Source organism: Salvelinus namaycush, unplaced genomic scaffold, assembly GCF_016432855.1.
Source record: "Salvelinus namaycush isolate Seneca unplaced genomic scaffold, SaNama_1.0 Scaffold1652, whole genome shotgun sequence".
NCBI classification, from domain to species: Eukaryota; Metazoa; Chordata; class Actinopteri; order Salmoniformes; family Salmonidae; genus Salvelinus; species Salvelinus namaycush.
Window position 1 is genome coordinate 1 of NW_024058400.1, and position 56,266 is coordinate 56,266.

At 45.1% G+C, this 56,266-nt stretch overlaps 1 protein-coding gene across 1 annotated transcript; it reads left to right on the forward strand.

The window, feature by feature from the left end:
• The first annotated feature begins 6,529 nt into the window (after window positions 1-6,529).
• On the forward strand, window positions 6,530-51,740 carry LOC120037252 (multidrug resistance-associated protein 1-like). The gene is made up of 29 exons (XM_038983425.1): window positions 6,530-6,625; window positions 7,408-7,533; window positions 10,199-10,336; window positions 14,185-14,310; window positions 17,050-17,111; window positions 17,572-17,703; window positions 17,978-18,184; window positions 19,388-19,565; window positions 19,866-20,027; window positions 21,588-21,680; window positions 22,749-22,952; window positions 23,148-23,294; window positions 23,431-23,518; window positions 23,697-23,893; window positions 30,563-30,739; window positions 32,473-32,640; window positions 37,846-38,026; window positions 39,779-39,851; window positions 40,197-40,314; window positions 41,380-41,587; window positions 42,651-42,808; window positions 44,175-44,327; window positions 46,366-46,565; window positions 48,626-48,752; window positions 48,984-49,085; window positions 49,827-49,973; window positions 50,522-50,680; window positions 50,878-51,044; window positions 51,542-51,740. The coding sequence occupies exons 1-29, from the start codon at window positions 6,530-6,532 to the stop codon at window positions 51,738-51,740; spliced, it is 4,293 nt and encodes a 1,430-aa protein (XP_038839353.1).
• The last annotated feature ends 4,526 nt before the right edge of the window (window positions 51,741-56,266 follow it).

A 56,266-nucleotide genomic window follows, 5' to 3' on the forward strand; every position in this document is an offset into this window, starting at 1 on the left:
AGGGTCTATAACACCACAGTAGAACAGTCAACATGGTCTCAGGGTCTATAACACCACAGTAGAACAGTCAGCATGGTCTCAGGGTCTATAACACCACAGTAGAACAGTCAACATGGTCTCAGGGTCTATAACACCACAGTAGAATTGTCAGCATGGTCTACTGAGGGTCTATAACACCACAGTAGAACAGTCAACATGGTCTCAGGGTCTATAACACCACAGTAGAACAGTCAGCATGGTCTCAGGGTCTATAACACCACAGTAGAACAGTCAACATGGTCTCAGGGTCTATAACACCACAGTAGAACAGTCAGCATGGTATCAGGGTCTATATCACCACAGTAGAACAGTCAGCATGGTCTACTGAGGGTCTATAACACCACAGTAGAACAGTCAACATGGTCTCAGGGTCTATAACACCACAATAGAACAGTCAGCATGGTATCAGGGTCTATATCACCACAGTAGAACAGTCAACATGGTCTCAGGGTCTATAACACCACAGTAGAACCGTCAGCATGGTCTCAGGGTCTATAACACCACAGTAGAACAGTCAACATGGTCTCAGGGTCTATAACACCACAGTAGAACAGTCAGCATGGTATCAGGGTCTATAACACCACAGTAGAACAGTCAGCATGGTCTCAGGGTCTATAACACCACAGTAGAACAGTCAACATGGTCTACTGAGGGTCTATAACACCACAGTAGAACAGTCAGCATGGTCTACTGAGGGTCTATAACACCACAGTAGAACAGTCAGCATGGTATCAGGGTCTATAACACCACAGTAGAACAGTCAACATGGTCTACTGAGGGTCTATAACACCACAGTAGAACAGTCAGCATGGTATCAGGGTCTATATCACCACAGTAGAACAGTCAGCATGGTCTCAGGGTCTATATGGTTATTAACACCACAGTAGAACAGTCAACATGGTCTCAGGGTCTATAACACCACAGTAGAACAGTCAACATGGTCTCAGGGTCTATAACACCACAGTAGAACAGTCAGCATGGTATCAGGGTCTATAACACCACAGTAGAACAGTCAGCATGGTCTCAGGGTCTATAACACCACAGTAGAACAGTCAACATGGTCTACTGAGGGTCTATAACACCACAGTAGAACAGTCAGCATGGTCTACTGAGGGTCTATAACACCACAGTAGAACAGTCAGCATGGTATCAGGGTCTATAACACCACAGTAGAACAGTCAACATGGTCTACTGAGGGTCTATAACACCACAGTAGAACAGTCAACATGGTCTCAGTCAAAACTGTTCGCTGCTCTGGCACCCCAATGGTGGAACAAACTCCCTCACGACGCCAGGTCAGCGGAGTCAATCACCACCTTCCGGAGACACCTGAAACCCCACCTCTTTAAGGAATACCTAGGATAGGATAAAGTAATCCTTCTAACCCCCCCCCTCAAAAGAGTTAGATGCACTATTGTAAAGTGGTTGTTCCACTGGATATCATAAGGTGAATGCACCAATTTGTAAGTCGCTCTGGATAAGAGCGTCTGCTAAATGACTTAAATGTAATGTAAATGTCTCAGGGTCTATATCTGCTAGAAGCAGCACGTTGGGGATGACATCCCCTTGATTATGTCCTGTACAGTGAGTCAATCTTGGGCATTCAGCACCTCTGCTCCAGAATGCTGCTAACGGTACGCTGGCCTATACACACCTAGCTCTATACTCACCAAACTGCCTATAGTTGCCTATAGACTCATCTGTCCAATGAATGTTGTCAGCTTTCCCATAGTAATTTACTCTCCATTCAGTTTTCCCATAGTAATTTACTCTCCATTCAGTTTTCCCATAGTAATTTACTCTCCATTCAGCTTTCCCATAGTAATTTACTCTCCATTCAGTTTTCCCATAGTAATTTACTCTCCATTCAGCTTTCCCATAGTAATTTACTCTCCATTCAGCTTTCCCATAGTAATTTACTCTCCATTCAGCTTTCCCATAGTAATTACTCTTCATTCAGCTTTCCCATAGTAATTTACTCTCCATTCAGTTTTCCCATAGTAATTTACTCTCCATTCAGCTTTCCCATAGTAATTTACTCTTCATTCAGCTTTCCCATAGTAATTTACTCTCCATTCAGCTTTCCCATAGTAATTTACTCTCCATTCAGTTTTCCCATAGTAATTTACTCTCCATTCGGTTTTCCCATAGTAATTTACTCTCCATTCAGTTTTCCCATTGTAATTTACTCTCCATTCAGTTTTCCCATAGTAATTTACTCTCCATTCAGTTTTCCCATAGTAATTTACTCTCCATTCAGCTTTCCCATAGTAATTTACTCTCCATTCAGCTTTCCCATAGTAATTTACTCTCCATTCAGTTTTCCCATAGTAATTTACTCTCCATTCAATTCAAGGGGCTATATTGGCATGGGAAACATATGTTAACATAGCCAAAGCAGGTGAAATAGATAATAAACAAACGTTAAATAAACATTTAAAAAAAATGAACAGTAAACATTACACTCACAAAGTTCCAAAACAATAAAGACATTTCAGAATCTCTCTCACTCCCCTCTCTCTCTCTCTCTCTCTCTCTACCTCTTCTCTCTCTCTCTCTACCTCTTCTCTCTCTCTCTATCTCTCTGTCAGTCTCTCTTTTTCTGTGTGTTTCTCTCTTTGTATACAAGTGCTGTTGTCTTGTATAATATTAGAAGCTTGTTGAAGACAGAGACAGTCGAGCTGTTGTCTTGTATAATATTAGAAGCTTGTTGAAGACAGAGACAGTCAAGAGGTATAATGTTGTAAGTACATGTATAACACCCTGATCTGTTTCACCTGTCCTTGTGATTGTCTCCACCCCCACCACGTGTCTCTTATTTTCCCCTGTGTATTTATCCCTGTGTTTCCTGTCTCTCTGTGCCTGTGTATTTATCCCTGTGTTTCCTGTCTCTCTGTTCCAGTGTATTTATCCCTGTGTTTCCTGTCTCTCTGTGCCAGTGTATTTATCCCTGTGTTTCCTGTCTCTCTGTGCCTGTGTATTTATCCCTGTGTTTCCTGTCTCTCTGTGCCTGTGTATTTATCCCTGTGTTTCCTGTCTCCCTGTTCCAGTGTATTTATCCCTGTGTTTCCTGTCTCTCTGTGCCTGTGTATTTATCCCTGTGTTTCCTGTCTCTCTGTTCCAGTGTATTTATCCCTGTGTTTCCTGTCTCTCTGTGCCAGTGTATTTATCCCTGGGTTTCCTGTCTCTCTGTGCCTGTGTATTTATCCCTGTGTTTCCTGTCTCTCTGTGCCAGTGTATTTATCCCTGTGTTTCCTGTCTCTCTGTTCAAGTGTATTTATCCCTGTGTTTCCTGTCTCTCTGTACCAGTGTATTTATCCCTGTGTTTCCTGTCTCTCTGTGCCAGTGTATTTATCCCTGTCTCTCTGTGCCAGTGTATTTATCCCTGTGTTTCCTGTCTCTCTGTGCCAGTGTATTTATCCCTGTGTTTCCTGTCTCTCTGTGCCAGTTCGTCTTGTATGTTTCCAAGTCAACCAGCGTTTTTCCCGTTCTCCTGCTTTTTGCTATTCTCCTTTTTCTAGTCCTCCCGGTTTTGACCCTTGCCTGTTTCTGGACTGTGTACCCGCCTGCCTGACCATTCTGCCTGCCTGACCATTCTGCCTGCCTGACCATTCTGCCTGCCTTGACCACGAGCCTTTCTACCACTCTGTACCTCCTGGACTCTGATCTGGTTTTGACCTTTTGCCTGTCCACGACCATTCTCTTGCCTTCTCCTTTGGATTAATAAACATTGTAAGACTCCAACCATCTGCCTCCTGAGTCTGCATTTGGGTCTCGCCTTGTGCCTTGATAGTTAGGCTATTGAAGACAGAGACAGTCAAGAGGTGTAGTCTTGTTGAATCACGCTTAACACACCGTGATTCAATACGCTTAACACACCGTGATTCAACACGCTTAACACACCGTGATTCAACACGCTAAACACACCGTGATTCAACACGCTCAACACACCGTGATTCAATACGCTTAACACACCGTGATTCAACACGCTTAACACACCGTGATTCAACACGCTTATCACACCGTGATTCAACACGCTAAACACACCGTGATTCAACACGCTTAACACACCGTGATTCAACACGCTTAACACACCGTGATTCAACACGCTAAACACACCGTGATTCAACACGCTAAACACACCGTGATTCAACACGCTAAACACACCGTGATTCAACACGCTAAACACACCGTGATTCAACGCGCTTATCACAAGACCTAGATTTACGAGACGAACGGTGGTTCACAAACAATGCTTGAGTCCCAAATGGCACCCTATTCCCTCTATAGTGCACAACTTTATACCAGGACCCAATGGCACCCTATTCCCTATGTAGTGCACAACTTTATACCAGGACCCAATGGCACCCTATTCCCTATGTAGTGCACTACTTTAGATCAGGGCCCAATGACACCATGTTCCTTATGTAGTGCACAACTTTAGACCAGAGCCCTTTTCCCTCTATAGTGCACAACTTTAGATCAGGGCCCAATGACACCATGTTCCTTATGTAGTGCACTACTTTAGACCAGAGCCCTTTTCCCTCTATAGTGCACAACTTTAGATCAGGGCCCAATGACACCATGTTCCTTATGTAGTGCACTACTTTAGACCAGAGCCCAATGACACCATGTTCCTTATGTAGTGCACTACTCTTAACCAAGGCTTATAGGGAATAGGGTGCAAATTAGGACGCAAACATTGTTTTCCTGCACTATCATTGAGGGTTGAGAGGTGAGGAAAGCAAACAGTGGGTCCCGAAATTGTTTACCCAATTTAAAGCTTCCCGAAAAGTTGTCTTGTGTCTTGTGAGCCACAAAGTAAGCAGTACCATGGGGTCTGGTGTGTGGTCTTGAGTGGCCAAGGTTGTGGGTTCACTCCCAGCAGGGATCACATACCCAGACATATAACTAATGTTATACGTGTCTACACAGGATGTCACAAACCAGGAGGGATTTATCATTGGAGGGGTGCTCATCTACCACTTTGGGGAACATTGGTTGTCGTCACCATGATTAAAAATGTAGACCAAGAGAAGGTCTATGGGCTACAGAGGAAACTGTAGTGAAGTTCAACCCTGAGCTGGAGGTTCGGGGTTGAAGACATCTTGACATCATTATCACTACTATATTTACTGGTTGGGTTTGGAGTTACTGCTGGTCTGGGCTCTGGAAAAAGAGAGAGAGAGAGAGAGACAGAAGGGGGAGGGAGAGAGTGAGAGGAAGATAGACACAGACCCTACCTACCTCTCTCTCCATCCATCTCTATCCTTACATCTCTCTCTCTCTCCCTCCATCTACATCCCTACCTCTCTCTCTCTATCTCTCCCTCTCTATTATATTACATATGACATCTGTATCCTAGGGTGACAGGTAGCCTAGCGGTTAGAGACAGGTAGCCTAGCGGTTAGAGACAGGTAGCCTAGTGGTTAGAGACAGGTAGCCTAGCGGTTAGAGACAGGTAGCCTAGCGGTTAGAGACAGGTAGCCTAGTGGTTAGAGACAGGTAGCCTAGCGGTTAGAGACAGGTAGCCTAGCGGTTAGAGACAGGTACCCTAGCGGTTAGAGACAGGTAGCCTAGCGGTTAGAGACAGGTAGCCTAGCGGTTAGAGACAGGTAGCCTAGCGGTTAGAGAGTTGGGCCAATAACTGAAAGGCTAATGGTTCAGATACCTGGGCTGACAAGGTGGCAGGCTTCACCCTAATCTACTCCAGGGGCTGTACTACTATGACTGGCCCTGTAAAACCACACATTTCACTGCACCGATCATACTACTATGACTGGCCCTGTAAAACCACACATTTCACTGCACCGATCATACTACTATGACTGGCCCTGTAAAACAACACATTTCACTGCACCGATCATACTACTATGACTGGCCCTGTAAAACCACACATTTCACTGCACCGATCATACTACTATGACTGGCCCTGTAAAACAACACATTTCACTGCACCGATCATACTACTATGACTGGCCCTGTAAAACAACACATTTCACTGCACCGATCATACTACTATGACTGGCCCTGTAAAACCACACATTTCACTGCACCGATCATACTACTATGACTGGCCCTGTAAAACAACACATTTCACTGCACCGATCATACTACTATGACTGGCCCTGTAAAACAACACATTTCACTGCACCGATCATACTACTATGACTGGCCCTGTAAAACAACACATTTCACTGCACCTGTCTGGTGTATGTGACAACAAAACATCTGTTTTGTATTGACCCAATGCTTCCATTTGTTTGTCACATTCTCTCGCTCTTAAGACTGGAATCTGACCTGGTACACCCCCCACCCAGAGCTGACCCAATGCCCCCATTTGTCTGTTACATATTCTAACACTCTCCCTCCATCCATCCATCCCTCCCTCCCTCCCTCTCTCTCTCAGGACTGGAACCTGACCTGGTACACCCCCCACCCAGACCTGACCCAGTGTTTCCAGCATACGGTCCTGGTGTGGTTCCCCTGTATGTACCTGTGGTCCTGCGGTCCTCTCTACCTGGTCTACCTCTGGTTCACTGGCCAGGGAGGCATCTCTCTGACCAGCCTCTGCTGTGCCAAAACTGTGAGTGTCTGTGTCACACACACACACACACACACACACACACACACACACACACACACACACACACACACACACACACACACACACACACACACACACACACACACACACACACACACACACACACACACACACACACACACACACACACACACAATTACAGAAAAAACACGTTTTCACATGTGTAGATGACTGTTATCACATGTTGCTTTACATGTTGTCTACTGAAGAGAAGGTGTGTAAGAGGATACCTTCTCCAGCTGTCATACAATACCAATTCAGGTGAAAGACTGATCAGTTAGTTTCACTGGTCTTCAGTAGAAGTAGGAAGTCCATTCTCCTCCTGTATAGATTCAGAGGGAAACCAAAATAATACAAATTAATTACTAACAACAGACATGACATATTCCATCTATATCCTGCTACCATCTGACATATTCCATCTATATCCTGCTACCATCTGACATATTCCATCTATATCCTGCTACCATCTGACATATTACATCTATATCCTGCTACCATCTGACATATTACATCTATATCCTGCTACCATCTGACATATTACATCTATATCCTGCTACCATCTGACATATTACATCTATATCCTGCTACCATCTTACATATTACATCTATATCCTGCTACCATCTGACATATTACATCTATATCCTGCTACCATCTGACAGAACATTGCGTCTACATACTGATCAGGATATTTATTGTACTTGTGTTTATAATCCCCTCGTTGTTTGTGTTTAAACTAACTCCTGTCCCCTCTCTGTAGGTGCTGGGTCTGTGTTTGGTATCCTTTGGCTTCCTAGAGGTGTTCTACGTGCTGGTGGAGAGGAGTGCAGAGATACACCAACACATGGTCTTCCTGCTTAGCCCTGTTATACGCAGCCTTACTATGGTAAGGAGAGGGAGGGAGGGAGGGAGGGAGGGAGGGAGGGAGGGAGGGAGGGAGGGAGGGAGGGAGGGAGGGAGGGAGGGAGGGAGGGAGGGGGAGTGCAGAGATTATACGCAGCCTTACTATGGTAAGGAGAGGGAGGGAGGGAGGGAGGGAGGGAGGGAGGGAGGGAGGGAGGGAGGGAGGGAGGGAGGGAGGGAGGGAGGGAGGGAGGGAGGGAGGGATACACCAACACATGGTCTTCCATGAGAGAGAGTGGAGAGAGAGAGAGAGATAAAGGTATGTATGTAGAGAGACAGAGAGAGAAGCAGAGAGAGAGAGAGAGAGAGAGAGAGAGATAAATGTAGTCAGGGAGAGAGAAGAAGAGATAAAGTTATGTAGAGAGAGAAGAAGAAGAGAGAGGGATAAAGTTATTTAGAGAGAGAAGAAGAGAGAGAGAGATAAAGGTAGTCAGGGAGAGAGAAGAGAGAGAGAAAGGTAGTCAGGGAGAGAGAAAAAGAGATACAGTTATGTAGAGAGAGAGAAGAAGAGAGAGGGATACAGTTATTTAGAGAGAGAAGAAGAGAGAGAGAGATAAAGGTAGTCAGGGAGAGAGAAGAAGAGAGAGAGAGATAAAGGTAGTCAGGGAGAGAGAAGAAGAGAGAGATAAAGGTAGTCAGGGAGAGAGAAGAAGAGAGAGAGAGATAAAGGTAGTCAGGGAGAGAGAAGAAGAGAGAGAGATAAAGGTAGTCAGGGAGAGAGAAGAAGAGAGAGAGAGATATAGTTATGTGGAGAGAGAAGAGAGAGATAAAGAGCTAGAAGGAGAGCTCCCCCAGAATAACGTACCTACCCTGACACACATACTGAACTAGGACCACCCTGACAAACTGAACCCTGAGCCGGAGCCAAGTGTGTCAGGGACAAGGTCCCATCAGTTAGGGACACAGACACAGACAGACAACACAAACTGTGAATTATCCATAGCCGTGGTTGGTGCTGCAGACACCACAGTCTAACACGTTACAGTTAAGGAGCTTTATAAATACACGCATACAGTACACACACACACACACACACACACACACACACACACACACACACACACACACACACACACACACACACACACACACACACACACACACACACACAACCACAACCACAATCTCTTCTGGTTAATCTCTTCTGCTCAATCTCTTCTGGTCAGTCTCTTCTGGTCAATCTCTTCTGGTCAATCTCTTCTGGTCAATCTCTTCTGGTCAATCTCTTCTGGTCAATCTCTTCTGGTCAATCTCTTCTGGTCAATCTCTTCTGGTCAATCTCTTCTGGTCAATCTCTTCTGGTCAATCTCTTCTGGTCAATCTCTTCTGGTCAATCTCTTCTGCTCAATCTCTTCTGCTCAATCTCTTCTGCTCAGTCTCTTCTGCTCAATCTCTTCTGCTCAATCTCTTCTGCTCAATCTCTTCTGCTCAATCTCTTCTGGTCAATCTCTTCTGCTCAATCTCTTCTGCTCAATCTCTTCTGCTCAATCTCTTCTGATCAATCTCTTCTGATCAATCTCTTCTGATCAATCTCTTCTGATCAATCTCTTCTGGTCAATCTCTTCTGATCAATCTCTTCTGATCAATCTCTTCTGGTCAATCTCTTCTGCTCAATCTCTTCTGGTCAATCTCTTCTGCTCAATCTCTTCTGATCAATCTCTTCTGATCAATCTCTTCTGATCAGTCTCTTCTGGTCAGTCTCTTCTGATCAATCTCTTCTGGTCAATCTCTTCTGGTCAATCTCTTCTGGTCAATCTCTTCTGGTCAATCTCTTCTGGTCAATCTCTTCTGGTCAATCTCTTCTGGTCAATCTCTTCTGGTCAATCTCTTCTGATCAATCTCTTCTGATCAATCTCTTCTGGTCAATCTCTTCTGATCAATCTCTTTTGGTCAATCTCTTCTGATCAATCTCTTCTGATCAATCTCTTCTGATCAATCTCTTCTGATCAATCTCTTCTGGTCAATCTCTTCTGGTCAATCTCTTCTGGTCAATCTCTTCTGGTCAATCTCTTCTGGTTAATCTCTTCTGGTCAATCTCTTCTGGTCAATCTCTTCTGGTCAATCTCTTCTGGTCAGTCTCTTCTTGGTTGTTGGTGCAATGGGGGATTATTGGGGTTGGGGAATGGAATTAATCGTATTTTTTATTTTATTTTTATTCCTGGGGGGGGGACTGTGGGAGGGGTCTCGATTGGTTGAGGGACAGCTATTGGGGAACTGTGGGGGGATCTTGGAGGGTTCGGGTTCATGTTTTTTGGCCTGGTGGTAGATCGGTCAACATGCCCTTGAGAAGGGCATTGACTCTGGATGCTTCTGTGTGTCTCTCTGAATGGGAATCTGTTGGATGACTGGTATGATGTAGTTATTGAGTGGCTTCACTACAAGTATATTGTATGTTTCGAATATTCAATAAATATATTTTTATTTTTTATTCATAAAAAAATATATATATTTTTAAATCTCTTCTGATCAATGTCTCCATCTCATCTCTCTCCTCATTCTCTCTCCAGCTCCTGGCAGTGTGTGTGATCCATCTCTCTCCTCATTCTCTCTCCAGCTCCTGGCAGTGTGTGTGATCCATCTCTCTCCTCATTCTCTCTCCAGCTCCTGGCAGTGTGTGTGATCCATCTCTCTCCTCATTCTCTCTCCAGCTCCTGGCAGTGTGTGTGATCCAGTGGGAGAGGATGAAGGGATGTCGTTCTTCTGTTCTTCTCTTCCTGTTCTGGACTCTGGCAGTGGTCTGCTCCCTCGTTCCACTCAGAGCCAACATACAGCAGATCATAGAAGAGGTGTGTGTGTGTGTGTGTGTGTGTGCGTGTGTGCGTGTGTGCGTGTGTGCGTGTGCGCGTGTGCGCGTGCGCGCGTGCGTGCGTGCGTGCGTGCGTGCGAGGTCTATATGTCTACCCCGCTGTGGGCAGTGGAGGCTTTTCCAGTCTGTGGGTCCACAGTCATCCCTCCATCTGCTTTCTTCTCCATCTGCTCTGTCCTCCATCTTCTCTCTCCTCCATCTCTCCTCCATCTTCTCTCTCCTCCATCTCTTTATCTCTCCATCTCTTTATCTCTCCATCCGTCTTCTGCTGTTCTCGCCCTCTCTCATTACGCCAACACACACAGCAATCAACATCTGGTTCCCTCACACAAATGTGGCCCTAAATCTCACGCTGTACATGATCTACAGTATATATGTGGCATACGGAGGGTTGGGGTATGTAATTACTATCTGTTTATCCTGGGCGGGTTAGTCTAGTCTCAGGTTTCATTGAGTTAACATATCATATCTGTTACAGTACATGAATTGTGTGGTTTAGGTGGCTGACTTGCTTGGTTTAACACATACAAACATTCACAAACAATGTGGCGTTGTTGAATGCAGAACCAGTTAGGTTAACAGGCTTTAGGTCCAGTAGGAACCAGTTAGGTTAACAGGCTTTAGGTCCAGTAGGAACCAGTCAGGTTAACAGGCTTTAGGTCCAGTAGGAACCAGTTAGGTTTACAGGCTTTAAGTGCAGTAGGAACCAGTTAGGTTAACAGGCTTTAGGTCCAGTAGGAACCAGTTAGGTTAACAGGCTTTAGGTCCAGTAGGAACCAATTAGGTTAACATGCTTTAGGTCCAGTAGGAACCAGTTAGGTTTACAGGCTTTAAGTCCAGTAGGAACCAGTTAGGTTAACAGGCTTTAGGTCCAGTAGGAACCAGTTAGGTTTACAGCAGGGGTGTCAAAGTCAAATGGACGGAGGGCCAAATAAAAAATTTAGCTACAAGCCGAGGGCCGGACTGTTCGAATGTTCATTGAAAAAATTTTAAATGACGCATATAGTCTAGTGAACCTAATTGAACCTACTGAAAACCTAACAAATATATATTCCAATATGATCAGATAAATAAAGCAATATTTTCTTATGGCTCTGTCAGTAATCTTTAATTTTCAACAGACACAAAAGACAAATTTCCTTTATATAAAAATCCCCATAACATGAACATTAAATGAAAGAAACCGGTATTCAAGGCACCATCAGTAGCCTATATTTTCTATTTTAGCAAAAGTGGGCTAAATTTACTTCAAAGAAAAAAACAATAATAGCAATTTTCTATCATCCACTCAACTGAAATATTTTTAAAATATAATTGGATTGAAATACAATAAAATAAAGTGCAAAAATCTAGCCTTTTGTAGCCTTTGTTCCATGTCCATATTCTTGTTTTTGTCCGCGTGTTTCGTTTCATAATGTCGTCTCAGATTATACTCTTTCAGTACCGCCACACTTTCTCCACACAGAAGACACACAGGTTTTCCAGCTACCTCCGTGAACATATACTCCGACTCCCACCTTGTTTGAAACCCCCGGTTCTCAGTGTCCACCTTCCGTTTTGCCATTTTTGATGGGTATCTGAAAGTTAATTTTACTGTGATGCTGACGACTGCTGTGCCAATAAATATTGAAATGAAGCAGCCTACTGCTCGGTGCGTCACCGTTGCATTGTGGGAAATGTAGTATTGGTGCGTGTAAAAGATCTGCGGGCTGCCGGCTTGCTGCGGTCTGCGGGCCGGTTCTAATAATAAATCAAGATCATCCCAGGGGCCGTAAAAAACCTTCTCGCGGGCCGGATGTGGCCCGCGGGCCTTGACTCTGACATATGTGGTTTACAGGCTTTAGGTCCAGTAGGAACCAGTTAGGTTAACAGGCTTTAGGTCCAGTAGGAACCAGTTAGGTTTACAGGCTTTAGGTCCAGTAGGAACCAGTCAGGTTAACAGGCTTTAGGTCCAGTAGGAACCAGTTAGGTTTACAGGCTTTAGGTCCAGTAGGAACCAGTTAGGTTAACAGGCTTTAGGTCCAGTAGGAACCAGTCAGGTTAACAGGCTTTAGGTCCAGTAGGAACCAGTTATGTTTACAGGCTTTAAGTCCAGTAGGAACCAGTTAGGTTAACAGGCTTTAGGTCCAGTGGGTACACTGAGAGTACAGTTGGAAGTCTGAGAGTACAGTTGGAAGTCTGAGAGTACAGTTGGAAGTCTGAGAGTACAGTTGGAACACTGAGAGTACAGTTGGAACACTGAGAGTACAGTTGGAACACTGAGAGTACAGTTGGAACACTGAGAGTACAGTTGGAACACAGAGTACAGTTGGAAGTCTGAGAGTACAGTTGGAAGTCTGAGAGTACAGTTGGAAGTCTGAGAGTACAGTTGGAAGTCTGAGAGTACAGTTGGAAGTCTGAGAGTACAGTTGGAAGTCTGAGAGTACAGTTGGAAGTCTGAGAGTACAGTTGGAACACTGAGAGTACAGTTGGAACACAGAGTACAGTTGGAAGTCTGAGAGTACAGTTGGAAGTCTGAGAGTACAGTTGGAAGTCTGAGAGTACAGTTTGAACACTGAGAGTACAGTTGGAACACTGAGAGTACAGTTGGAACACTGAGAGTACAGTTGGAACACTGAGAGTACAGTTGGAAGTCTGAGAGTACAGTTGGAAGTCTGAGAGTACAGTTGGAACACTGAGAGTACAGTTGGAAGTCTGAGAGTACAGTTGGAAGTCTGAGAGTACAGTTGGAACACTGAGAGTACAGTTGGAACACTGAGAGTACAGTTGGAACACTGAGAGTACAGTTGGAACACAGAGTACAGTTGGAACACTGAGAGGACAGTTGGAAGTCTGAGAGTACAGTTGGAACACTGAGAGGACAGTTGGAAGTCTGACAGTACAGTTGGAAGTCTGAGAGTACAGTTGGAAGTCTGAGAGTACAGTTGGAACACTGAGAGTACAGTTGGAAATCTGACAGTACAGTTGGAACACTGAGAGTACAGTTGGAACACTGAGAGTACAGTTGGAACACTGAGAGTACAGTTGGAACACTGAGAGTACAGTTGGAACACTGAGAGTACAGTTGGAAGTCTGAGAGTACAGTTGGAACACTGAGAGTACAGTTGAAAGTCTGAGAGTACAGTTGGAACACTGAGATTACAGTTGGAACACTGAGAGTACAGTTGGAACACTGAGAGTACAGTTGGAAGTCTGAGAGTACAGTTGGAAGTCTGAGAGTACAGTTGGAAGTCTGAGAGTACAGTTGGAACACTGAGAGTACAGTTGGAACACTGAGAGTACAGTTGGAACACTGAGAGTACAGTTGGAACACTGAGAGTACAGTTGGAACACTGAGAGTACAGTTGGAACACTGAGAGTACAGTTGGAAGTCTGAGAGTACAGTTGGAAGTCTGAGAGTACAGTTGGAAGTCTGAGAGTACAGTTGGAAGTCTGACAGTACAGTTGGAAGTCTGAGAGTACAGTTGGAACACTGAGAGTACAGTTGGAACACTGAGAGTACAGTTGGAAGTCTGAGAGTACAGTTGGAAGTCTGAGAGTACAGTTGGAAGTCTGAGAGTACAGTTGGAACACTGAGAGTACCATTAGATCTCTGAAAGTACAGGATGTGAAACAGGAGGATTTGTTTGGCCGTGGTGGTCGAGGGCACTTCAGAATTGTAATATGGGACCCCCCCCCCCTCCCCCAATTCTCCCTTTCCCTCTCCTTCTCCCTCACTCTCACCCTCTCTTTCACTCCCTCTCTCTCTCTTTCTCTTTTGCTCCCTCGCTCTTTCTCTCTCACATACACATTCTGTCAATAACCAATCACCCTCTTCCTGTGATGTAGGGGTTCTTCACAGATGCGATGCGCTTCATAGCATTCTTCGTCTACTTCTCCCTGCAGCTGACCCAGCTCATCCTCAGCTGCTTCTCTGACCAACGTTCCAGCACAGACACACACACCTACAGACAGGTACCCAGCACAGACACACACACCTACAGACAGGTACCCAGCTCCTCCTCAGCTGCTTCTCTGACCAACGCTCCTGTACAGACACACACACCTTCTGAAAGGTACCCAGCACAGACACACACACCTTCTGAAAGGTACCCAGCACAGACACACACACCTTCTGAAAGGTACCCAGCACAGACACACACACCTTCTGAAAGGTACCCAGCACAGACACACACACCTTCTGAAAGGTACCCAGCACAGACACACACACCTACAGAAAGGTACCCAACACAGACACACACACACCTACAGAAAGCTACCCAACACAGACACACACACCTTCTGAAAGGTACCCAGCACAGACACACACACCTTCTGAAAGGTACCCAGCACAGACACACACACCTTCTGAAAGGTACCCAGCACAGACACACACACCTACAGAAAGGTACCCAACACAGACACACACACACCTACAGAAAGCTACCCAACACAGACACACACACCTTCTGAAAGGTACCCAACACAGACACACACACCTACAGAAAGGTACCCAACGCAGACACACACACCTTCTGAAAGGTACCCAACACAGACACACACACTTACAGAAAGGTACCCAACACAGACACACACACCTACAGAAAGGTACCCAACACAGACACACACACCTACAGAAAGGTACCCAACACAGACACACACACCTACAGAAAGGTACCCAACACAGACACACACACACCCACAGAAAGGTACCCAGCACAGACAAATGTAGACAAACACAGACAAACACAGCAACAAAAAAGTAGGAGTGAGGTTAGAAATCCTAAAGGATGTGGTTTTTAGTAGTCAGCTTTATATTCATTTGAATAGAATCAGGGTTACATGAAGACACCAAGGCCAGGATTCAATCCAGACTGCATTGACAGACACACACATGGCTCTTGTTCAGGCCATGTAGGAAGTGACTGTTGAAGGTAATTTACACTTGAGCCAACATCTGCAGCATTTATCATGAATGGGGATCTCTGCGAAGGTTGGGGAAATGCCCTTTACACGGCGTATTGTGGGTAGCTCAGTGCGCATGTAACGGCTGTCCTCGCTGACAGAAGGAGAGGACCAAAACGCAGAGTGGTTAGTGTTCATTATTTACTGAAAGTCAACAAAACACTTCAAAATACAAAACAACCAACAAACGTGACAAAACCGAAACAGTCCTGTGTGGCACAAAACCTGACACAGGAACAAACACCCACAAAACACACGTGAAACCCAGGCTGCCTAAGTATGATTCTCAATCAGGGACAACGATTGACAGCTGCCTCTGATTGAGAATCATACCCGGCCGAACACAAACATCCCAACATAGAAAATCACACATAGACAAACCCACCCAACTCACGCCCTGACCAACTAAATAAATACAAGACAAAAGAAAACAGGTCAGGAACGTGACAGCGCAGTGGTAAAACACGCTTTCACAGCAGTAGAAGGTTCTTTCACAGTTGTAGAAGGTTCTGTAAAAGTGGTAGAAGGTGCTTCACAGCAGTAGAAGGGGCTTTCAAAACAGTAGAAGGGGCTTTCACAGTGGTAGAAGGGGCTTTCACAGTGGTAGAAGGTGCTTTCACAGTGGTAGAAGGTGCTTTCACAGTGGTAGAAGGTGCTTTCACAGTGGTAGAAGGTGCTTTCACAGCGGTAGAAGGGGCTTTCACAGTGGTAGAAGGTGCTTTCACAGCGGTAGAAGGTGCTTTCACAGCGGTAGAAGGTGCTTTCACAGCGGTAGAAGGTGCTTTCACAGCGGTAGAAGGGGCTTTCACAGTGGTAGAAGGTGCTTTCACAGTGGTAGAAGGTGCTTTCACAGCGGTAGAAGGGGCTTTCACAGCGGTAGAAGGTGCTTTCACAGTGGTAGAATGTGCTTTCACAGTGGTAGAAGGTGCTTTCACAGCGGTAGAAGGTCCTTTCACAGCGGTAGAAGGTGCTTTCACAGCGGTAGACGGTCCTTTCACAGTGGTAGAAGGTGCTTTCACAGCGGTAGAATGTGCTTTCACAGTGGTAGAAGATGCTTTCACAGCGGTAGAAGGTGCTTTCACAGCGGTAGAAGGTGCTTTCACAGCGGTAGAAGGTTCTTTCACAGTTGTAGAAGGGGCTTTTACAGTGGTAGAAGGTGCTTTCACAGTGGTAGAAGGTGCTTTCACAGTGGTAGAAGGTGCTTCACAGCGGTAGAAGGGGCTTTCAAAACAGTAGAGGGGGCTTTCACAGTGGTAGAAAGTTCTTTCACAGTGGTAGAAAGTGCTTTCACAGTGGTAGAAGGTGCTTTCAAAACAGCAGAAGGGGCTTTCACAGTGGTAGAAGGTGCTTTCACAGCGGTAGAAGGTGCTTCACAGCAGTAGAAGGGGCTTTCAAAACAGTAGAAGGGGCTTTCACAGTGGTAGAAGGTTCTGTAAAAGTGGTAGAAGGTGCTTTCAAAGCGGTATAAGATGCTTTCACAGCGGTAGAAGATGCTTTCACAGTGGTAGAAGGTGCTTTCACAGCAGTAGAAGGTGCTTTCACAGTGGTAGAAGGTGCTTTCACAGTGGTAGAAGGTGCTTTCACAGTGGTAGAAGGTGCTTTCACAGTGGTAGAAGGTGCTTTCACAGCAGTAGAAGGTGCTTTCACAGTGGTAGAAGGTGCTTTCACAGTGGTAGAAGGTGCTTTCACAGTGGTAGAACGTGCTTTGAATGAATCTGGGCCTGAGACCCTGTGTGTTATACCCTACAGAATCCCTGTCCAGTGGAGGACGCCTCTTTCCTCTCTAAGATGCTCTTCTGGTGGTTTGGAGGGTAAGACTGGGCAGCCTTAAATTGTTACAATGATGGATATGAGATGTGTAATTATAGGGGAAACGGAATAATCAATATATGCCATTTATCAGATGCTTTTAATGAATCTCCTTTTCACTCCCCCCCCCTCTCTCCCCTCCCCTCCCTCCTCCTCGTCCTCCTCGTCCTACCCTCCTCATCCTCATCCTCGCCTCCTCCTTCCTCTTCCTCCTCCTCCTCCTCCTTCCTCCTCCTCCTCCTCCTCCCCTCTTCCTTCTCCTCCTCCTCCTTCCTCCTCCTCCTCCTCCTCCCCTCTTCCTTCTCCTCCTCCTCCCCTCCTCCTCCTCTCCTCCTCCTTCCTCCTCCTCCTCCTCCTCCCCTCTTCCTTCTCCTCCTCCTTCCTCCTCCTCCTCCCCCCTCCCTCCCTCCCTCCTCCTCCTCCTCCCTCCTCCCTCCTCCTCCTCCTCCTCCCCTCTCTCAGGTTGGTTATTAGGGGTTATCGTACTCCCCTGCAGGCAGAGGATCTTTGGTGTCTTAGAGAAGAAGACTCTTCAGACTGTATCATAGCAGACCTGGAGAAAGACTGGGCCAGGGAGTGTACTAAACTACAACAGTAAGACTGCTACACTACACACTACACCCTACACACTACACCCTACACACTACACCCTACACACTACACCCTACACACTACACCCTACACCCTACACACTACACCCTACACACTACACCCTACACACTACACCCTACACACTACACACTACACCCTACAACCCACACAATACACCCTACACACTACGCCCTACATATAGTGAGTCCTAAACTGACAGAACAGACCCAGCTGTTTAATATCTAACCTCCTCTCTGTTTCTCTCTCCTTCCACCAGAATGGACTGTAGTCTGTCTGGCTGCCGTCCTACAGGCCCTAAACTGACAGAACAGACCCAGCTGTTGAAGAAGCTGAGACAAGAACAGAACTCAGGGTTCTGTCTCTTCAGAGTTCTGGCTCGGAGCTTCGGACCTTTCTTCCTCAAAGGGACCCTCTTCCTCATCTTCCACGACGCCTTCATGTTCTCCATACCACAGGTGCTCAGGTGAGACCCAGAGTGTATGGGCCCTGGTCAAAGTTAGGACACTACGTTAGTCCAGGAGAGAGTGTATGGGCCCTGGTCAAAGGTAGGACACTACGTTGACCCAGGAGAGAGTGTATGGGCCCTGGTCAAAGTTAGGACACTACGTTGACCCAGGAGAGAGTGTATGGGCCCTGGTCAAAGGTAGGACACTACGTTGACCCAGGAGAGAGTGTATGGGCCCTGGTCAAAGGTAGGACACTACGTTGACCCAGGAGAGAGTGTATGGGCCCTGGTCAAAGTTAGGACACTATGTTGGCCCAGGAGAGAGTGTATGGGCCCTGGTCAAAGTTAGGACACTACATTGGTCCAGGAGAGAGTGTATGGGCCCTGGTCAAAGTTAGGACACTACGTTGGTCCAGGAGAGAGTGTATGGGCCCTGGTCAAAGTTAGGACACTACGTTGGTCCAGGAGAGAGTGTATGGGCCCTGGTCAAAGGTAGGACACTACGTTGACCCAGGAGAGAGTGTATGGACCCTGGTCAAAGGTAGGACACTACGTTGACCCAGGAGAGAGTGTATGGACCCTGGTCAAAGGTAGGACACTACGTTGACCCAGGAGAGAGTGTATGGGCCCTGGTCAAAGGTAGGACACTACGTTGACCCAGGAGAAAGTATATGGACCCTGGTCAAAGGTAGAACACTACGTTGACCCAGGAGAGAGTGTATGGACCCTGGTCAAAGGTAGGACACTACGTTGACCCAGGAGAGTGTATGGACCCTGGTCAAAGGTAGGACACTACGTTGACCCAGGAGAGTGTATGGACCCTGGTCAAAGGTAGGACACTACGTTGAATTTTAGGTCTAATAGAAAGTTATTACTTATCATAAATCACTAACAGATCTTTGCTCCTCACCCATTCTCTCATGACATTTACCCACCCTACAGAACCCTGTCTGGGTCCCAAATAGCCCCCTAATTTACACACCCTATAGAACCCTGTCTGGGTCCCAAATAGCCCCCTAATTTACACACCCTACAGAACCCTGTCTGGGTCCCAAATATCCCCCTAATTTACACACCCTACAGAACCCTGTCTGGGTCCCAAATAGCCCCCTGGTGCATCAAAACAGGTGTGTCGCAGTATACAGCCCAAATTATTGAAGTACATCTCAGTCAGTTTGTCTCTCTAACACAGCATCATTAAACCCTGTTTCCCCCCTCCAGCCTCCTCCTGGGGTTCATGCGTGACCAGGACAGCGACCTGTGGAAGGGCTTCATGTTCGCCTTCCTGTTGTTCCTCCTGTCCAGCCTCCAGTCCCTGTTCAACCATCAGTACATGTACTCCTGCTTCACCGTGGGAATGAGGGTGAAGACCGCTGTCATGGGCCTGGTCTACAGGAAGGTATGGAGAGAGAGAGAGAGAGACAACGACAAGAGAGAGAACGAGAAGAGAGAGAGGATGGTTTTTTATCACACCATTTTAGAAGCATTACAGAGTATCAATGGCAGCAAAGGCTGAATGGAAATTATTTATAACAATTTGCACATTTCATACAGGAAGAAAACACAAACAAATGATCAAAATACAACATACAAAGTGACGGGGGGGGGGGGGGGGGGGGGGGACGCTTCCTTTTAGGTGGTTGTGGAATTGAACACTCTCTCTCTGTCTGTCTCTCTCCCCACCTCCCTCCCCCTGTAGTCTCTAGTGATCAGCAGTGCAGCGAGGCAGTCCTGTACCGTGGGACAGATTGTTAACCTGGTGTCGGCAGACACTCAGAAGCTCATGGACATGGTGGTCTATTTCAACGCTGTGTGGGTGGCTCCCATTGAGATAGCTCTCTGTCTCTTCTTCCTGTGGCAGGTAGGTAGAACACACACAGGTACACTACACACTGTTGTTACCCCTCTCCTGCTCCCATTGAGATAGCCCTCTGTCTCTTCTTCCTGTGGCAGGTAGGTACACTACACACTGTTGTTACCCCTCTCCTGCTCCCATTGAGATAGCCCTCTGTCTCTTCTTCCTGTGGCAGGTAGGTAGAACACACACAGGTACACTACACACTGTTGTTACCCCTCTCCTGCTCCCATTGAGATAGCCCTCTGTCTCTTCTCCCTGTGGCAGGTAGGTAGAACACACACAGGTACACTACACACTGTTGTTACCCCTCTCCTGCTCCCATTGAGATAGCCCTCTGTCTCTTCTTCCTGTGGCAGGTAGGTAGAACACACACAGGTACACTACACACTGTTGTTACCCCTCTCCTGCTCCCATTGAGATAGCCCTCTGTCTCTTCTTCCTGTGGCAGGTAGGTAGAACACACACAGGTACACACACGCAGGTACACTACACACTGTTGTTACCCCTCTCCTGCTCCCATTGAGATAGCTCTCTGTCTCTTCTCCCTGTGGCAGGTAGGTAGAACACACACAGGTACACTACACACTGTTTTTACCCCTCTCCTGCTCCCATTGAGATAGCTCTCTGTCTCTTCTCCCTGTGGCAGGTAGGTAGAACACACACAGGTACACTACACACTGTTGTTACCCCTCTCCTGCTCCCATTGAGATAGCTCTCTGTCTCTTCTTCCTGTGGCGGGTAGGTAGAACACACACAGGTACACTACACACTGTTGTTACCCCTCTCCTGCTCCCATTGAGATAGCTCTCTGTCTCTTCTTCCTGTGGCAGGTAGGTAGAACACACACAGGTACACTACACACTGTTGTTACCCCTCTCCTGCTCCCATTGAGATAGCCCTCTGTCTCTTCTTCCTGTGGCAGGTAGGTAGAACACACACAGGTACACTACACACTGTTGTTACCCCTCTCCTGCTCCCATTGAGATAGCCCTCTGTCTCTTCTTCCTGTGGCAGGTAGGTAGAACACACACAGGTACACTACACACTGTTTTTACCCCTCTCCTGCTCCCATTGAGATAGCCCTCTGTCTCTTCTTCCTGTGGCAGGTAGGTAGAACACACACAGGTACACTACACACTGTTGTTACCCCTCTCCTGCTCCCATTGAGATAGCCCTCTGTCTCTTCTTCCTGTGGCAGGTAGGTAGAACACACACAGGTACACTACACACTGTTGTTACCCCTCTCCTGCTCCCATTGAGATAGCCCTCTGTCTCTTCTTCCTGTGGCAGGTAGGTAGAACACACGCAGGTACACACACACAGGTACACTACACACTGTTGTTACCCCTCTCCTGCTCCCATTGAGATAGCCCTCTGTCTCTTCTTCCTGTGGCAGGTAGGTAGAACACACGCAGGTACACACACGCAGGTACACTACACACTGTTGTTACCCCTCTCCTGCTCCCATTGAGATAGCTCTCTGTCTCTTCTTCCTGTGGCAGGTAGGTAGAACACACACAGGTACACTACACACTGTTGTTACCCCTCTCCTGTATCCAACAGCTTCTGGGTCCGTCAGCCCTAGCCGGCATCGCCACGGTGATCCTTATCTTTCCTCTCAACGGCTTCATCGCCAAGATGAGGAGCAAGCTGCAGGTCAGTTCACACACACACACACACACACACACACACAGACACACTCGCACACACACACACACACACACACACACACACACACACACACACACACACACACACACACACACACACACACACACACACACACACACACACACACAATTGTTTTACTATCCTCGTGATGAACAAACAGTTGATTCCCATTCCTAGACTTACCCTCTAACCTTAAACATATAGGTCACTTAGCAGACGCTCTTATCTAGAGAGACGTACAGTAGTGAGTGAGTACATTTTCATTCTTACTGGTCCCCCATGGGAATCAAACACACAACCCTGGTGTTGCAAGAGCAATGCTCTACCAACTGAGACACACGGGACCTCACCCTAACCCTAACCCTGACCCTGACCCTGACCCCAACCCCTGACCCCAACCCCTAACCCTGACCCCTAACTCCAACCCTGACTCCTAACCCTGACTCCTGACCCCAACCATAAATCTAACCCATAAGCCTAAAATAGCCTTTTTCCTTGTGCAGACCGACAAAATGTTCCTTGTTTTACTATCCTTCTCTTCCTAGAAATTCTGGTCCCCACTTGCATAGTAAAAACAGAAACAAACACACACACACGCACGCACTCACACACACACTAGAATCGAAGAATAACCACGCAAAACAGAACCCAATAAAACCCAGAGATTCTCTCATTTATTTAGTCAGATAATCGATCGTTGGCAGTAATACTACTCCTAAATATTATAAACAGACTCTCAGCCATTTGATTACCTGTTCAGGAGTCTTATGGCTTGAGGGTAAAAATTCCATATTCAGTATTCCTTATTCCATATTCAGTGTTCTGAATTCCATATTCAGTGTTCTGAATTCCATATTCAGTGTTCTGAATTCCATATTCAGTGTTCTGAATTCCATAATCAGTGTTCTGAATTCCATATTCAGTGTTCTGAATTCCATATTCAGTGTTCTGAATTCCATATTCAGTGTTCTGAATTCCATATTCAGTGTTCTGAATTCCATAATCAGTGTTCTGAATTCCATATTCCGTACTAATTCCCTACTCTGTTCCCAGGAGGTCCAGATGCGGTACACAGACAGCAGGATCAAGCTGATGAATGAGATCCTGAGTGGGATTAAGATCCTGAAGTTCTACGCCTGGGAACAGGCCTTCCTGGAGAGGGTTCTGGGTTACCGGGAGAAAGAACTCAATGCCCTGAAGAGATCCCAGGTCCTCTACTCCATCTCCATCGCCTCCTTCAACTCCTCATCCTTCCTGGTGAGTTACGACCTGTCGTACAGCCTTCGTAAGCCTGTCATGAACATTACAGATATCACTATCAGTACGTTATCAATACTCCATCCCCACTTAACTCCGAACCTGTTTCCTGACCTGAGACTACATAAGAGACGACTACATAAGGCTACATAACCCTTCATAAGGCTGTCATAACCATGTCCTGTGCTCCTACAGATAGCGTTCGCCATGTTCGGCGTCTACGTCCTCATCGACGATAAGAACATCCTCGACGCCCAGAAGGTGTTCGTTTCCATGGCTCTCATCAACATTTTGAAGACGCCCCTCAGCCAGCTGCCCTTCGCTATGAGCACCACCATGCAGGTCAGTCAGGGGTCACGCCATGGTGATGTCATCACTAATGGACCAAACAAAACAATGTGGCACTGGCAAGGTTTATCATTAACGGATGATTGAAAATCATTTGAAATGTCTTTCATTCAAGTATTTGCGTGTGCAGGCCATTGTCTCTCTGAGGCGTCTGGGAAAGTTCCTGTGCCAGGATGAGCTGAAGCCTGACGACGTAGATAGAGAACCATACAGCCCTGGTGAGAACACACACACACACACACACACACACACAAAGCTGTGATATGTTTTAATTTGAATTTCTTTACTACATATCTCTCTTTCTCTACCCTCTCCTCCCCCTCTCCTCTCCTCCCCTCCCCCTCCTCTCCCTGCCTCTCCCTCCCTCCCCTCCCTGCCTCTCCCTCTCCCTACCAGATGGCGATGGGGTGGTGATAGACAGCGGTACGTTTGGCTGGTCTAAGGAAGGTCCTCCCTGCCTGATGAGGATCAACGTGAGGGTGAAGAAGGGGTCTCTGGTAGCTGTGGTGGGACATGTAGGAGGTGGGAAGTCCTCCCTGCTATCAGCCATGCTTGGGGAGACAGAAAAGAGGAGTGGTCACGTCTCAGTCAAGGTAAATACTGCTACAATACCTTAGTGCAAGGGTGTCAAACTCGATTCCTGGAGGCTCAGAGTACTGCTGGTTTTCTGTTCTACCTGATAATTAATATCACCTACCTGGTCTCTCTCTCTCTCTCTCTCTCTCTCTCTCTCTCTCTCTCTCTCTCTCTCTCTCTCTCTCTCTCTCTCTCTCTCTCTCTCTCTCTCTCTCTCTCTCTCTCTCTCTCTCTCTCTCTCTCTCTCTCTCTCTCTCTCTCTCTCTCTCTCTCTCTCTCTCTCTCTCTCTCTCTCTCTCTCTCTCTCTCTCTCAATTCAATTCAATTCAAGGGGCTTTATTGGCATGGGAAACATGTGTTAACATTGCCAAAGCAAGTGAGGTAGATAATACACAAAAGTGAAATAAACAATACAAATTAACAGTAAACATTACACATACAGAAGTTTCAAAACAAGAAAGACATTACAAATGTCATATTATATATATACAGTGTTGTAACAATGTACAAATGGTTAAAGCATACAAGTTAAAATAAATAAGCATAAATATGGGTTGTATTTACAATGGTGTTTGTTCTTCACTGGTTGCCCTTTTCTTGTGGCAACAGGTCACAAATCTTGCTGCTGTGATGGCACACTGTGGAATTTCACCCAGTAGATATGGGAGTTTATCAAAATTGGATTTGTTTTCAAATTCTTTGTGGATCTGTGTAATCTGAGGGAAATATGTCTCTCTAATATGGTCATACATTGGGCAGGAGGTTAGGAAGTGCAGCTCAGTTTCCACCTCATTTTGTGGGCAGTGAGCACATAGCCTGTCTTCTCTTGAGAGCCATGTCTGCCTACGGCGGCCTTTCTCAATAGCAAGGCTATGCTCACTGAGTCTGTACATAGTCAAAGCTTTCCTTAAGTTTGGGTCAGTCACAGTGGTCAGGTATTCTGCCACTGTGTACTCTCTGTTTAGGGCCAAATAGCATTCTAGTTTGCTCTGTTTTTTTGTTAATTCTTTCCAATGTGTCAAGTAATTATCTTTTTGTTTTCTCATGATTTGGTTGGGTCTAATTGTGCTGTTGTCCTGGGGCTCTGTGGGGTGTGTTTGTGTTTGTGAACAGAGCCCTAGGACCAGCTTGCTTAGGGGACTCTTCTCCAGGTTCATCTCTCTGTAGGTGATGGCTTTGTTATGGAAGGTTTGGGAATCGCTTCCTTTTAGGTGGTTGTAGAATTTAACGGCTCTTTTCTGGATTTTGATAATTAGTGGGTATCGGCCTAATTCTGCTCTGCATGCATTATTTGGTGTTCTACGTTGTACACGGAGGATATTTTTGCAGAATTCTGCATGCAGAGTCTCAATTTGGTGTTTGTCCCATTTTGTGAAATCTTGGTTGGTGAGCGGACCCCAGACCTCACAACCATAAAGGGCAATGGGCTCTATGACTGATTCAAGTATTTTTAGCCAGATCCTAATTGGTATGTTGAAATTTATGTTCCTTTTGATGGCATAGAATGCCCTTCTTGCCTTGTCTCTCAGATCGTTCACAGCTCTGTGGAAGCTACCTGTGGTGCTGATGTTTAGGCCGAGGTATGTATAGTTTTTTGTGTGCTCTAGGGCAACGGTGTCTAGATGGAATTTGTGGTCCTGGCGACTGGACCTTTTTTGGAACACCATTATTTTGGTCTTACTGAGATTTACTGTCAGGGCCCAGGTCTGACAGAATCTGTGCAGAAGATCTAGGTGCTGTTGTAGGCCCTCCTTGGTTGGTGACAGAAGCACCAGATCATCAGCAAACAGTAGACATTTGACTTCGGATTCTAGTAGGGTGAGACCGGGTGCTGCAGACTGTTCTAATGCTCGCGCCAATTCATTGATATATATGTTGAAGAGGGTGGGGCTTAAGCTGCATCCCTGTCTCACCCCACGACCCTGTGAGAAGAAATGTGTGTGTCTTTTGCCAATTTTAACCGCACACTTGTTGTTTGTGTACATGGATTTTATAATGTCGTATGTTTTACCCCCAACACCACTTTCCATCAATTTGTATAGCAGACCCTCATGCCAAATTGAGTCGAAGGCTTTTTTGAAATCAACAAAGCATGAGAAGACTTTGCCTTTGTTTTGGTTTGTTTGGTTGTCAATTAGGGTGTGTAGGGTGAATACATGGTCTGTTGTACGGTAATTTGGTAAAAAGCCAATTTGACATTTGCTCAGTACATTGTTTTCATTGAGGAAATGTACGAGTCTGCTGTTAATGATAATGCAGAGTATTTTCCCAAGGTTACTGTTGACGCATATTCCACGGTAGTTATTGGGGTCAAATTTGTCTCCACTTTTGTGGATTGGGGTGATCAGTCCTTGGTTCCAAATATTGGGGAAGATGCCAGAGCTAAGGACGATGTTAAAGAGTTTTAATATAGCCAATTGGAATTTGTTGTCTGTATATTTGATCATTTCATTAAGGATACCATCAACACCACAGGCCTTTTTGGGTTGGAGGGTTTTTATTTTGTCCTGTAACTCATTCAAGGTAATTGGAGAATCCAGTGGGTTCTGGTAGTCTTTAATAGTTGATTCGAGGATTTGTATTTGATCATGTATATGTTTTTGCTCTTTATTCTTTGTTATAGAGCCAAAAAGATTGGAGAAGTGGTTTACCCATACATCTCCATTTTGGATAGATAATTCTTCGTGTTGTTGTTTGTTTAGTGTTTTCCAATTTTCCCAGAATTGGTTAGAGTCTATGGATTCTTCAATTACATTGAGCTGATTTCTGACGTGCTGTTCCTTCTTTTTCCGTAGTGTATTTCTGTATTGTTTTAGTGATTCACCATAGTGAAGGCGTAGACTCAGGTTTTCCGGGTCTCTATGTTTTTGGTTGGACAGGTTTCTCAATTTATTTCTTAGATTTTTGCATTCTTTATCAAACCATTTGTCATTGTTGTTCATTTTCTTCGGTTTTCTATTTGAGATTTTTAGATTTGATAGGGAAGCTGAGAGGTCAAAAATACTGTTAAGATTTTCTACTGCCAAGTTTACACCTTCACTATTGCAGTGGAACGTTTTACCCAGGAAGTTGTCTAAAAGGGATTGAATTTGCTGTTGCCTAATTGTTTTTTGGTAGGTTTCCAAACTGCATTCCTTCCATCTATAGCATTTCTTAATGTTACTCAGTTCCTTTGGCTTTGATGCCTCATGATTGAGTATTGCTCTGTTCAAGTAGACTGTGATTTTGCTGTGGTCTGATAGGGGTGTCAGTGGGCTGACTGTGAACGCTCTGAGAGACTCTGGGTTGAGGTCAGTGATAAAGTAGTCTACAGTGCTACTGCCAAGAGATGAGCTATAGGTGTACCTACCATAGGAGTCCCCTCGAAGCCTACCATTGACTATGTACATACCCAGCGTGCGACAGAGCTGCAGGAGTTGTGACCCGTTTTTGTTGGTTATGTTGTCATAGTTGTGCCTAGGTGGGCATATGGGGGAGGGAATGCTGTCACCTCCAGGTAGGTGTTTGTCCCCCTGTGTGCTGAGGGTGTCAGGTTCCTGTCCAGTTCTGGCATTTAGGTCGCCACAGACTAATACATGTCCCTGGGCCTGGAAATGATTGATTTCCCCCTCCAGGATGGAGAAGCTGTCTTCATTAAAGTATGGGGATTCTAGTGGGGGGATATAGGTAGCACACAGGAGGACATTTTTCTCTGTTAAGATAATTTCCTTTTGAATTTCTAGCCAAATGTAAAATGTTCCTGTTTTGATTAATTTAATGGAGTGAGTTAGGTCTGCTCTATACCAAATTAGCATTCCCCCTGAGTCCCTTCCCTGTTTCACACCTGGTAGTTTGGTGGATGGGACTACCAGCTCTCTGTAACCTAGAGGGAAACCAGTGGGTCCGTCTCCTCTATACCATGTTTCTTGCAGGATGACAATGTCTGCATTACCGATTTCTTTGGTGAAGTCCGGGTTCCTGCTCTTTAGGCCAAAGGCAGATGACCTCAGACCTTGGATATTCCAGGATGATATAGTGAAGGCTTTTTGTTCCATAAAGTGTCCAATGTTGTTGGTCGGGGTTTGGCCTCAGGCCAGTAAGTGTGAGCAGAGCCTGCTGAGCATCTGGTACATGCCGTTGGCTTGGGCGAGTGTAAGAGTGGGGGTTGGGCCTGTTTGCCCGCTCACTACCTGGGCGTATGTGTGACTTCCATGTTGATGCCCTCTTTGCGGGGGTGGGGTGCATGGGGTGGGCAGGAGTGGCATGGGTCTGATCTGAGGGGGCCTAAATTGGGTGTGGGCATGGTTGATGTGGGGGGGGTGTGTAGGTCCAGGGGGGGGTCCTGGAGGTCTTGGAGGGTGTCTCGCTGGTCTGGGTGGGGTGTCTATTGATCTGTTGCTCCTGTGTGAAGTGTTGGGGCTTCGTTTGAGAGCGATGTCCTTTAGAGTCCGGGCAAAGGTGGGCACTGCTGCCTTGTAGAGGTGGACCTGGTCATAGAGGCTGTTCAAGTCCAGGGTGGAGTGGTGGGCCAGAAAAACATTTGGTTTTGAGGCACAGTCACGGGAAATGCTTGCGTTTACCCGCTGTATTGTAGCAGGGTGGAAGTCTTTTCGTGGTAGCAGGGTGGAGATGACCACTTGTGCGTTGGGGAAAGTAGAAGAAGCTTTTTCAATCACTCCCTTCAGTGCTGTGGCCACCCTTTCCTGCTGTGCTCTCAGGTCGTTTGTGCCTGTGTGTATTATTATGTGGCTAGGTGAGCCTAGTTTGTCCTCAGACAGAAGGTCTAGGGCGCGCTGGGTGTTTGGACACCAGAGTTTAGACACACTGTGTTTGGGAAAAAGTTTTTTTTCTTCTATATATTTCCCATTTGAGTCCATAAGAAGGACAATCTGTGTCTTGTGTTTGTCCTCAGTGGGTGTGGGGGGGTTGTCAGGAGGGCTATCAGGGTGGCTGACAGGGGGGGTGCTCAGAGGGGGTGAGAGCTGCTGGGCTTGGGGTTTTTCTTTTGTCTGTTCTGTTGTGATGTCGTTTCTATGGTCAGGGTCTGGTGTGGACTGTTCTGCTGTGGTGTCGAGACTTTTGTCGGGTGCTGAGGTGGGCTGTTCTGCTGGCGTCTCTGTGGGGATGGCCACCTCCCTAGTGGGTTGTTCTCTGTCACATGCCATCCCCCTCAACCTCTCCTCCAGCAGTCTGATCCTCTCCTCCATCCCCTTCTCCCTCTCCTCCTGTAGTCTGATCCTCTCCTCCATCCCCCTCTCCCTCTCCTCCTGTAGTCTGATCCTCTCCTCTAGTGCTCTGTTCTTCTCCTGCTCCTGCTCTTTCTCCTGTTGATGTTGTCTCACCACTGTCCATAGTGCAGATATGTCTTTCTCCACCTCCAGCTCTCCAGGTCTGGTTAAGGGGGTGTTGTTGTGCTGGACTGTTGTCTGGGTCTGTGCTGACTGGAGTGTGATCACCTGCTGTTCCAGCTCCACCTGCCTTACCTCCAGCTGGGTGAATTTATCCTTCATTTCAATGAGGGAGAAGTACTCTGTACTGGGAGGTTGACTGTCTGCTGAGGGTTGCTCGTCTGTGGGGTTATATGGTGAAGAGGTTTGGTCTGACCCACTTGGGGTGGGGGTATCTTTATCAAGGGAGAGCTTCTCCTGCTGGGCTAATTCTTTGATTAGGTGAAAGTCCAGCTGAAACTGTTTGTGGTTGCCCTGTACCAATACTGTTCCAGACTTATAGAGATTTATATTAGCTGACTCCTCGTCCTCATTGTCAAGAATCCTGAGTTTCCACCCCTCGTTAACCCCCCCTCTCTTAACAGAGGGGTAGTGTGCTAATATAGCACTGTGCCATGCCAGGGGATGGTTTGTGTGGAAGATAAGGTTGCTGATGTTCCCATTTTTGTAATAGTCAGCAAAAAGTGTCTCTTGATTTTCCATAAGGAGCTTCATTTTGTGATCTTTTCTTGTCTTGTCATTTTTTACATGCACAGGGTACTGTATTTTAATTACCTCTGAACAGCAGGAGGGAGCTTCTAAGGCCTCTCCATTTGGTTGGGGTAGACTATTCGACTCTCCTGCCATTGTTGGGCTAATGGGCTTTGACACCTCTCACTTGACACTTAAGTGCTAGTTGAAGCTGTATCAAGCTTGGCAGAATTATATTACTATTCAGTCCTTATAAAGTAGTGTCATGTATTTTTCTTCTTGGCTTTTGGAAATCAAATATAGTTTCAGACTAAACATTACTCACTCAGTTCCAGGTTGGGTGGTGTTCTCAGGTTTCTGTTGTTTTCCAGAGGATTTGCTGAATATAATAATTAATCCTTGGTAGATGTGAACCTTCCAGGTGATTCCGTAAATCCGTCCAAAATCAGGTTGTAGGTTTTGAGTTTTGATTTGAAGTGAAGGTTATGTTGTAGAGGGTAGCATCCTGTATGGGTTCCTGACAAAAAATCCAAGTTTATCTAACTCTAAATTTATCTTTTTTAAAGAAAATGCTGAAAAATGCAGGAGCTCATCTGATCGTGACCCACCTCTCTCTCTCTCTCTCTCTCTCTCTCTCTCTCTCTCTCTCTCTCTCTCTCTCTCTCTCTCTCTCTCTCTCTCTCTCTCTCTCTCTCTCTCTCTTTCTCTCTCTCTCTGTGTGTGTCTCCCTCCCTCTCTCTCTCTCTCTCTCTCTCCTCCCCCCCCCCCCCCCCTCCTCTCTCTCTCCAGGGCTCTGTGGCCTATGTACCTCAGCAGGCGTGGATCCAGAATGCCACCCTGAAAGACAACATAGTGTTTGGTCAGGAGAGGAAGGAGAGCTGGTACCACAGAGTTGTGGAGGCCTGTGCCCTGCTGCCAGACCTGGAGATCCTGCCTGCTGGAGACGGCACTGAGATCGGGGAGAAGGTGAGGACAGGAGGGGGTCTGATGGGGGTTAGATCAGGGAAAAGGTTAGGACAGGAGGGGGTCTGATGGGGGTTAGATCAGGGAGAAGGTGAGGACAGGAGGGGGTCTGCTGGAAACGGCACTGAGATCGGGGAGAAGGTGAGGACAGGAGGGGGTCTGCTGGGGGTTAGGGTTAGATCAGGGAGAAGGTGAGGACAGGAGGGGGTCTGCTGGGGGTTAGGGTTAGATCGGGGAGAAGGTGAGGACAGGGGGGGGGGGGTCTGCTGGGGGTTAGGGTTAGATCAAGGAGAAGGTGAGGACAGGAGGGGGTCTAGTGGGGGTTAGGGTTAGATCAGGGAGAAGGTGAGGACAGGAGGGGGTCTGCTGGGGGTTAGGGTTAGATCAGGGAGAAGGGGAGGACAGGAGGGGGTCTGCTGGGGTTTAGATCAGGGAGAAGGTGAGGACAGGAGGGGGTCTAGTGGGGGTTAGGGTTAGATCAGGGAGAAGGGGAGGACAGGAGGGGGTCTGCTGGGGGTTAGGGTTAGATCAGGGAGAAGGGGAGGACAGGAGGGGGTCTGCTGGGGGTTAGGGTTAGATCAGGGAGAAGGGGAGGACAGGAGGGGGTCTGCTGGGGGTTAGGGTTAGATCAGGGAGAAGGTGAGGACAGGAGGGGGTCTAGTGGGGGTTAGGGTTAGATCAGGGAGAAGGTGAGGACAGGAGGGGGTCTAGTGGGGGTTAGGGTTAGATCAGGGAGAAGGTGAGGACAGGAGGGGGTCTGCTGGGTGTTAAAGGTTAGGGTTAAGGTTAGGGTTAGGGTTAGATCAGGGAGAAGGTACAACAACATCCCTGTTCTTTACTGTGTGATCCTGTCACGTTCTGACCTTTATTTTCCCTTGTTTTGTCTTTATTTAGTATGGTCAGGGCGTGAGTTGGGGTGGGCAGTCTATGTTATTTGTTTCTATGTTTAGGTTTGTTCATTTAGCCTGATATGGTTCTCAATCAGAGGCAGGTGTTTTGCATTGTCTCTGATTGGGAGCCATATTTAGGTTGCCTGTTTTCACTGTTGGTTTGTGGGTGTTTGTCTTCCGTGTCAGTGTTTGTCGCCACACGGTACTGTTTCGGTTTGTTCACATTTGTTATTTTGTTATTTGTGTAGTGTTCAGTGTATATTATTAAAACATGGACACTTACCACTCTGCGTATTGGTCCTCCGATCCTCCTCGCCTCTCCTCGTCAGATGAGGAGGAAGAGATAGACAGCCGTTACAGATCCCTGTTTGTTTGATTGGTTGATCAGTTGATTGATTGATTAGTTGATTCATTCATTCATTAGTTCATTCATGTATACATTCGTTCATTTTCTTGTATGAGTATAGTTGACTTTACCTCATGAAGGTTTCATCCTGCAGATAGAGAAACTAATCATTAAATAAAGGTTGTCCTTTCTCTCCCCAGAGTCTGAACCTATCAGGGGGTCAGAAGCAGAGAGTCAGTCTGGCCACTAATTGATATGTTCTCTCTCTGTCTCCCTTCTCTCTCTCCCTCTCCCTCCTCCCCCTCCTTCTCCCTCCTCCCTCCCTCCCTCCCCTATCTCCCCTTCCCCTCACACTCCTTATCCTCCTCCCCCTTCTCTCCCCCCCTCTCTCCCTCCCTCTCCCTCCCTCCCCCCTCCCCCTCCCCCTCTCTCCCCTCTCTCTCCCTCCCCCTCACACTCCTTCTCCTCCTCTCTCTCCCTCTCCTCCTCCCCCATCCCAGGGTCTGAATCTATCAGGTGGTCAGAAGCAGAGAGTCAGTCTGGCCAGGGCCGTGTACAGGAAGGCTGACGTCTATCTCCTAGACGACCCTCTGTCTGCCGTCGACGCCCACGTGGGTCAACACATCTTTGAGAGGGTGTTTGGTCCTAAAGGACTGCTCAAAGACCAGGTCATTATTTAACAGGCAACAGTGTGTGTACAACATTCATGTGTGTAAATGTTCCATAAAGACACAAACTACAAGCAGGTTCCTGTCAGTCTCCTCCAGCTACTGAAATGGATAGATATGATCTAACAGCTGTGTGTTCAGTGTCTATGTGTTCAGTGTCTGTGTGTTCAGTGTCTGTGTGTTCAGTGTCTGTGTGTTGTGTGTTGTGTGTTCAGTGTCCAGTGTTCAGTGTCTGTGTGTTGTGTGTTCAGTGTCCAGTGTTCAGTGTCTGTGTGTTCAGTGTCTGTGTGTTCAGTGCCTGTGTGTTCAGTGTCTGTGTGTTGTGTGTTCAGTGTCTGTGTGTTCAGTGTCCAGTGTTCAGTGTCTGTGTGTTCAGTGTCTGTGTGTTCAGTGTCTGTGTGTTGTGTGTTCAGTGTCTGTGTGTTCAGTGTCTGTGTGTTGTGTGTTGTGTGTTCAGTGTTCAGTGTTCAGTGTCTGTGTGTTCAGTGTCTGTGTGTTCAGTGTCTGTGTGTTGTGTGTTCAGTGTCTGTGTGTTCAGTGTCTGTGTGTTCAGTGTCTGTGTGTTCAGTGTCTGTGTGTTCAGAGTCTGTGTGTTCAGTGTCTGTGTGTTCATTGTCTGCTGAATCCCGGCCTAAGTCTGTTTCTGATTTATGCAGTCAGACTACCATGTGTTCTCTAAACCTTCAGACTACCATGTGTTCTCTCTAAACCTTCAGACTACCATGTGTTCTCTCTAAACCTTCAGACCACCATGTGTTCTCTCTAAACCTTCAGACTACCATGTGTTCTCTAAACCTTCAGACTACCATGTGTTCTCTCTAAACCTTCAGACTACCATGTGTTCTCTCTAAACCTTCAGACTACCATGTGTTCTCTAAACCTTCAGACTACCATGTGTTCTCTAAACCTTCAGACCACCATGTGTTCTCTCTAAACCTTCAGACCACCATGTGTTCTCTCTAAACCTTCAGACTACCATGTGTTCTCTAAACCTTCAGACTACCATGTGTTCTCTAAACCTTCAGACTACCATGTGTTCTCTCTAAACCTTCAGACCACCATGTGTTCTCTCTATACCTTCAGACTACCATGTGTTCTCTCTAAACCTTCAGACTACCATGTGTTCTCTCTAAACCTTCAGACTACCATGTGTTCTCTCTATACCTTCAGACTACCATGTGTTCTCTCTAAACCTTCAGACTACCATGTGTTCTCTCTAAACCTTCAGACTACCATGTGTTCTCTCTAACCCTTCAGACTACCATGTGTTCTCTCTAAACCTTCAGACTACCATGTGTTCTCTCTAAACCTTCAGACTACCATGTGTGTTCTCTCTAAACCTTCAGACTACCACGTGGTCTCTAAACCTTCAGACTACCATGTGTTCTCTCTAAACCTTCAGACCACCATGTGTTCTCTCTAAACCTTCAGACTACCATGTGTTCTCTCTAAACCTTCAGACTACCATGTGTTCTCTAAACCTTCAGACTACCATGTGTTCTCTCTAAACCTTCAGACTACCATGTGTTCTCTCTATACCTTCAGACTACCATGTGTTCTCTCTATACCTTCAGACTACCATGTGTTCTCTCTAAACCTTCAGACCACCATGTGTTCTCTCTAATCCTTCAGACTACCATGTGTTCTCTAAACCTTCAGACTACCATGTGGTCTCTAAACCTTCAGACTACCATGTGTTCTCTCTAAACCTTCAGACTACCATGTGTTCTCTAAACCTTCAGACTACCATGTGTTCTCTCTAAACCTTCAGACCACCATGTGTTCTCTCTAAACCTTCAGACTACCATGTGTTCTCTCTAAACCTTCAGACTACCACGTGTTCTCTCTAAACCTTCAGACTACCATGTGTTCTCTAAACCTTCAGACTACCATGTGTTCTCTCTAAACCTTCAGACTACCATGTGTTCTCTCTAAACCTTCAGACTACCATGTGTTCTCTCTAAACCTTCAGACCACCATGTGTTCTCTCTAAACCTTCAGACTACCATGTGTTCTCTAAACCTTCAGACTACCATGTGTTCTCTCTAAACCTTCAGACTACCATGTGTTCTCTCTATACCTTCAGACTACCATGTGTTCTCTCTATACCTTCAGACTACCATGTGTTCTCTCTAAACCTTCAGACTACCATGTGTTCTCTCTAAACCTTCAGACTACCATGTGTCTCTAAACCTTCAGACTACCATGTTTTCTCTAAACCTTCAGACTACCATGTGTTCTCTAAACCTTCAGACTACCATGTGTTCTCTCTAAACCTTCAGACTACCATGTGTTCTCTCTATACCTTCAGACTACCATGTGTTCTCTTTAAACCTTCAGACTACCATGTGTTCTCTAAACCTTCAGACTACCATGTGTTCTCTAAACCTTCAGACTACCATGTGTTCTCTAAACCTTCAGACTACCATGTGTTCTCTCTAAACCTTCAGACTACCATGTATTCTCTCTAAACCTTCAGACTACCATGTGTTCTCTATACCTTCAGACTACCATGTGTTCTCTCTAAACCTTCAGACCACCATGTGTTCTCTCTAAACCTTCAGACTACCATGTGTTCTCTCTAAACCTTCAGACTACCATGTGTTCTCTCTAAACCTTCAGACTACCATGTGTTCTCTAAACCTTCAGACTACCATGTGTTATCTCTAAACCTTCAGACTACCATGTGTTCTCTCTAAACCTTCAGACTACCATGTGTTCTCTAAACCTTCAGACTACCATGTGTACTCTCTATACCTTCAGACTACCATGTGTACTCTCTAAACCTTCAGACCACCATGTGTTCTCTCTAAACCTTCAGACTACCATGTGTTCTCTCTAAACCTTCAGACTACCATGTGTTCTCTAAACCTTCAGACCACCATGTGTTCTCTCTAAACCTTCAGACTACCATGTGTTCTCTCTAAACCTTCAGACTACCATGTGTTCTCTCTAAACCTTCAGACTACCATGTGTTCTCTAAACCTTCAGACTACCATGTGTTCTCTCTAAACCTTCAGACTACCATGTGTTCTCTCTAAACCTTCAGACTACCATGTGTTCTCTCTATACCTTCAGACTACCATGTGTTCTCTAAACCTTCAGACTACCATGTGTTCTCTCTAAACCTTCAGACTACCATGTGTTCTCTCTAACCCTTCAGACTACCATGTGTTCTCTCTAAACCTTCAGACTACCATGTGTTCTCTCTAAACCTTCAGACCACCATGTGTTCTCTAAACCTTCAGACTACCATGTGTTCTCTAAACCTTCAGACTACCATGTGTTCTCTAAACCTTCAGACTACCATGTGTTCTCTCTAAACCTTCAGACTACCATGTGTTCTCTCTAAACCTTCAGACTACCATGTGTTCTCTAAACCTTCAGACTACCATGTGTTCTCTCTAAACCTTCAGACTACCATGTGTTCTCTCTAAACCTTCAGACTACCATGTGTTCTCTAAACCTTCAGACTACCATGTGTTCTCTAAACCTTCAGACTACCATGTGTTCTCTCTAAACCTTCAGACTACCATGTGTTCTCTAAACCTTCAGACTACCATGTGTTCTCTCTAAACCTTCAGACTACCATGTGTTCTCTCTAAACCTTCAGACTACCATGTGTTCTCTCTAAACCTTCAGACTACCATGTGTTCTCTCTAAACCTTCAGACTACCATGTGTTCTCTCTAAACCTTCAGACTACCATGTGTTCTCTCTAAACCTTCAGACTACCATGTGTTCTCTCTAAACCTTCAGACTACCATGTGTTCTCTAAACCTTCAGACTACCATGTGTTCTCTCTAAACCTTCAGACTACCATGTGTTCTCTCTAAACCTTCAGACTACCATGTGTTCTCTCTAAACCTTCAGACTACCATGTGTTCTCTCTAAACCTTCAGACTACCATGTGTTCTCTAAACCTTCAGACTACCATGTGTTCTCTCTAAACCTTCAGACTACCATGTTCTCTCTAAACCTTCAGACTACCATGTGTTCTCTAAACCTTCAGACTACCATGTGTTCTCTCTAAACCTTCAGACTACCATGTGTTCTCTCTAAACCTTCAGACTACCATGTGTTCTCTAAACCTTCAGACTACCATGTGTTCTCTCTAAACCTTCAGACTACCATGTGTTCTCTCTAAACCTTCAGACTACCATGTGTTCTCTAAACCTTCAGACTACCATGTGTTCTCTAAACCTTCAGACTACCATGTGTTCTCTCTAAACCTTCAGACTACCATGTGTTCTCTAAACCTTCAGACTACCATGTGTTCTCTCTAAACCTTCAGACTACCATGTGTTCTCTCTAAACCTTCAGACTACCATGTGTTCTCTAAACCTTCAGACTACCATGTGTTCTCTCTAAACCTTCAGACTACCATGTGTTCTCTCTAAACCTTCAGACTACCATGTGTTCTCTCTAAACCTTCAGACTACCATGTGTTCTCTCTAAACCTTCAGACTACCATGTGTTCTCTAAACCTTCAGACTACCATGTGTTCTCTCTAAACCTTCAGACTACCATGTTCTCTCTAAACCTTCAGACTACCATGTGTTCTCTAAACCTTCAGACTACCATGTGTTCTCTCTAAACCTTCAGACTACCATGTGTTCTCTCTAAACCTTCAGACTACCATGTGTTCTCTCTAAACCTTCAGACCACCATGTGTTCTCTCTAAACCTTCAGACTACCATGTGTTCTCTAACCCTTCAGACTACCATGTGTTCTCTCTAAACCTTCAGACTACCATGTGTTCTCTCTAAACCTTCAGACTACCATGTGTTCTCTCTAAACCTTCAGACTACCATGTGTTCTCTCTAAACCTTCAGACTACCATGTGTTCTCTAAACCTTCAGACTACCATGTGTTCTCTCTAAACCTTCAGACTACCATGTGTTCTCTCTAAACCTTCAGACTACCATGTGTTCTCTCTAAACCTTCAGAGTACCATGTGTTCTCTAAACCTTCAGACTACCATGTGTTCTCTCTAAACCTTCAGACCACCATGTGTTCTCTCTAAACCTTCAGACTACCATGTGTTCTCTCTAAACCTTCAGACTACCATGTGTTCTCTCTAAACCTTCAGACTACCATGTGTTCTCTCTAAACCTTCAGACTACCATGTGTTCTCTAACCCTTCAGACTACCATGTCTTCTCTCTAAACCTTCAGACTACCATGTGTTCTCTCTAAACCTTCAGACTCGTGTCCTGGTGACCCACGGTCTGAGCTTCCTGCCCCAGGCAGATCTGATCCTGGTGATGGTGGAGGGAGAGATCACTGAGAGGGGCTCCTACCTGGAGCTGATGTCACGTGACGGGGCCTTCGCTGAGGTCATCAGACTCTTCGCCGGGAACGAGCGCACGGAGCTCTCACCCAGAGGTGAGGAGAGAGACGGAACACTCTCAACAGGCGACAACCACCTGGTGATCAAGCAGTGTTTCCATTGGCTAGAGAGGTGTTTAGTAGAAGTTTAATCAAAACAAACTACATATGTAGGATCTTAATTTGACCATTATTGTCGCCGCAAAATAATCCTGCAACAAAAGGATTTGAACGTTCAGTCAATCATTTTTCTTGATTGGTGGTTAGGCTATTAGCAGGCCAAAATGAGGCTGCATGAAAAGAGCAATACTGTTAACATGACCGTGTGTTGGTGCAGGTTTTCGGTGAATTTATTTAAATCATGAAGCTCATCTGCATGTCCTGCGGTGCAGAACAATTCTCATCAACAAAAGATTGATCAAATTAAGATCCTACGTATATAAAAAAAATAACCTTGAAGCTGGTGTGTAGTAGAGCTCCTCATTTCATTACCTAGCCCGAACTCTGTCATGATATTACTACCAAACTGAGCTCCTCATTTCATTACCTAGCCCGAACTCTGTCATGATATTACTACCAAACTGAGCTCCTCATTTCATTACCTAGCCCGAACTCTGTCATGATATTACTACCAAACTGAGCTCCTCCTTTCATTACCTAGCCCGAACTCTGTCATGATATTACTACCAAACTGAACTCCTCATTTCATTACCTAGCCCGAACTCTGTCATGATATTACTACCAAACTGAGCCCCTCATTTCATTACCTAGCCCGAACTCTGTCATGATATTACTACCAAACTGAACCCCTCATTTCATTACCTAGCCTGAACTCTGTCATCATATTACTACCAAACTGAGCTCCTCATTTCATTACCTAGCCCGAACTCTGTCATGATATTATTACCAAACTGAGCTCCTCATTTCATTACCTAGCCCGAACTCTGTCATGATATTACTACCAAACTGAGCTCCTCATTTCATTACCTAGCCTGAACTCTGTCATGATATTACTACCAAACTGAGCTCCTCATTTCATTACCTATCCAGAACTCTGTCATGATATTACTACCAAACTGAACTCCTCATTTCATTACCTAGCCCGAACTCTGTCATGATATTACTACCAAACTGAGCTCCTCCTTTCATTACCTAGCCCGAACTCTGTCATGATATTACTACCAAACTGAACTCCTCATTTCATTACCTATCCAGAACTCTGTCATGATATTACTACCAAACTGAACTCCTCATTTCATTACCTAGCCCGAACTCTGTCATGATATTACTACCAAACTGAGCTCCTCATTTCATTACCTAGCCCGAACTCTGTCATGATATTACTACCAAACTGAGCTCCTCATTTCATTACCTATCCAGAACTCTGTCATGATATTACTACCAAACTGAGCTCCTCCTTTCATTACCTAGCCCGAACTCTGTCATGATATTACTACCAAACTGAGCTCCTCATTTCATTACCTAGCCCGAACTCTGTCATGATATTACTACCAAACTGAACTCCTCATTTCATTACCTATCCAGAACTCTGTCATGATATTACTACCAAACTGAGCTCCTCATTTCATTACCTAGCCCGAACTCTGTCATGATATTACTACCAAACTGAGCTCCTCATTTCATTACCTATCCAGAACTCTGTCATGATATTACTACCAAACTGAGCTCCTCATTTCATTACCTAGCCCGAACTCTGTCATGATATTACTACCAAACTGAACCGTGATCTGACAGGCAGGAAGGACCCATGTCTAAACTGTGCTGACATCATGTTGTTGTTGTTTACAGGAACCAGGAAGTCGGTATCTCGTCTGAGTATGACAGACTTCTCCATAGATCTGTCTCAGGAGCAGCTCATTAGGTATAACTCCTGACCTTCAACAAACACACTGAGAGTCCCCAGCAGGAGGGTTCAGTAGCTGTGGTATTTGGGGTTGGCAGTACCAGGTTCATGAGCCAGACAGCTTAACACTGCTCCAAGAAAGCTCCCTGGGTCTTATCAATTCTCCTTTTTGCCTACTCTCTTTCTTTCTCTCTCTATTTTCTCTCTATTTTCTCTCTCTATTTTATATCTTCTCTCTCTATATATTTTCTATCTTCTCTCTCTCTATATTTTATATCTTCTCTCTCTATATATTTTCTATCTTCTCTCTCTCTCTTTATATATATATTTTTTTTCTCTCTATCTTCTCTCTCTTTCTCTCAGTGGAGACATGGTGAGTAGTGCCAGTGTTCAGACCATGGAGGCCATCTCAGACACAGAGGACCAGGAACAGGAAGTCCTGGGGAAACTGACAGAGGCTGACAAGGCCAACACAGGAAGGGTGAGCAGTACAGTACTGACACATAACTACTGACAGACAAGGTGAGTAGTACAGTACTGACACATACCTACTGACAGACTACAGACAAGGTGAGCAGTACGGTACTGACAGACTACAGACAGGGTGAGTAGTACAGTACTGACAGACTACAGACAAGGTGAGCAGTACAGTACTGACAGGCTACAGACAAGGTGAGTAGTACAGTACTGACAGACTACAGACAAGGTGAGCAGTACAGTACTGACAGACTACAGACAAGGTGAGCAGTACAGTACAGACAGACTACAGACAAGGTGAGCAGTACGGTACTGGCAGACTACAGACAAGGTGAGCAGTACAGTACTGGCCGACTACAGACAAGGTGAGCAGTACAGTACTGACAGACTACAGACAAGGTGAGCAGTACAGTACTGACAGACTACAGACAAGGTGAGCAGTACAGTACTGACAGACTACAGACAAGGTGAGCAGTACAGTACTGACAGACTACAGACAAGGTGAGCAGTACAGTACTGACAGACTACAGACAAGGTGAGCAGTACAGTACTGACAGACTACAGACAAGGTGAGCAGTACAGTACTGACAGACTACAGACAAGGTGAGCAGTACAGTACTGACAGACTACAGACAAGGTGAGCAGTACAGTACTGACAGACTACAGACAAGGTGAGCAGTACAGTACTGACAGACTACAGACAAGGTGAGCAGTACAGTACTGACAGACCACAGACAAGGTGAGCAGTACAGTACTGACAGACCACAGACAAGGTGAGTAGTACAGTACAGACAGACTACAGACAAGGTGAGCAGTACAGTACTGACAGACTACAGACAAGGTGAGTAGTACAGTACAGACAGACCACAGACAAGGTGAGCAGTACAGTACTGACAGACTACAGACAAGGCTAACATAGGAAAGGTGAGTACTGAAGTAATTACTGTGTCCCTCTCCCCATCTCTCCCCCCTCTCCCCCTCTCCCCCTCTCCCCCTCTCCCTCTCTCCCCCCCTCCCCCCTCTCCCCCTCTCCCCCTCTCTCCCTCTCTCTCTCCCTCTCTCCCTCTAGGTGAAACTAGAGATGTACGTGGAGTACTTCAGGACCATCGGTCTGGCTCTGATCATCCCCATAGTCTTCCTGTATGCATTCCAGCAGGCCGCCTCCCTCGCCTACAACTATTGGCTTAGCGTCTGGGCCGACGATCCAATCATCAACGGCACCCAGATCGACACAGACCTGAAACTGGGCGTGTTCGGAGCCCTGGGGTTCGCTCAAGGTGGGTTAGGGGCGGGGCAAGGAGGGTTATGATGATGTCACTAAAGACCTGTACCTGATCTGCAGGGTTGGACAGGTGTGGTTGGACAAGTGTTGTTGGACAGGTATGGTTAGGTAGGTGTGGTTGGACAGGCGTGGTTGGACAAGTGTTGTTGGACAGGTATGGTTAGGTAGGTATGGTTAGGTAGGTGTGGTTGGACAGGTGTGGTTAGACAGGTGTGGTTGGACAGGTGTGGTTAGGTAGGTGTGGTTAGACAGGTGTGGTTAGACAGGTGTGGTTAGACAGGTGTGGTTAGACAGGTGTGGTTAGACAGGTGTGGTTGGACAGGTGTGGTTATGTAGGTGTGGTTAGACAGGTGTGGTTAGACAGGTGTGGTTGGACAGGTATGGTTAGGTAGGTGTGGTTAGACAGGTGTGGTTAGACAGGTGTGGTTGGACAGGTATGGTTAGGTAGGTGTGGTTAGACAGGTGTGGTTGGACAGGTGTGGTTAGACAGGTGTGGTTAGACAGGTGTGGTTAAACATGTGTGGTTGGACAGGTGTGGTTGGACAGGTGTGGTTAGAGAGGTGTGGTTAGACAGGTGTGGTTGGACAGGTAAGGTTAGATAGGTGTGGTTGGACAGGTGTGGTTGGACAGGTAAGGTTAGATAGGTGTGGTTGGACAGGTGTGGTTGGACAGGTAAGGTTAGATAGGTGTGGTTGGACAGGTGTGGTTGGACAGGTAAGGTTAGATAGGTGTGGTTGGACAGGTGTGGTTGGACAGGTGTGGTTAGATAGGTGTGGTTGGACAGGTGTGGTTGGACAGGTGTGGTTGGACAGGTGTGGTTGGACAGGTGTGGTTGGACAGGTGTGGTTAGACAGGTGTGGTCCCCCTCTCTCCCGCCACTCCTTCATTTCTCTCACATTCCTTAATTTCTCTAACCCCTTTACCTCTCCCCCATTCCTTCATTTCTCTAACCCCTCTCCCTATCTCCCCCCCATTCCTTCATTTCTCTAACCCCTCTCCCTATATCTCCCCCCATTCCTTCATTTCTCTAACCCCTCTCCCTATCTCTCCCCATCTAGGTGTGTCTATCTTTGGCACCACAGTGGCCATCTCTCTGGGGGGGATAATCGCTTCTCGTCAGCTCCACCTAGACCTCCTCAACAACGTCCTGCATTCCCCCATGGCCTTCTTCGAGGTCACACCCTCAGGAAACCTGCTGAACCGCTTTTCCAAGGAGGTGGGTTCAGTGTGTGTGTGTGTGTGTGTGTGTGTGTGTGTGTGTGTGTGTGTGTGTGTGTGTGTGTGTGTGTGTGTGTGTGTGTGTGTGTGTGTGTGTGTGTGTGTGTGTGTGTGTGTGTGTGTGTGTGCTTAGTTTCCCCATGGCCTTTTTCAAAGACACATCCTCAGGGAACCTCCTCAACAGCTTTTCCAAGAGAGGTGGATTCCACCCCAGCTGGGGTCACCAATACACTAGTAGTCATAATAGTAGTAGTAGTAGTAGTAGTAATAGTAGTAGTCGTAAAAGTGGTAGTAGTTGTAGTAGTTGTAATTGTAGTTGTTGTTGTAATTTTAATAGTAGTTGTAAAAGGTGTTGTTGTAATTTTAGTAGTAGTAGTTGTAATAGTAGTTGTAATAGTAGTAGTTGTAATTGTAGTAGTAGTTGTTGTAATAGTAGTTGTTGTAATAGTAATAGTAGTAGTTGTAATAGTAGTAGTTGTATTTGTAGTAGTAGTTGTAATTGTAGTAGTAGTTGTTGTAATAGTAGTTGTTGTAATAGTAATAGTAGTAGTTGTAATAGTAGTTGTTGTAATAGTAATAGTAGTAGTTGTAATAGTAGTAGTTGTAATAGTAGTAGTAGTTGTAATAGTAGTAGTAGTTGTAATAGTTGTAATTGTAGTAGTAATTGTAATAGTAGTAGTAGTTGTTGTAATAGTAATAGTAGTAGTTGTAATAGTAGTAGTTGTAATTGTAGTAGTAGTTGTAATAGTAGTAGTTGTTGTTGTAATTTTAGTAGTAGTAGTAGTAGTAGTAGTTGTAATAGTAGTAGTTGTTGTTGTAATTGTAGTAGTAGTAGTATTAGTTGTAATAGTAGTAGTAGTAGTAGTAGTAGTAATAGTAGTATGTGTAATAGTAGTTGTAATAGTAGTAGTAGTAATAATAGTAGTTGTAATAGTAGTAGTTGTTGTTGTAATTGTAGTAGTAGTAGTAGTAGTAGTAGTTGTAATAGTAGTAGTAGTAGTAGTAGTTGTAATAGTAGTAGTAGTAGTAGTAGTTGTAATAGTAGTAGTAGTAATAATAGTAGTTGTAATAGTAGTAGTTGTTGTTGTAATTGTAGTAGTAGTAGTAGTAGTAGTAGTTGTAGTAGTAGTAGTAGTAGTTGTAATAGTAGTAGTTGTAATAGTAGTAGTTGTAATTGTAGTAGTAGTTGTAATATTAGTAGTAGTTGTAATAGTAGTAGTAGTTGTAGTAGCTGTAATAGTAGTAGTAGTAGTAGTAGTAGTAGTAGTAGTAGTAGTAGTAGTAGTAATAGTAGTAGTAGTGATAGTCGTCAAAGTACATGTAACTCGTATGCTAAATACCATGTATTGTAATAATTATTCTAGGTGGATGCCATTGATTGTATGATCCCTGATGGTCTGAAGATGATGCTGGGATACCTGTTCAAACTGCTAGAGGTCTGCATCATCGTTCTGGTGGCCATGCCCTTTGCTGGGGTGATTCTGCTGCCTCTCACACTGCTCTACGCATTCATACAGGTAGGATTACAGTAGAGCTGGGTTCAAATACTACTTCATTCATACAGGTAGGATTACAGTAGAGCTGGGTTCGAATACTACTTCATTCATACAGGTAGGATTACAGTAGAGCTGGGTTCAAATACTATTTCATTCAAACAGGTAAGATTACAGTAGAGCTGGGTTCAAATACTATTTCATTCATACAGGTAGGATTACAGTAGAGCTGTGGTCAAATACTATTTCATTCATACAGGTAGGATTACAGTAGAGCTGAGGTCAAATACTATTTCATTCATACAGGTAGGATTACAGTAGAGCTGGGTTCAAATACTATTTCATTCATACAGGTAGGATTACAGTAGAGCTGGGTTCAATACTGTTTCATTCATACAGGTAGTATTACAGTAGAGCTGGGTTCAAATACTACTTCATTCATACAGGTAGGATTACAGTAGAGCTGGGTTCAAATACTACTTCATTCATACAGGTAGGATTACAGTAGAGCTGGGTTCAAATACTATTTCATTCATACAGGTAAGGATTACAGTAGAGCTGGGTTCAAATACTACTTCATTCATACAGGTAGGATTACAGTAGAGCTGGGGTCAAATACTATTTCATTCATACAGGTAGAATTACAGTAGAGCTGGGGTCAAATACTATTTCATTCATACAGGTAGGATTACAGTAGAGCTGGGTTCAAATACTATTTCATTCATACAGGTAGGATTACAGTAGAGCTGGGTTCAAATACTACTTCATTCATACAGGTAGGATTACAGTAGAGCTGGGTTCAAATACTATTTCATTCATACAGGTAGGATTACAGTAGAGCTGGGTTCAAATACTATTTCATTCATACAGGTAGGATTACAGTAGAGCTGGGTTCAAATACTACTTCATTCATACAGGTAGGATTACAGTAGAGCTGGGTTCAAATACTATTTCATTCATACAGGTAGGATTACAGTAGAGCTGGGTTCAAATACTATTTCATTCATACAGGTAGGATTACAGTAGAGCTGGGTTCAAATACTATTTCATTCATACAGGTAGGATTACAGTAGAGCTGGGTTCAAATACTACTTCATTCATACAGGTAGGATTACAGTAGAGCTGGGTTCAAATACTATTTAATTCATACAGGTAGGATTACAGTAGAGCTGGGTTCAAATACTATTTAATTCATACAGGTAGGATTACAGTAGAGCTGGGTTCAAATACTATTTCATTCATACAGGTAGGATTACAGTAGAGCTGGGTTCAAATACTATTTCATTCATACAGGTAGGATTACAGTAGAGCTGGGTTCAAATACTATTTCATTCATACAGGTAGGATTACAGTAGAGCTGGGGTCAAATACTATTTCATTCATACAGGTAGGATTACAGTAGAGCTGGGTTCAAATACTATTTTATTCATACAGGTAGGATTACAGTAGAGCTGGGTTCAAATACTACTTCATTCATACAGGTAGGATTACAGTAGAGCTGGGTTCAAATACTATTTCATTCATACAGGTAGGATTACAGTAGAGCTGGGTTCAAATACTATTTCATTCATACAGGTAGGATTACAGTAGAGCTGGGTTCAAATACTATTTCATTCATACAGGTAGGATTACAGTAGAGCTGGGTTCAAATACTATTTCATTCATACAGGTAGGATTACAGTAGAGCTGGGTTCAAATACTATTTCATTCATACAGGTAGGATTACAGTAGAGCTGGGGTCAAATACTATTTCATTCATACAGGTAGGATTACAGTAGAGCTGGGTTCAAATACTATTTTATTCATACAGGTAGGATTACAGTAGAGCTGGGTTCAAATACTATTTCATTCATACAGGTAAGGATTACAGTAGAGCTGGGTTCAAATACTATTTCATTCATACAGGTAAGGATTACAGTAGAGCTGGGTTCAAATACTATTACTAAATACGAATACTAAATACTAGTACTACTTCAGGTTCTACACCTGCATTGCTTGCTGTTTGGGGTTTTAGGCTGCGTTTCTGTACAGCACTTTAAGATATCAGCCATCTTTCCTGTAGAGGTTTTACGTGGCTACATCGTGCCAGCTCCGTCGGCTAGAGGCAGTCAGTCGTTCTCCCATCTACACCCACTTCAATGAGACGGTCCAGGGGGCCAGTGTGATCAGGGCCTTCTCAGAGCAGGAACGCTTCATCCTGCAGGCTAACGGACGCATCGACCACAACCAGACAGCGTACTTCCCACGCTTCGTAGCCACCAGGTAGGTGTACTGTAATCTGGAGTGGTATGTATTATCTAACTAACTGCAGTACTGTAATCTGGAGTGGTATGTATTATCTAACTAACTGCAGTACTGTAATCTGGTGTGGTATGTATTATCTAACTAACTGCAGTACTGTAATCTGGTGTGGTATGTATTATCTAACTAACGGCAGTACTGTAATCTGGTGTGGTATGTATTATCTAACTAACGGCAGTACTGTAATCTGGTGTGGTATGTATTGTCTAACTAACGGCAGTACTGTAATCTGGTGTGATATGTATTATCTGACTAACGGCAGTAGTCACTGTAATCTGGTGTGGTATGTATTATCTAACTAACTGCAGTACTGTAATCTGATGTGGTATGTATTATCTAACTAACTGCAGTACTGTAATCTGGTGTGGTATGTATTATCTAACTAACTGCAGTACTGTAATCTGGTGTGGTATGTATTATCTATCTAACTGCAGTAGTCACTGTAATCTGATGTGGTATGTATTATCTAACTAACTGCAGTACTGTAATCTGGAGTGGTATGTATTATCTAACTAACTGCAGTACTGTAATCTGGTGTGGTATGTATTATCTAACTAACTGCAGTACTGTAATCTGGTGTGGTATGTATTATCTATCTAACTGCAGTACTGTAATCTGGTGTGGTATGTATTATCTAACTAACTGCAGTAGTCACTGTAATCTGGTGTGGTATGTATTATCTAACTAACTGCAGTACTGTAATCTGGTGTGGTATGTATTATCTAACTGCAGTAATCACTGTAATCTGGTGTGGTATGTATTATCTAACTGCAGTAATCACTGTAATCTGGTGTGGTATGTATTATCTAACTACCGGCAGTAGTCACTGTAATCTGGTGTGGTATGTATTATCTAACTAACTGCAGTAGTCACTGTAATCTGGTGTGGTATGTATTATCTAACTGCAGTAATCATTGTAATCTGGAGTGGTATGCATTATCTAACTAACTGCAGTACTGTAATCTGGTGTGGTATGTATTATCTAACTGCAGTAATCACTGTAATCTGGTGTGGTATGTATTATCTAACTAACTGCAGTACTGTAATCTGGTGTGGTATGTATTATCTAACTAACTGCAGTACTGTAATCTGGTGTGGTATGTATTGTCTAACTAACTGCAGTAGTCACTGTAATCTGGTGTGGTATGTATTGTCTAACTAACTGCAGTAGTCACAGTAATCTGGTGTGGTATGTATTATCTAACTGCAGTAATCACTGTAATCTGATGTGGTATGTATTATCTAACTAACTGCAGTAGTCACTGTAATCTGGTGTGGTATGTATTATCTAACTGCAGTAGTCACTGTAATCTGGTGTGGTATGTATTATCTAACTGCAGTAGTCACTGTAATCTGATGTGGTATGTATTATCTAACTGCAGTAGTCACTGTAATCTGGTGTGGTATGTATTATCTAACTGCAGTAGTCACTGTAATCTGGAGTGGTATGTATTATCTAACTGCAGTAGTCACTGTAATCTGATGTGGTATGTATTATCTAACTGCAGTATTCACTGTAATCTGGTGTGGTATGTATTATCTAACTAACTGCAGTAGTCACTGTAATCTGGAGTGGTATGTATTATCTAACTGCAGTACTGTAATCTGGTGTGGTATGTACTAAGCATCTCAGAGTAGGAGGGCTAATCTAGAACCTTCAACGGTTCTTCGGCTGTCCCGATAGGAGAACCCGCTGAAGAACCCTTTAAGGTTGCAGGTATAACCCTTTTGGGTTCCATGTAGAACCCTTTTTACAGATGGTTCTACCTGGAACTGAAAAAGGGTTCTACCTGGAACCCAAAAGGCGTTTCCCAATGGGGACAGACGAAAAGCCCTTTTGGAATCCTGTTTTCTATGAGTGTAGGATCAGTTCCCTTCCTGTCCATGGATTCTTCTTCATTGTGATCCAAACGGAAAAAGCTGATCCTAGATACTACTCTGATATGTTTGATACATAAGGCACCTGAGCTATGAACCCTGTGTCATCTTAACCCCTGACCTCTGTCCTGCGCTGTCTGCAGGTGGCTGGCGGTGAACCTAGAGTTCCTGGGGAATCTGTTGGTGCTGGCAGCAGCCACCTTGGCTGTGATGGGCAGAGACACACTGAGCCCTGGTATAGTAGGACTGGCTGTGTCACACTCACTACAGGTGTGTACGTACACACACACACACACACACACACACACACACACACACACACACACACACACACACACACACACACACACACACACACACACACACACACACACACACACACACACACACACACACACACACACACACACACACACACACACACACACACACACACACACACACACACACACACACACACACACACACACACACAGCAGTAACTTGTGATGTAATGTGTAGGTGACAGGTATTCTGAGCTGGATCGTGAGGTCCTGGACTGATGTAGAGAACAACATTGTGTCTGTGGAGAGAGTTAAGGAGTACGCTGACACACCAAAGGAGGTGAGTGGCTGTAAAACTATATTATCCTACTATTCTAATATGTATCTACTCTACTGGTCAGGTGTAAACTATACTATCCTACCCCTCAAAGAGAGGATCTACTCTACTGGTCAGGTGTAAACTATACTATCCTACCCCTCAAAGAGAGGATCTAGTTTACTGGTCAGGTGTAAACTATACTATCCTACCTTTCAAAGAGAGGATCTAATTTACTGGTCAGGTGTAAACTATACTATCCTACCCCTCAAAGAGAGGATCTAATTTACTGGTCAGGTGTAAACTATACTATCCTACCCCTCAAAGAGAGGATCTACTCTACTGGTCAGCTGCCACTTGAAAATGTGATCTTCTAAAGAATTAAAGATTATTTATCTCAATGGGATAGTTGTAGTTTAAAAAACGTTTTAATGAATGAAAATGTGTGTTTATTTCTAGCCACAATCTCACTGTTCTGTGCTCTCATTAACTGTCTGTGTTTCTGATGTAGTAAATGTCTTTAAATTAATAACAGCACCTTGTGTTGCGGTCCAACACTTGTTGCTGAGGTCTTGATGGGAGATGACATCACAGAGATCCAGTGTTCTAATATGTAATTCTATAGATGACATCACAGAGATCCAGTGTTCTAATATGTAATTCTATAGATGACATCACAGAGATCGCATTAAATAAATGTGTTCTAATATGTAATTCTATGGATGCCATCACCTGTCCCCCTCCTCTCCCTCCTCCCCTGCCCAGGCTCCATGGACCATTGAAGGCAGCATGCTCCCCCTGGCCTGGCCCACTCACGGTACCATAGCACTGGAGGAATACGGAATGCAGTACCGTAAAGGACTGGACTGGGCCCTGAAAGGAATTTCCCTCAGCATTCAGGAGAAAGAGAAGGTCGGGGGTAGACATACTGTGTTATAGGGAGATAATGGAGGATATAGGACTGGACAGGAGAGAGATAAGGTAGGAGATAGAGATATTGTGTTATAGGGAGATAATGGAGTAATGAGGTTGTTAGGATGATATGGATATACAGTAGGACTGGACAGGAGAGAGATAAGGTAGGGGATAGAGATATTGTGTTATAGGGAGATAATGGAGTAATGAGGTTGTTAGGATGATATGGGTATAGGACTGGACAGGAGAGAGATAAAGTAGGGGATAGAGATACTGTGTTATAGGGAGATAATGGAGTAATGAGGTTGTTAGGATGATATGGGTATAGGACTGGACAGGAGAGAGATAAGGTAGGGGTTAGAGATACTGGTTTACCAGAGCACCCTATTCCCTAAATAGTGCACTACTTTTGACCAGGTCCTTTGGGAAGCATCCTCGGGTTTATGGTGTTATAGTGCGATAATGTTTCATTTTTTCTAAACTCTCTCTCCTCCCCTCCCTCCCACTCTCTCCTTCTCTCTCTCCCTTTTCCCTTATCTCTCCAGGTTGGGATAGTGGGCAGGACTGGAGCAGGGAAGTCGTCCCTGGCATTGGGAATATTCCGGATTCTGGAAGCAGCGAAGGGAGAGATCTATATAGACGGGATAAACATCGCTCAGATCGGACTGCACGAGCTACGCTCCAGGATCACCATCATACCACAGGTAACACACACACACATATAATAAACACACACACATAATAAACACACACCCCAGGTAAAAACACTTACTGCAAGCCTCTGAGATGTCCTCTATCATGGAGGTAATTATGGTATGCATTGCAATGTTCTCTCTCTCTCCCTCTCTCTCTCTCTCCCTTCCTCCCTCCCCCCTCCTCTCTCTCTCCCTCCCCCCTCCAGGACCCAGTGCTGTTCTCTGGGTCTCTGAGGATGAATCTGGACCCCTTCGATGGCTACTCTGATGAGGAGGTGTGGAGAGCCCTGGAGCTCTCCCATCTCAAGAGCTTTGTGTCGGGCCTGCCGGACAAACTCAACCACGAGTGTTCAGAGGGGGGAGAGAACCTCAGGTACACAAACCTATGTATCCCTCTATTTAACTTTCCTATATCTGTTACTCTCTTTCTCCTCACCCCCCCCTGATTCCTCCTTGTGATGTCATCTGGTCCTCTCTCTCTCTCATCCCTCTCTCCTTCTCATCTTAACTTTCTCCTCTCTATCTCATCTCTCTCTTCCCTCGCTTCTTCCCTCCTTCTTTCTCTCCTCTCTCATCCTCCGCTCTTCCCTCTCTCCTCATTTCTTACCTCTCTTCTCTTCCCTTTCTCCTCTCTTTGTACCTCCTTCCACCTCTCTCTCTCTCTCTCTCTCTCTCTCTCTCTCTCTCTCTCTCTCTCTCTCTCTCTCTCTCTCTCTCTCTCTCTCTCTCTCTCATTAACATAATATCTCTCTCTTCTCTCTCTCCCTCTCTCTCATTAACATCATCCCTCTCTCTCTCTCATTAACATCATCCCTCTCTCTCATTAACATAATCTCTCTCCTCTTTTATAAACATTTCTCCTCTCTGCAGTCTGGGTCAGCGCCAGCTGGTGTGTCTGGCCCGAGCCCTCCTGAGGAAGACGAAGATCCTGGTTCTGGATGAGGCCACGGCTGCTGTGGACCTGGAGACAGACAACCTGATCCAGTCCACCATCAGAACCCAGTTTGATGACTGCACTGTCCTGACCATCGCACACAGACTCAATACCATCATGGACTACACCAGGTAATATACACACAGACTCAGTACTATCATGGACTACACCAGGTAATATATCAATCAATCAATCAATTTTATTTTATATAGCCCTTCGTACATCAGCTAATATCTCGAAGTGCTGTACAGACACCCAGCCTAAAACCCCAAACAGCTAGTAATGCAGGTGTAGAAGCACGGTGGCTAGGAAAAACTCCCTAGAAAGGCCAAAACCTAGGAAGAAACCTAGAGAGGAACCAGGCTATGAGGGGTGGCCAGTCCTCTTCTGGCTGTGCCGGGTGGAGATTATAACAGAACTATGCCAAGATGTTCAAAAATGTTCATAAGTGACAAGCATGGTCAAATAATAATCATGAATAATTTTCAGTTGGCTTTTCATAGCCGATCATCAAGAGTTGAAAAACAACAGGTCTGGGACAGGTGGCGGTTCCATAACCGCAGGCAGAACAGCTGAAACTGGAATAGCAGCAAGGCCAGGCGGACTGGGGACAGCAAGGAGTCACCACGGGCGGCAGTCCCGACGCATGGTCCTAGGGCCCAGGTCCTCCGAGAGAAAGAAAGAGAGAAGGAGAAAATTAGAGAGAGCCAAGATTTTCAAAATTTCCATAAATGACAAGCATGGTCAAATAATAATCAGGAATAAATCTCAGTTGGCTTTTCATAGCCGATCATTAAGAGTTGAAAACAGCAGGTCTGGGACAGGTAGGGGTTCCATAACCGCAGGCAGAACAGTTGAAACTGGAATAGCAGCAAGGCCAGGCGGACTGGGGACAGCAAGGAGTCACCACGGCCGGTAGTCCCGACGTATGGTCCTAGGGCTCAGGTCCTCCGAGAGAAAGAAAGAGAGAAGGAGAAAATTAGAGAGAGCCAAGATTTTCAAAATGTTCATAAATGACAAGCATGGTCAAATAATAATCAGGAATAAATCTCAGTTGGCTTTTCATAGCCGATCATTAAGAGTTGAAAACAGCAGGTCTGGGACAGGTAGGGGTTCCGTAACCACAGGCAGAACAGTTGAAACTGGAATAGCAGCAAGGCCAGGCGGACTGGGGACAGCAAGGTGTCATCATGCCCGGTAGTCCTGACGTATGGTCCTAGGGCTCAGGTTCTCAGAGAGAAAGAGAGAACGAGAGAATTAGAGAGAGCATACTTAAATTCACACAGGACACTGGATAAGACAGGAGAAGTACTCCAGGTAACCAACTGACCCTAGCCCCCCGACACAAACTACTGCAGCGTAAATACTGGAGGCTGAGACAGGAGCGGTCAGGAGACACTGTGGCCCCATCCGAAGAAACCCCCGGACAGGGCCAAATAGGAAGGATATAACCCCACCCACTTTGCCAAAGCACAGCCCCCGCACCACTAGAGGGAAATCCTCAACCACCAACTTACAATCCTGAGACAAGGCCGAGTATAGCCCACAAAGGTCTCCACCACAGCACAAACCAAGGGGGGGTGCCAACCCAGACAGGAAGATCACGTCAGTAACTCAACCCACTCAAGTGACGCACCCCTCCTAGGGACGGCATGAAAGAGCACCAGCAAGCCAGTGACTCAGCCCCTGTAACAGGGTTAGAGGCAGAGAATCCCAGTGGAGAGAGGGGAACCGGCCTGGCAGAGACAGCAAGGGCGGTTCGTTGCTCCAGAGCCTTTCCGTTCACCTTCACACTCCTGGGCCAGGCTACACTCAATCATATGACCTACTGAAGAGATAAGTCTTCAGTAAAGACTTAAAGGTTGAGACTGAGTCTGCGTCTCTCACATGGGTAGGCAGACTGTTCCATAAAAATGGAGATCTATAGGAGAAAGCCCTGCCTCCCGCTGTTTGCTTAGAAATTCTAGGGACAATTAGGAGGCCTGCGTCTTGTGACCGTAGCGTACGTATTGGTATGTACGGCAGGACCAACTCGGAAAGATAGGTAGGAGCAAGCCCATGTAACGCTTTATAGGTTAACAGTAAAACCTTGAAATCAGCCCTTGCCTTAACAGGAAGCCAGTGTAGGGAAGCTAGCACTGGAGTAATATGATCAAATTTCTTGGTTCTAGTCAGGATTCTAGCAGCCGTATTTAGCACTAACTGAAGTTTATTTAGTGCTTTATCCGGGTAGCCGGAAAGTAGAGCATTGCAGTAGTCTAACCTAGAAGTACCAAATGCATGGATTAATTTTTCTGCATCATTTTTGGACAGAAAATTTCTGATTTTTGCAATGTTACGTAGATGGAAAAAAGCTGTCCTTGAAACAGTCTTGATATGTTCGTCAAAAGAGAGATCAGGGTCAAGAGTAACGCCGAGGTCCTTCACAGTTTTATTTGAGACGACTTTACAACCATCAAGATGAATTGTCAGATTTAACAGAAGATCTCTTTGTTTCTTGGGACCTAGAACAAGCATCTCTGTTTTGTCCGAGTTTAAAAGTAGAAAGTTTTCAGCCATCCACTTCCTTATGTCTGAAACACAGGCTTCTAGCGAGGGCAATTTTGGGGCTTCACCATGTTTCATTGAAATGTACAGCTGTGTGTCATCCGCATAGCAGTGAAAGTTAACATTATGTTTTCGAATAACATCCCCAAGAGGTAAAATATATAGTGAAAACAATAGTGGTCCTAAAACGGAACCTTGAGGAACACCGAAATGTACAGTTGATTTGTCAGAGGACAGACCATTCACAGAGACAAACTGATATCTTTCCGACAGGTAAGATCTAAACCAGGCCAGAACTTGTCCGTGTAGACCAATTTGGGTTTCCAGTCTCTCCAAAAGAATGTGGTGATCGATGGTGTCAAAGGCAGCACTAAGGTCTAGTAGCACGAGGACAGATGCAGAGCCTCGGTCTGACGCCATTAAAAGGTCATTTACCACCTTCACAAGTGCAGTCTCAGTGCTATGATGGGGTCTAAAACCAGACTGAAGCATTTCGTATACATTATTTGTCTTCAGAAAGGCAGTGAGTTGCTGCGCAACAGCTTTTTCTAAAATCTTTGAGAGGAATGGAAGATTCGATATAGGCCGATAGTTTTTTATATTTTCCGGGTCAAGGTTTGGCTTTTTCAAGAGAGGCTTTATCACTGCCACTTTTAGTGAGTTTGGTACACATCCGGTGGATAGAGAGCTGTTTATTATGTTCAACATAGGAGGGCCAAGCACAGGAAGCAGCTCCTTCAGCAGTTTAGTAGGAATAGGATCCAGTATGCAGCTTGAAGGTTTAGAGGCCATGATTATTTTCATCATTGTGTCAAGAGATATAGTACTAAAACACTTAAGTGTCTCTCCCGATCCCAGGCCCTCGCAGAGCTGTGCAGATCCAGGACAGCTAAGCCCTGGAGGAATACGCAGATTCAAAGAGGAGTCCGTAATTTGCTTTCTAATGGTCATGATCTTTTCCTCAAAGAAGTTCATGAATTTATTACTGCTGAAGTGAAAGCCATCCTCTCTTGGGGAATGCTGCTTTTTAGTTAGTTTCGCAACAGTATCAAAAAGAAATTTTGGATTGTTCTTATTTTCCTCGATTAAGTTGGAAAAGTAGGATGAGCGAGCAGCAGTGAGGGCTCTTCGGTACTGCACGGTACTGTCTTTCCAAGCTAGTCGGAAGACTTCCAGTTTGGTGTGGCGCCATTTCCGTTCCAATTTCCTGGAAGCTTGCTTCAAAGCTCGGGTATTTTCTGTATACCAGGGAGCTAGTTTCTTATGACAAATGTTTTTCGTTTTTAGGGGTGCAACTGCATCTAGGGTATTGCGCAAGGTTAAATTGAGTTCCTCAGTTAGGTGGTTAACTGATTTTTGTCCTCTGACGTCCTTGGGTAGGCAGAAGGAGTCTGGAAGGGCATCAAGGAATTTTTGTGTTGTCTGAGAATTTATAGCACGACTTTTGATGCTCCTTGGTTGGGGTCTGAGCAGATTATTTGTTGCGATTGCAAACGTAATAAAATGGTGGTCCGATAGTCCAGGATTATGTGGAAAAACATTAAGATCTACAACATTTATTCCATGGGACAAAACTAGGTCCAGAGTATGACTGTGGCAGTGAGTAGGTCCAGAGACATGTTGGACAAAACCCACTGAGTCGATAATGGCTCCGAAAGACTTTTGGAGTGGGTCTGTGGACTTCTCCATGTGAATATTAAAATCACCAAAAATTAGAATATGATCTGCTATGACTACAAGGTCTGATAGGAATTCAGGAAACTCAGAGAGGAACGCTGTATATGGCCCAGGAGGCCTGTAAACAGTAGCTATAAAAAGTGATTGAGTAGGCTGCATAGATTTCATGACTAGAAGCTCAAAAGACGAAAACGCCATTTTTTTTTTTGTAAATTGAAATTTGCTATCGTAAATGTTAGCAACACCTCCGCCTTTGCGGGATGCACGGGGGATATGGTCACTAGTGTAACCAGGAGGTGAGGCCTCATTTAACACAGTAAATTCATCAGGCTTAAGCCATGTTTCAGTCAGGCCAATCACATCAAGATTATGATCAGTGATTAGTTCATTGACTATGACTGCCTTTGAAGTGAGGGATCTAACATTAAGTAACCCTA

Coding starts and splice junctions, on each gene's coding strand:
- LOC120037252 (XM_038983425.1), top strand. CDS start 6,530: ATGTACCTGTGGTCCTGCGGTCCTCTCTACCTGGTCTACCTCTGGTTC. Junction 30,740..32,472: donor GCACTGAGATCGGGGAGAAG/GTGAGGACAGGA, acceptor CCCCCATCCCAG/GGTCTGAATCTATCAGGTGG. Junction 32,641..37,845: donor AAGGACTGCTCAAAGACCAG/GTCATTATTTAA, acceptor CTAAACCTTCAG/ACTCGTGTCCTGGTGACCCA.